Source organism: Chinchilla lanigera, unplaced genomic scaffold (genome assembly GCF_000276665.1).
Source record: "Chinchilla lanigera isolate Chin_1 unplaced genomic scaffold, ChiLan1.0 scaffold00120, whole genome shotgun sequence".
Classification (NCBI taxonomy): Eukaryota; Metazoa; Chordata; class Mammalia; order Rodentia; family Chinchillidae; genus Chinchilla; species Chinchilla lanigera.
This window is the reverse complement of record NW_004955521.1, coordinates 4,350,520-4,417,094: the sequence shown is the minus strand read 5'-3', so window position 1 is coordinate 4,417,094 and position 66,575 is coordinate 4,350,520. Positions and strand designations below refer to the sequence as shown.

General features: G+C 42.5%; 1 protein-coding gene across 1 annotated transcript; it reads left to right on the top strand.

Annotated features, from left to right (window-relative positions):
• Nucleotides 1-20,989: 20,989 nt before the first annotated feature.
• Nucleotides 20,990-52,020, top strand: Aldh7a1 (aldehyde dehydrogenase 7 family, member A1). The gene is made up of 18 exons (XM_005409326.2): nt 20,990-21,229; nt 22,357-22,410; nt 22,981-23,046; nt 28,596-28,676; nt 29,264-29,387; nt 32,770-32,902; nt 33,665-33,709; nt 37,236-37,313; nt 38,913-39,010; nt 41,239-41,280; nt 43,292-43,386; nt 44,038-44,122; nt 45,003-45,109; nt 47,149-47,265; nt 48,276-48,373; nt 48,528-48,601; nt 51,252-51,327; nt 51,747-52,020. Exons 1-18 carry the CDS (start codon nt 21,038-21,040, stop codon nt 51,799-51,801), a joined length of 1,620 nt encoding a protein of 539 aa, XP_005409383.1. The 5' UTR covers nt 20,990-21,037; the 3' UTR covers nt 51,802-52,020.
• The last annotated feature ends 14,555 nt before the right edge of the window (nt 52,021-66,575 follow it).

Sequence of the window (66,575 nt, the reverse complement as noted above, 5' to 3'; positions counted from 1 at the left end):
AAAAAAAAAAAAAAAGTCCCTAGAAAAGACAGAGTCTTGGGATAACCCACTCGGGGGGGCCCCCCGTCTGTCCCTCTCTTGAACAGAAGCTTTCTTTCCCTCAAATATATTCTGCTCTTACCCTCTGTCGTTCCTAAAATTCATTCTTTGATTTTAGAGAACATGAACTCGTCCCAGATATCATTCAGGTTGGGAGTTTTTATTTTCCTGTATCCAGAGCACACTGTTGAAATAAATTGAACATGCAAGCTTAAATATTGCATGGTTTCTCTTAATTACAAGTAAAGAGCAAAATAAAAAATAAGAGGTAGGGAGATCTTTCTCAAATGAGAAGGGATTCAAGAGATGGAGAAGGGAGGGAGGAGAGAAAAGGGATTAAAACAGAAAACTGTTAAGTCTCTGGGTTCCCAGGTCTTGGAAGGCTAAGGCAGGAGGGTTCCCATGAGTTTGAGGCCAGCTTGGACTACAGTGTGAGGCCTTGTCTCAAAAAATTTTTTTAAAAAAGGTTATATACCTGTACCAACTCCACACAAGGAATGTAAACATTGTGTTCTGCAAATGTGTACTAACAAAAATTTAAAACAAGAACAAAACAGTAGCAAAAAAACTACTGTCAAGAAAGGATAGGCAACTTTCCAAGAGAGGAATCACGAAGTCAGGATGAGAGGTTGGGGTTTTACAAGGGTTTGGAGACATGGGGAGAGGCTGGGCAGCCATTCTAGGTATCTCAGGCATTTGTTTTCCTGGGTAGCCTGGTTCTTGCTGATCTTTTAGCAATGCCTGGATTGCATCTAAAAGTTGTACATTAAAGTTACAGATTCGGGCTGTTGAGAAGGCTGTTTACTCTGGTCTCACTGAAGTTTTACGTAAGAATGTCTATACACATTAACTCTGAGAAAGTGTGAGTCAGGGCTCCTTGGGAGGAATGAACATGTGTTATAGCTATTTATTTTGAGATGTTTGTAGGCCTTACAAGAGGATATGGTTGGGGGCCGCTTAAAAGCAAAGAGGACACAATTATGTTTTCTTTTACTTTCTAATCATTATAGATAAAACTTACACAAACTTGATTTCAAATGTTAGCTGGAAAGAATGTGACATCCAAATGTGCTGATAAGATCTAGGACCCATAAAAAATTCAGACTATGAGTGAAGGATTAGGAAAACCTCAAGATCTCAAAACAAACTAAAGGGTGACATACACCTAAGGAGTATTTAGGGGACTATTCCTCTCGAAGGTAGGTCAACACAGCCCATATTATTTGTACAAAGACAGTGAGCTTGGAGAAAGGAAAGGATATTCCTGGAAAGATCCAGTTAATCATATAAATGTAACTCAAGGCCTCTTTGGTGCTAGCCCACCTGCATGCTTGAAGATGTATTCTTTCTCTCTGAAAAACTACCATTTTTCAGTCAGTTCTACTTATACTCTACACAACAACCTGTGTGACTTATCTGAAATCTTTCCTCAAAGACAAAGAATCAAGTGTGTAGGGAGTTCCTTATGGTGTTAAGACCTGGCCTGGCTTTCTGGTAACACATAACTGCCCAGGGCATGCTGGGCAAGGTTGTGTCAGAAGAGAAATTTTGTCAGCATTTTGTCTCCACAGGGATGTACGTCAGCTCTTTCTGGGTTCAATCCCAATAAATAAATAAGTAATTTTAGAATTAGTATTTTTATTTAGAAAAACCTAGTAGAGCTATACTTGGGAGTTTATTGTATCCACAGATCAATTTGGAGAGAACTGCTATTTAGCAATTTTGGGTCTCTATGTACATGGTATATCTCTCCATTTATTTAGATTTTATTTCATTTCTTGCAGCGGTGTTTTTTTTTTTTAATTTTATTTTTTTTTGGTTTTTCTCCGGTACTGGGAACCGAACTCACGACATTGCGCTTGCCAGGCAGGTGCTTTGCTGCTGAGCTAAATCCCCAGCCCTGCAGCAGTGTTTTAAATTTTTCTTTTTTTTTGTACTGGGAACTGAACTCAGTACCTTGTGTTTGCCAGGCAGGCGCTTGTGCTGCTGAGCTACATCCCCAGCCCTTATAGTTTTAATATAGTTAGATGTTTTTTGTTCCAGTTATTCCTAAGTATTTTTTTAAATCAAAAGGAAAAAGGAAAAAAAAAAACTTTGAAGTATAATTTACAAGCTTCATCTGTCCAGTTCACTGAGTTTTAAATGTAAATGAAAAAAGCATGTAACTACCACTGCAATTATAATAAAGAATAATTTCAAGCCAAGCACAGTGGTCTGCTCCTGTAATCCTAGCAGCTCAGGAGGCTGTGTCAGGAGGATCTCAAATTCAGGGACAGCCTAAAACCCTGTTTCAAAACAAACAAGTAAAAAAGACTCAGTGAGAACACCTTGGGTTCAATTCCCGGTACCATGGGGGGGGGGACCCCACAATAACCACAACAGAAAACACTTCTTTTACACTAAATAGTTCTCTGCTGTCCCTTGGTAATCAATCATCTCGTCTAATCCCTTGGTTCTTGGGCACCATAGTTTTGCCATTTCTTGTATATCATATACATGAAATTATTCCATATGTAATCTTCTGTACATGGCTTTTTTTACTTAGCATAGTATTTTTAATGTTTATATATAACTTTATGAAAAATGTCAGGACTTTTCTAAATGCTGGTACCATTTTGTATTTAATCAGTAATAAATGAGAGTGTAGCTGATTCAGCACTTGGTTTTGTCATTCTTTTTAATTATAGTCATTTGTATAAGAGTTCTCCAGAGAGAAAGCACTGATAGGATATATTTTGAGAGAGAGATTTATTATATAGAGAGGCTTATCATAGATGCCAGGAGATAGGGGAATTTAGGGAGATAGGGCACAGCTCCTGAATAGTTAACTTAAACTATAAGTTGGGGCTTAAGTGAATTAGCATACCAAAATGGACTATTAGTGCCTAATGAAATACAAGAGATAGAAAATAGGTCCTTAACCTAAGTGAAGAGACTTTGGAGGAAGTAAGATACAAATAAAACAGTTTGCACTCTAGACAACAAAGACCTACCTACAACCAGGAGCATCTGTGCTTTCTGTCACATACACCAGTCCCAAAAACTATATAAAAACCCCTGAGTGTAAACTTCCACTGTGTCTACCTTGTGGACTATCCCTGTGCAATCAGTGGAGAGCTATTCTTTTATTTTTTTTAATAAACATGCATTTTGCCATTCCCTACTGCTTGCCATCTGGTGTTTTTGTAGGCTAAAATCTTTGTTGCCCCAAAACAAGGACCTAAGAGCTAGATCTTAGTTGCAGCATGAGACTTGTATTGGGTAGTACTGAAAATTTCTACAATCTGCCATTTGCAAGCTTGAGATGGAATAGATTCAGGGACATAGTTCCAATTTGAATCTGAAGACCTGAGAACCAAGAGGACCTATGGTATAAGTTCTGATCCAAGTTTGCTATGCTTTGTATGTGGTCTGAGAATGTCCTTCAAAGTGTCAGTGTGTGGGAAGCTAGGTCTTCAATGTGCTGGCCTAGAGAGGCAGTGAACGCTTTAAGAGGTGGAGCCTAGTAATAGTAAGCATTACTTATAGCATAGCAGAAAATGCCTACCCTCAGCCAGTATACTTTAGTTTCTGATAGTTACTGTTGCCCAGGTAACCTCCAGTTTACTTCAGTCCCTGTTACAGTTCCTGTTACTTCTGTTTCCCAGAAACAGCTAGTTGCTATGATGCATGGCTGGTCATTGTGATGCACATTGTAAGACCCAATCCTCAAATGAGAAGCCAGCCTGCCTCTGTATTTCTGCTTCGCAACCGCATGAAAACCTCTCTCTGAGCCTTTGGTGCTTGAGTTCTTTGGGAATGATCCTACTCAAGACCACTGGTGTAAATAAAGCTGATTCTTGCCTCCAAACCTTGGTGTCACTTGGTTCTTGGTCATGGCTTTGCTGTTACAATACATGTGTCTTAGTTACTTTTCTCATTGCTGAGACAAAATACCCAACACCCACAAGTTAATGGAGGAAAAGTTTATTTAGCTCAGAGTTTGTAGAGGTTTTAGTCCATAATCAGCTGGTCCCAAGTGAAGTGGCACATGGCAGACAGGCATCACAGAGGAGAAACTGTTCATGGTGGGCAGAGGTAGCAAAGCAAGCAAGGAACCTCAGCAGCTTTTTTCTGCCCCTTTTGTATTCTATCTCAACTATCTGGATTAGGGTGGTGCCTCCCTTTAATCCTAGCATTGCACCATAAATTATTCATACACTTTAGATTAAGCCATCTCTAAGAAAACCCCACCTATGATTGCATGGAGCTTTGGGGGAACACAAGCCATAACAATATGTATTCTAGAAACGTACCCTTTATCATATATTATTATTGTATGACATGTACTACTTTTTCATTGTGGGTGTCTTAGTTACACTTTTTGTTGCTGAGACAAAATACCCAACACCCAAAATTAAAGGAGGAAAGGTTACTTGGTTCACAGTTTGTAGAGGTTTCAGTACAAAGGTGGCTAGTTCCAAGGCAGGGTGGCATGGCAGAGAAGCATCACAGAGGAGAAACAATTCTTGGCTGCCAGAAGACAACAAAGCAATGAAGTAGCAAGCAGCAAGTGACAAGGGAACCAAAAATGATGAGCAGCAGCTGTCTTTCTGTCCCTTATATTAATCCAGGCTACACGTTCTTAAGGTGGGTAGCATTCACACCCAGGGTGTGCTATCCCATTATTCATGCCCAGAATAATACAAATCCAATCAATGGACTGATTTAGTAATCACACACCCTTAATCCCAACATCACACACAAAATCCAGCCACCTCTGAAAAGTCCCACCTATGACTGCTTGAGGCTTTGGGGGGACATCCAGATACAAGCCATAACAACAGGTGTTATAGTTTGTGTCTGGATGTCCCTGCAAAGCCTCATGCAGTCATGGGGTGGGCTTCTAGAGTTTTTGATTGATCCATGGTCCAATGCTGGGATTATGGGTGTGAGTGCTATACTTGCCCTGCTGCGGGTAGTTTGCAGACAATGTAAGGGAGTGAAAGAGTCTGCTGTGTGCCACTCCTCCCATTTTGCTCTTATTGCTTTTGCTATCTTCCCTCTGCCTTGGAGCCAGCTGAGTATGGACTGAAACCTCCACAAACTATAAGCTAAATAAACCTTTCCTTCCTTAATTCTGAGCATCAGGTATTTTGTCTCAGCAATGACAGAAAAGTAACTGAGACAATAGGTTATCTTTTTATATTCTTAATAGTATCATTTGAGAAGTAAAAGGTTTTATTTAATGTTAATAAAGTCCAATTTATCAACATTTTCCTTTGTGATCCATGATTTTGTGTCCTAAGAATACTTTGAGTAACTCAATGGTTCTCAGCTAGGGGCTATTTTCTCTTCATGATAGGATGTTAGCAATATCTGGAGAACTTTTTTTTCCCTTTGTGCAGTACTTGGGTTTTAACCCAGGACATTTTCACTGAGCTACATCCCCAGCCCTTTTTATTTTTTATGTTGATTCAGGAGCTCCCTACGTTGCCCAGGGTGGGCTTGAACTTGTGATTCTCCTGCCTCACATCTCAGAGTACTGGCATTACAACTGTGAACCACCAATTAGAGATCTTTTAGTTATAGTAACTTGCTAATTTCTAGGGAGTATAGAACAGGTAGGCAACCAAACATCCTGTAATGCATAAAAGAATCTCTCATAGCAAAGTTGTTTTCTGTGTGCCTTTTTCTATAAATTTCACAGTTTTAGATCCTGCCTTTAGATTGCTCTGTGGTCTCTTAAATTAATTGTTGTATACAGTACAAAGAGGAGTTTTCTGTTGCTTTTTTTTTTAATACTGAGGATTGAACCTGGAGCCTTTGCAGTGAGCTACATCCTGGGTCCATGCATGTGGTTGTGTATATGTGTCTGAAACTGAACTATACCCCCAGTTCCTTTTTTATTCCTTTGAGACAGAGTCTTGCTAAATTGCCCAGGCTGGGCTGTATCTTGTGATCTTCCTGCCTCTGTCTCACAGAATTCTAGGGTTACAGGTGGATACTACTAAACCTGGCCCCAGCTCTCTTTAGTTTTTTGAGATAGGGTCTCTAAATTGCTGGGCAGAGCACACACCTGTCACTCTCCTCCTTTAGCCTCCTCAGTAGCTGAGATTACAGGTGTGCCCTAGCACTGGCAAGATCATTCTCCTCTTCATCTTCCTTTTTCTCTTGTATGTGTACATTCAATTCATATATCACAATTTGTTGAAAAGACTACTCTTTTCTCACTGAATTTCCTTGACACCTTCATTGAAAATTAACCATATATACAAGAACCAATTTTTGTTCTCTATTCTGTTCTACTGATCATTTTTCTTGTGTGTGTGTGTGTGTGTGTGTGTGTATGTGCACATGTATGCACATGCAGGTGTGTGCATGTGCACACTGGGGATGGAACCCAGGACCTCATGCACCCTCAGCACACACTTTACCATAAAGCTACACCTCCAACCCCTGTTCCAGCGATCTTTTTGACTGTCTTTATACCAGCGTGACTTTTTTTGGTTACTATACCTTTATAATAATTGCAAACTTATTACCAGAATCTTGGGCCAGAGGGAAGCCTGCCTTCTGGGAATTCCAAAAGATCAAGTTTGGCCACTTGCACCAAAAATGTAACAAAATGAATTGTGGAAGTTAGGAAAGGAATTTATTCGGGGATACTGATAAAAGCTTAAAGTTTAAGTAGGGAAGGAGCAGAATGGGGGTGGGGCTGAGAGGCAAGAAAAATGCATAGTTAATCAGTTCTGGCCAAACTGTGGTCTAGCTGATCATTATCTCAGGACTGTCAGTGGAGAACCTTGTTGGCAAAGATAAGAGAATTGCTGCTGCCTGGTCGGGGTGAGGGGGTGTTTACTGATCAGACCTATTGTTCATGGAATTCAAGCTGACTGTAGGAGAGGATGACTCAGAGAAAAGGAATCAGAAAGGCAAGATAAAGTTAGGTCTTTCAGGCTTGGAGCAATGACTGGAGACTTCTAGGTGGCATTCTAACAATCTGGAGTGGACATTATAAAAGCTGGCTTGTTCATTATGATGAATCTACATGTATTGAAAATACCTTAGTTAATTTTATCTTGGTGCCTTCTGACTTGGAGGAGGGCTACAAGCTTCAGAGGAACACTTCTTAAATGATTAATATGTCCACATACAGAGGTGAGCAAGAATCACTGGCTGAAGCAGACGGATCATAGGCAATCATGATTAACAAAAATCATATTGTAAATGGAGAAAAAAGATGAAAAGACAGTACTCCCCAATCTTACAATCCTATCAATCTCAGATCTTGGTGGGACCTCCACATGTGAAACAGTGAACCCTGTACAAGTTGTGTAAATCTGGGATCACTGTTTCCTGAAGTCAAAGAATGAAATCTCAGACAAAAGGAGGAAGTTAGAAGAGTGTTTATTGGAAATAACAAAAAAAGCCATTGCAGTACATTGAGCTCCATAGAGACAGCTCTGGGCCAAATGAGAGCCAGATGGAAACTGGGCAGCTCTTTGCCTCACTGAATAAAAACAAGTAAACATGAGCAAAAGACATTCTATGAAACAGAGATGAAATATCATCACATGCATTCTGTGTGCACACTTGCCAGGAAGAGCACAGGAAGAAACACTCAGATGTTTCCGTCAATTTCTCAGAGCTTTCCTAAGAAGTGTTGAGAGAATTGGAAGACCAGGTCTGCTAAAACGGGGAAATTTGAAGAGATGGCCAAGGCAGACAAGGCCTGTTACAAAGAGAAATGAAAATCTGTGACCCTCCTAAGGAGGAAACAAAAAAGAAGTTCAAGGATCCCAATGCACTCAAGGCCTCTTTCAGCCTCCTTTTTTGTTTTGAGAGCAGCCTAGTCTATCCATTGGTGACACAGCAAAGAACTGGGGAGACATGGAATAATACTGCTGCAGAAAGTGGGAGAGATGTGGAATGGTGCTGCTGCAGAGGACCAGCAACCCACAAAAGGAATGATGTAGGAGACAGGGCATGGCAAAGGTGGCTGGGGAAATGAGTGGGACCTGCAAAGATCCCAGGACAGCATCAAATAATTCTCAGTGCTCTGTGTGTGTAACCTCTTGCAGGCTCCCATGAGATGTGGATGACATAAAAGAGATAAGACCTCATGGGAGAGCCTGCTCGTGTGACTTTCACAATAGTGCACCTTGCATTTCCCAGATGTAGTGTGCACTTCTTCTTGTTTGTTTGTTTTTTGCCTTTAATTTCTTTTTCTCCTGTTCTGCAAGCTGTTCTGCAGAGCTGGTTTCTTCCATACCCATTCATGCTTCACTTTTCAAATAAACTTTTGGCACTGTTTTTGGGTTGTCTTGTCATATTCTTTGTTTGAGCCATAAGGACCTGGAATACTTTTAATTGGCAACCCATTTCTAAAGAAACTACCTGATAACATTTTGGCGACCCAGCCAGGAGACAACATTTTGGCATGGCCCACGAAAATAACACTTTGGCATAGCTATTCACAAAAAATTTTGCTAAATTAGCCTGGTCTCGAATGAATACAAAAACACTTTACATTAAAATCTTAACTAAAGTAACAGAGAGTATATAAATACAGCATCATACCAGTTCTTAGTACTTTTTCCATCAAATGCAAGAGATGTTTTTCCCATATGATTTCACTTTTTTTTTTTTTTTTTTTTGGTTTTTCTCCGGTACCAGGAACCGAACTCACGACTGTGCGCTTGCCAGGCAGGCGCTTTGCCGCTGAGCTAAATCCCCAGCCCCCTTCACTTTTGTTAAGTAGAGTCATCAAGGGACTTGATACCAGCTAAGCCATTGAGAAGCTTAGACTGAATACAAGTTGGGCCAGCAGGGTTCCAAGCAGATGGTTAAAGAACTTTGCTTGGGAAATTTCTGCCATTACCTCATGGGAGTTTGGACTAGAAAGGCTGCAGATGGCCCAGCCTCCTTGTCTCTAAGGAGTTACAGTCCTCCCTTGCTATGTCATGGTTCACTTATTGCAGCTTCACTGCATCATGGTTTTTTTTTAAAAAAAATCTAATTCTGTACTGAGGAGTTTTTGCTATATTGTGGGATTTTGTGGTATATAAGTATTTATATAATATTTATGATTTATTTACTTTTTCCTAAAAATTTAAAACAATATAAAAATATTAAAAAATGTTAATTCAAACATATTAAAAGAATATTAAATTGAGATAAAATACTGTACAGTATGTATTTCATCAGCAGATGGATACTGTACTGTACACAATGGAAATGCAGTACTCCACTACTGCCGGCCAGAGCCTGGCAGAGCCATCTGGCCGTGTGAGCAGACTCACACCAGGTGCAGGTGCTGCTTATAGGCAAGGAGGGCATGTGGCACTGCCCCTGGCCCCATCCATGCTAGGAGCCAGCCTGGGCAGGCTGAGCTGGGTGCTGGGCTGGGCTTGACTTGGCTGTGGCTGGGTCCCCACTGGGTCCTGTGCCCCTGCTCCCTGGCCCGGCCGCTCCCACCCTCCATTCCCCACCTGCCCTATCCTCCCCTTCTGCCTTTGAAGCTGAGATGCTGATTCACTTGGACTTCCCCAGGTGCTGCCCCATCTGGAAGCCAAGGCTTTGGGAAGAAGGGTCTCCCCAGGAAGGTGTGCAGGGCTTATAGGAGTGTGGGCAGGGTTTATAAAGCCTTAAAATATATATATAAATAATAAAATAAAACACTGCTACTTTGCAGATTTTCACCTATTGCAGGGGTCTCTGGAACATAACTCCCGTGATAGGTGAGGGATCACGTAATGGGTCCCAATATGGTGACAAAGGTTTTCTTCTGTAGTAAATGATGCCAGCACCACTCTAAGGTTTGCATAGAGATGTCTATCCAGGTTTTATAACATCTCACAGGAGCACTTTGTGGACTTAGGTCTCCTCTTTATGGATGCAGTGCCACCTTAAGGAGCGCAGCCCTAGCGGTCCTCAGACAAGCAAATGAGAAATCTGTTGGATATCATCACCACACACATTTCACCAACTTTGCCACTAGGCCATACGTTGATGAATGGGACAGGCTTAATCCTGACAATTTAAAACAAGAACAGCTTATCTACTATTGTAATATGGTTCAATACATAATGAAGGTAGTAAAAGCTGGGTACAGAATGATACTTTAAACTATGAAAGTATTGTCTAGTTACAGCATTTCTGCTTGGAACATAAAAGATGGAGTAAAATGCCTTATATTCACACTTATACAACTCTTCATCAAAAGACATGCTCAAGAGGGGCTGGGGATTTAGCTCAGCGGCAAAGCACCTGCCTGGCAAGTGCAAGGTCGTGAGTTCGGTTCCCGGTACAGGAGAAAAACCAAAAAAAAAAAAAAAAAAAAAGAAATGCTCAAGAACTATGGTTCTTAGTGTGGGCCCTGAGGAAGACAAAGATATCCTGGATGCCCTTGTTTTAAGAACCCCATTTGGCTCTCAGGGAAATCTTGGTCTTGCTGATCTATTTAGGGAGGAAAACTACACTAGGAGGTCTCCTCACTTCCCCCTTATAATCCTCAGGCCAATAAATGAGGTCAGTCCCCTCTAAATAACCCAGAGATCCCATTAGAGCCCAGTGCCCCAGAGGAACCCAAAATTCCTAAGCTCCCTTGGCAGCCTCCGCAGGCAGCCATGAGTCCCACTGGGTACTCACAGACAGCTCTATGCCCCACACATCAAACCCAAAGTGGTGCTTCTTACTACTCTGATTCACAACTTGTCCTGCCCCTCAGAGAAGTCCCAGGGGTGGAAGAAAATACTGCAGTGCAGGTTTTCTTTTCAGTTGCATATGTCCAATTGTGCAAAGAATGATTAGGTCAACTATCAGAAGGCTCTAGTAAGTTTACAGATGGGTTCCAAACTTTGACATTTGCTTTTGACATATCAAAGCAAGATGTCCAATACATAGAGGCCACTTGCTATACTTCAGATGAAAAGCAGAGAATTTTACAAGAAGCTAGAAACTACACAGGTGAATAATATGTTTTAAAAGGTGAAGGAAAGCACCCTGGAACAGCTATTCTCCCTTCAACAAAGCCAAAGTGGGACTATAATACCCAGGATGGATTAGAGATGATGTCTAGTATGCTAGCTGATATTATCTGGGGATGAAAAGGTGCATTAAAAAGTCTGTTAATTATGATAAAGTGAGTGGGGTCTTACAGGGAACAGAGAAAAATCAAGGTTTGTTTCATAATGGATTAGCAGAAGCTTTCCACAGGTATACTAATATAGATCCACCTTCAAGAGAGGAAGAGATACTATGGGACAGAATTTCATCTGTGAGTCAGCCCCAGATATCCAGTGTAAGGTACAAAAACTTCAGATGGGGCCACAGACACATGGGCCAGTTGCGGCAGATGGCAAAAATTGAGAACCAGAGAAGAGACAAAAGAAAAAGGCTAAGATTACATCTGTTTCAAATGGTAATGCTTTAAACCCACCCAGGTCATCTAAGGTAAAACCCAGGGACAACCAAAGAAAGGGTTCCTATTTCAAGTGCAAAGGAACTGGGTAAAAGGTTGCTCCCAGTCTCCCTCTGAGCCCTGTTGTGTGAGGCAGCTAATGCGCCTGACTCATGGCACTGGAGGTTTGATTATCTCCACTCTCAGAGAAGGGCCAGGCCAGCCAGATCACTCATTATCTGCTCTGATGATGGAAGAGGTCCAGGGGAACCTGCAATGCTCCTGTCCACATATATCACCATCTTCTCTGAGGAACCCTGGGTAATCTTGGATGTCATCAGGGAACCAGTGCAACTGTTTATAGAGACAGGGGCTGCTCATGTTTGATATCACTCTCTGGAAAACTAAATCTATAGCCCTGGTTGGAGATGAAGGGACCCCTAATTTGGAGATTCTTTACTCCTCCTCTGACATGTCACTTTGAAGGTCAAATGTTTTTTTTTTTTTATTTTAAAGAATAAACGAAGGATAACATAAAAATAGGGGGGACTTAGCAAATTACAGACAAAATCGTAGGAAATTATCAATGGTTATCGTTTTACATATTATTATCTACAAAATAGTTTCTCAGGAAAACAAATAGACAAATAATAGTGCGTTAGAGACAAAAGAGGTAGGAGATTATCAAGAGTTGTTGTGCTATACTTTGGTATCTTCAAAGTGGCTTCTAAAGAAAATAAATAGAGCTATACATGAGTGACCTATTGAAAAATCATTAACTATTCTCAATGGTTGTTATAGGAAATACATAATAATAAACATACATTATGAAATAGGATAGGAACATTACAAACAACACAGTTACGGATAGATTAGTAGGAAAATGTCAATGGCTGCTGTAATACGTGGTGGTATCTTCAAAGTGGTTTCTCAGGAAGACAGAGATATGCAAGAAGGATCTAATAAGTAGTTACAGCCTAAGGGTTGTCAAAAATAGCATATTACCTCCTCACCAGTGACTCCTTTCACTGAGGTATGATGGCTGGAAGGAAGGCCAGGATTGAAAAGAAGGACCGAGAGACTTGCACCTGTAACTAGCAACAGGCTGTTTTCTTGTTCCTCCATAGTCATGATTACCCAGGACTCCTTGATGGAGATGACGGTCTGGCCAGAGGGAGAAGGCAGACCATGCCCCAAGCCCTCTCATTCCTGTTGGACTAACTGGTAGCATGGGTCTGAGCTCTGGGGCCTCCACCTCAGAGGGCAGACCGATCTCCAGTGGTCTCCTTTGCATCCAGGGCATGGCCCATGGGGCCTCTTAGGGCAGTTCCTCTTGAGGTAGCCTGGCTTTTAACAGTGGTAGCAGATGAATGCAGTTGTCGAGTTCTTCTTGGAGCCCCGGGAATCAGACCTGGGATCTGTTTCTCTTAGTGGTGCAGCAAAAGCAGCTGCTTTTTCTCGGTCTCTTTGTTTTCTCTCCTTGGCCTCCTCCTCATCATGGCTATAGAATACTGAGGAGGCAATTCTTACTAACATCTCAAGTGAGCTATCTGGGGTGAAAGCCATTCTTTGTAACTTTTCTCTCCAGGTTCCCATTGCTTTGGGACCCCACAACCAGTTAGTGTCCTCTCCCCAACTGTCAGCACAGGCAGCAGGAATCCTGCTGCAGACTTCTCCAGAGCTTCACCACAGCCTGTACTGTCAGGGGAAGAATGGCTTCCAATGAGTCTCTGCAGGTATTGTGCAAGGTCCTCCTGGTTTACACCTTCTGAGCGGCTCTCATGACCCCAGTCCACAGGACCTCTGACTCCACGGGCTTAGTCTGCATTCTCATGTTCTCTGAGTCCTTGTTCAGCAGCTGCTCCTCCGCTGGCTCTGGACCTTTCTGGTTCCCAATGGCAGGAGCAAGAGTGGCCCGTTGTATGGCATATATTCCCAGGGGTTGTTCAAAGTTTCAATGATTCACACACATCCGTGGGTGGGCAACTGCAGTCGGTGAATGGTAGTCCAGTTGTGTCACTGTTTCTCTGTGTCATGATAGATCCCAATTGAGCGGCGGCGGCTGGCCTATGGGCCGGCGCTCAATAGCGCTCGCCGCCACATGGCTCCCCATGTGCTTGGGGCCCACCCTCAGCTCCCTGTGTGCCGGAAGCCCTCCTTCCGGGAAACCCTGAGGCTGGGAGTGAGTCGCCGGTCTGAAGACCAGCGCTCCCCGCCCGAGGCTCCCCGAGCACTTGGGGCCCACCCTCCGGGAGCCAGCAGGCAGGAAGCTAGCCAGCCAGAAGGCTGGCGCTCCCCACCCGCAGCTCCCTGTCGAAGGTTAAATGTTTTACCATGAGTTTCTAACTGTCTGACAGTGTCCTATTCCCTTGCTAGGGAAAGCTTTATTAACAAAACTGGGGACAATTTTCAAATTCCATTTAAGGCCAAAACAGATTTTACTTGCTGGGACTATACCAGGTCTCTCTGACCAAATTAGCCAATATGTAAATCCTGTTGCATGGTATAAGGGAATAGCTGGTATGGCAAATCCAGCTAGTCCAAGAATAATAAGACTAAATAGCCCCAGCCAATTTCCTAATTGAAAACAGTATCCAATCAAGGAAGAGGTACAAAAAGGCCTCAAGCTTCTCGTAGACAAATTTCTGAAACACAGCCTTTTGAAACTTTCTCAGTTCCCTTGTAATACTCCCATCCTCCCTCTAATAAGCCCTCAGGAGAATATCGGCTGGTACCAGACCTCCACCTCATTAAGGAGGCTGTCATTCCAATCTGTCCTCTGGTGGTAGATCCATATACAATTCTCTCCCAAATTGCAGGTAATGTCAATTGGTTCTCAGTTTTAGATTTAAAAGATGGATTCCTCTCCATTTGCTCTCATCCTCACTCTCAGCTTCTGTTGCCTTTGAATGGGAAAATCAAGACAAAAACAGCAATATACTTGGATAGTTTACTCACAGGGGTTTAGAGATAATCCTCACCCTTTTGCTTGGGCACTAGAAAAAGACTTGAGGAACCTAAAGCTAGAACAAAGAACCATCCTACAATATATAAATGATATTCTAGTTTGCAGCCCAACTCAAGAACTATTTAATCATAACACTGTAGAAACTCTTAACTTTCTAGCTAAGAAGGGATATAAAGTCTCCAAAGAAAAGGCTCAGAGATTCCTCCAAAAAATTCAGTATCTGCAATATATTCTTACACCTGGGAAACTACCACTGTCTAGGGACTGGATCCTGGCTATCTGTGATTTTGGGCTTCCTGCCACCAACCAGTAGCTTTGTTCCTTCCTGGGAACGGCAGGCTTTTGGAGAGCCTGGCTTTTGTAGAAATGGCAAAGCCTTTTTATGAGGCAGTAAAAGACCCTAGGTCTGTGCCCCTAAAATGGACAAAAGTGACTGAAAATGCCTTTAGAAAAAGAAAGCATACCCTTACTCAGCATCCAGTACTGGGAATACCTGATTTTAAAACAAACCCTTCTTTATGTATCAGAAAAGGGAGGAAGTGCTTTGGGGAGGGTATTTTCTGAAAGCCTAGGACAAGAACCTCACCCAGTGGCATACTTTTCAAAGTAATTAGATGGGGTGGCTGCTAGATGACCACCCTGCTTGAGAGTAATAGCAGCTACAGCTATACTAACAGAAGAAGCTACAAAGTTAACTTTGGAACAGAGAGTAAAGGTTCTGACTCCCCATCTGGTCAGAGCTATTCTGGACACAGAGGTTACTTGTGGTTAACAGGAGAACAGCTTATGAAGTATCAGGTTATGCTCTTAGACACCCCTGAGGTTATTATAAAAATCTGCACTATTACCCCTGCTTCTTTGATGGCTACACACTCAAAGGTTAGCCACTCTTGTGAAAAAGTTATCTGCCAGACCTATGCAAGCAGGCAGGACATCAGGGACCTGCCCCTCCAAGATCCTCAGGAAGTATAGTTCACTAATGGAAGTAGCTTTGCCCAGGAACATCAAAAGGCAGGTTATGCAGCTGTGAGATTACAACAGGTCACTGAAGCTCAACCTCTTCCCCCAGGAATGTCTGCTCAAAAGGCACAGCAGATAGCTTTTACTGGGGCATTGATATTAGGAGAAGACAGAAGGTTAAGCATCTATACAGATTCCAGATATAGTTTTCTGGTGCTACAGAAACAGCAATCTGAAAAGAAAGAGGCTTACTGACAAATAAATAATCATCTATAAAACACAGACAGGAAATTCTACAACTCCTAGATGTAGTCCATCTTCCTAGACAGGTCATAGCCATACACTGTAAAGCACACCAGAGAGACATGTCACAAGTCTCCTTGGGAAATCAAAAGGCTGATAAGGAGGCAAAAAGGGCAGTCCTACAACCCCGTAAGACTCTAGTCTTATTCCCAGTTTCTGAGGAATCATTAAAACCAGTCTATCCTGCCCTCTCACCCCTGCCATGAGCATGAATGGACCTTAGGGCAAGGAGGAATAAAGGGACTCTGGCGGTTTAGGAAACAAACAGGTCCTTCCCCAAGGGATACAATGGAAGGCTATACAAACACTTCACTTGGGAAGAGATGGTACACTGGAAATGATTACTTGGATATTCACAGAATTAGGACTCGGGACAATCACCCAATAGTTGGTAAAGCTTGCCCACTTTGTGCTGACCATCTGGGCAAGCCCAAACCACCCCTTTTATTAGAACCTGTGCAGAGGAGAGAGACAAACTCTGGAGAGGACTGGCAATTAGACTTTACCCATATGTCACCATGTAGAGGGTTTAAACAAGTGTTGGACCTAATTGATACCTTCACAGGCTGGATTGAACACTTTCTTACACAGTAAGAAAAGGCTACTTAAGTAGTCAAGGTGCTTCTTAAAGGAATTATACCCAGATTTGGAATACCCAATCTCAGGGTGACAACGGACCTTCTTTTTACCTCCCAAATAACTCAGGGAATGGCAAAGGTTTTAGGAATAAAGTTTTACCTTCATTCCACTTGGTTGCCTTAGTCTTCTAAAAATGTAGAGAGAGCTAGACTCTAAAATGAACTCTGGCAAAACCCCATATGTGGAACTTCTCCTAGGCTCCCACAGGAAGTGGATGGCATAAAAGAGGTGATATGCCATGGGGAGCCTGCTCTTGCAACTTCCCATGCTACATTTCCCAGAACATTTCCTTTATCTTTGCTTTTATGTTTTTTTTCCTCTTGTTCTGCCTAAATTTGCTCTGCTGGACTGGTTTCTTCCTTAACTTTTTTTTTTTTTTTTTGGTACCAGGAATCAAACTCAGGACCTTGTGCTTGCCAGGCAGGTGCTTATGCCACTGAGCTATATCCCCAGCCCTCCCTTAACTTTTCAAGTAAACTTTAGCGACTGTTTTTGGCTTGTCTCATCCATTTCTTTGTTGGAGGCAAGAAGGACCTGGATTGCATTGGATTGGTGAGCCATTTCTAAAAGAACCAGCCGGTAACAGGAAGGTTGCTGACCTAAAGGAAAAATACAAAAAAGACATCACTGCCTGCTGAGCTAAAGGAAAACCCGATACAGCAAAAAGGGAATTGTTAAGGCTGAAAAATGCAAGAAAAACAAGGAACAGGAGGAAGATGAGGAAAACGAAAGAGACAAGGAGGAGGAAGATGAGAAGATGAAGATGAAGATGAGGATGAGTAAGCTGGCTCTGGTGCACTTGTTTTATCCCTGCTGTACACGAGTCACTGCTTTTAAAGAAAAGAACTGGAATGTAAGGCTGTGTAATACTTGTTTTAAAGCTGTAGGGTGTCTTCTCATCTTCTTTGTTTTGTCAACACACTACAAAATGCATTTTTAGAGAGCTCTGGCCTGGTGGTATTTTCAGTAGCCACCAACCTTGCCCAGTATGGTATAAGGGTTGTAAATTGGCATGGAAATTTAAAGCAGGTTCTTTAATTTGGTGCACAGCACACATTCATTATGTACAGGACAGTAGTTTTTAATCTTCAGTTTTTGCTGATGCAGTTTATATGAAATAATTGCTCTGTTACCTGAATACCACTCTAATTGCAAAAAAGTTGCAGTTCTTTTGTTGATATTCTGAAAGCTTCTAAGTAAATACAATTTATTATTTAAATAAAAGAATGCAGTAATTGGAGGATGCAAATATCTAGTATGCTCATAAGATAATTTTCCCTGTAGCCAGATGTGGTAGTACACAGCTACAATCCCAACACCCTCAGAGGTTGACACAGAAGGATCACAAATTCAAGTCTAGCCTGGACAATTTAGTAACTTAGCAGGGCCTCATCTCAAAATAAAAAATGAAAAAGGGTTGGGGATGTATTCAGTGTGAAGGCCCTGGCTTCAACCTCAAGCACAAATAAGAAAATCATATAAAATGATAACCCAGCATTCTAGTTTTAGCATCAAGTTTTTTGAGAACTTGACTAATAGCAGTTGAGCTTTGAGACTGAAATGGTATCCTGGGTGTGGAGATTTTACCAATTTATTGCTGCCTTGGGGTAAGCAGACCTATTCAAGTCACATCCCTGCATGAATCTCTCTTAGCCAAGTATTTTTGAAAAATAAGGATAGCTGATGTTCACTGAGGGTCTCTAAGCAGAAGTCATTTGACCCTATGCTTACTCACTACCCAACTGTAGTAGTGTAGTTCAGTTATTATGTGTAGGCAGTGAGAGGATACTAATGGTAGGGTCAGATAAAAGAGCAAATTTAAGCAGCTAGTTAATCAAGCAGCTAAACCAAGCTTAGACATGCAATAGTAAACACACAACAAAAGATAAAAGGTTAAGATAAGAATAGAGAGAAAAGGACCTTTCCTCCCAGAAGAGAAACTTATTAGACAGAGTATGCTAAGTTAACAACTCCTTTGTAACCTCTGGACCTGGACTTCAACCTGACTCAAGAAAACATTAGAAATACAAGATAACTATTTTCTTTTTAAACTTTTGAACTCATTTTCATTGAAAGGCGCCCCCTTGCTCTGCCTGTCTGTTTAAGGCCAGACAAAAAGTCACTTCTTTCCCCTCTTGGTGGGTATTCATCAAGAGCTTTTTTCTTGTCATTAACACTCTCCTGAATTCCTCTTCCTATCCCCAAATTTATTCTTCAACTCTGGGAGACAAAGAACTCGAGTTTATACAAATTAACTGTTTTGCTGTGACATCTGTGATAAGTCATTAGCAAAGCCAAATTGGCTATTTGCAAACTCTCCCATTTTAAACACAGAACTGTTTTAAACTGTACTGAGTTCAGGACTTTCCAGTTTCTAAAGTTCTTTCCTATATGATTTATTTAATTTCATCTCTTCCTGCTCTGCCCATCAAAATTCCTTATTTGTGGGGCTGGGGAAGTGGTGGTGTAGCTCAGTATGGAGAATGCCTAGGTGCAAGCACCAAAGAGGGGAAAACTTCAGTTCTGATTTTTCCTGAGCTCAGATTGGGCAGAACCAAGTGAATTTTGGAAAACAGACGTGGAGGAGAGACGTAGCTCCTGTTTGCAAAGTGAATGGTTACTGGAGCCTGTCTTCCCAGAACTGGTCTAGCAAGAGGTCCTCTCTCTGACTTAGCAAAGCTAAGGAAGCTAACCTTCCTTCAGAGTTTTATATATTGCTCCTAAACTTTAAGTGCAATTGTAAATGACTTTTCATTCTGTTGAATCAAATGGAGGCGAGGAGAGGAATACATATACAAAGAATCTTTTTCTTTTTGTGTTACTTGGGATTGAACTCAGAGGCAATTTACTACTATACATCCATCCCTTTATAATTTTGAGACAAGGTTGTCTAGGTGACCTTGAATTTATAATCCTCCTGCTTCAGCTTCCTCAGTGGCTGGGATTACAGACATGTACCACTGCAGATGGCCAAAGAATCTTGTTGAGTAATAGAAAGCAATCAGAAATGAGGTTAAGTGTCTGAGAATTAAAATGAGGAAAATTAGCATGGTGGTGTGCATGCCTGTACTCCTAGCACTCTGGGAGGCTGAGCAGGACTGCAAGTTCAAGCTGAGCTTGGGCCTCTTAGCAACTTAGTGAAACCCTGTCTCGATACAAAAACATTTTAAAAAGGACCTAGGGGTGTAATTCGGTGACAAGGCCCTGGGATCAATTTCCCAAACCAGAAGAAAAAATAATAATTAGGAAAATTAACACCTTAGTCCAAGAGTAGATGGATAATAGCTGGGTGTCGATGCTAGACAAGGTACCCATGTTTATTACTTTGTAGATATGTTCACAGTTTTGTTCGTTCCTTCATCTGTGAGCCTGGTGTGATGCTGGGAATGGCGGGGCCCTGCACAGATGAATCAGGGATGGTCCTGACCCTTATCAGGGGAAAATACAACATTTAAAAATGGGAGCATCTTTCACTGCAGTTCTGCAGGCGCTTGATGCATATCAAGTGTTTGTTGAAATCCCATGCTATAAGGTAGGCCAGATAAAGTTCAAAGCTGAAAGCAAGATGGGAGGGACGGTCGAACAAGTGAAGAGCACATCAAGGGCAAAGATAGTGGGAAGAAAGCACAGGCTTTGTATAGAAACAAAGTGACTTTGGCCACAGGGTGGAAAAACACAGGGCAAGTAGTGAAAGATATTTTGAAAAAGTAGGTTGGATCCAGGTGCAGTGGCTCATACCAGTAACATCAGCTAGTCTGGAGGCTGACATTCCAGGAGGGATGCCAAGTTTGAGGCCACTTGGCAGTTTGGCCAGACCCTATCCCATAACAAAAACGAAAAAGGGTTGGGGACGTGGTTCAGTGGTGGAGCGCTTACCCCGCATGCAGAAGGCCCTGGGTTCAGTGCTTGACACAGAAAAAAGGAGTAGTTGGGAATCAGAGGCCCTTGGGAATCACAGAGGCACCTATTAATGTCTTTAAGAGTGCAGGTGTACTTTTAACTCACATCCAAATAATGCTGAGGGAGATGTTAGCATTTCCCTTACATAGAGTAGGCCAAGACGTTGTGGGGTGAGATGGGCTAGGCCAGGGTGTGGTTTGGGGTCGAGTGGAAAAGTTATTGCAGAAGGTAGACGATGGAGGAACTTGATCAAAACTACCTTTGTTCTTCAGAAGTCAAAATATACCCAGGCAGGATATTTAGAAGGATATGCAATAATTTAATATTTTTCATTTATTCAGAAACTGAATTTGTAATTTATCAAAAGCAGTGAAGACAAATGATCCTTCCTCTTTCTCCCACCAAAAATGCTTTCCTTGGTTAACCCGGGGACCAGTGGTGTTACCATAGCTTGAGACGGACATGCAGATTTCCAGACCTCAGATTCAGGGTGCGCGCTGAACACTATGCAGGTGACTGAGTGTTAGTTTGAGAAGTTCTGCTGGGACCTACTGACCTGCAGGGCCAGCACTTCGTTAAAAAGAACCGCTAGGGTGTCTCACCAGAGGGCAGCAATCCTCTCGCTTCCTTCCTGCGCCACCCAGAGTTCTGCCCAAGACCAGCTGCGGTCCGGACTCGGTCGGCGGACCCGGGCGGAGGGCGTGACAAGGGCGGGGCTCGGCCTGTCCAATGGGCTCTCCCGGGCAGGGGGCGGGACTCTCCCGCGCAGAGGGGGCGGGGCTCTCCTATTTTTGCCACAGCTGCTGCAGCCGCGGCCGCTCCTCCCACCCCGGGCAGGGCTCGTCATGTGGCGCGTGGCGCGCGTGCTGTGTGTGCACGCTGCAAACCTCAGCAAGTTCTCGGGACCTTGCAACAGGCCTGCCGCCTTCATGTCCACTCTACTGATCAATAAGCCTCAGTACGCCTGGCTGAAGGAGCTGGGGCTCCGCGAGGAGAACGAGGGCGTGTACAATGGAAGCTGGGGCGGTCGGGGAGAGGTACGCGTGCGCCCGGGAAGTCGCGGCGGCTGGGGTGTGTGAGTCCTGGAGACCCAGAGTGCCGCGCTGCCCTGAGCGCCTCCCGGCTATCGCTGTAGGCGATTGCGCGGGATGGAAGGGTTAAAGTTTTCTCGTGTCGTGAACAACAGCCGTAAAACCTTTCAGGTTAGGCCCTTGTGTGCTAAGAAGAATCGGTTTCATAGTGGAGCTTATTTAACACCTTATGGCACAGTCTCCTTTGGGATCCGTAGTCCCGCATTTCGCCGCGCAATTTGTCTTAATCAGACTGTAGTTTTTAAAGTGTGCCTTGCCCCGCAGGTAACGTTCTACAGGGTAATTTATGTTGCACCCTTTTCTGAAACCCTTTGGAATTTGGAAGTTTGTGCTTGCTAAAATTTTGTGAACTTCCTGAGATTTCTGTGTAGCCCAGAGCTAAACATCGTGCCTGGCATCAAGTTACTGTTTAATAATTTTTATAGAATGCAATGGAAAGCTAAGGTTATTATCGCCCATATTTTTACAGAGACTGGCATGCAGAAGGAAGCTTTTATAGGAAAATGTTATGTAATATTGAATGAAGTGAGGCGTATTATACGCTTAACTGCATTGCTCGAGGGAACATCTGGTTATCTGTGGCTGTAGGAGATGCAAGTGATTTTAATTGTTCCCGGGTCTCCTGTGTAATTGATAGTTTCATCTTGTTTTTCTTGGGGCATCTGTTCAAGAGATTCTTCCACAAAATATGGTCCCCTGAAGGCCTTTTAGCTGCACTTGGGCTTTGTCTTTCCTGCTGAACCTGAGATCGCTCCAGCTCGCGTGGGCGCAGGCCTTTCCCGTACTTGTTTAGACTTGGCTGCTTCATCTTCTGACCAGAGGGTGGGCGCAATAAGGGAATGGAGTAAGGAATGCTCCTATAACGGTCTGTTCACGGAGAAAGCTGGATTAGTTGGTACATTACGGCCTTTGTGTACATATCTTATGTTAAGATGGCAAGTATCTAACAGAAAGATGGTTTCTACTATTTAGGAGAGAATTGAAAACTGAATTTTCTTCTACCTATTTACCTATTCTCTTAATTTGAAAGGGATTACAACTGCTGTAAATAATGGTCATCTTTTTGTTTTAAGGTTATTACCACCTATTGCCCTGTTAACAACGAGCCAATTGCAAGAGTCAGACAGGTAAGTTTTTAAAATTCAAACTGCCTTCAGGGAGTTTGCAACCTGTCTTTAGAGATGGAAGCCTAGGAGGCAGGCCAAGAGCTGTACCAAAGTACACATGCAGAGAATAATGTGTCTCCTTTTCCCTTGACATTTAGACCTGCCTAGGAAAGACTGACCACACTCTGGGTGGGGGTGGTGTGCCCTAAAAAGGTGAACCATGGAGAGGACTGGGAGGGGGTCTACTGAAGGCAGTATTTCTGAATCACTTGAGGTTTTGTTAGTTAAATTTTGGATTCCTCAAGTCTGGGTTGGAGCCTGAGCATCTGTTAGTAGTATGCAGCAAGATCAGGTGTTCCCAGGCCAGGCGAACAGAACTTGCTTTGGAAGAACAAGGTGTAAAGCACAGCTGGACCCCGTCCTGTCTGACAGGGTTGTAGCCAGTGTTTAGAAGACTGTGGACATCACTCTCAAGTATAAATCTTAGGGACACCCAGAGGTTTTTTCTAGTTCTCCAAAAGATGTCAGTGGGCTCTTGAAGGTCATCACTTACCTTTCCTGCTGTTTCCCTGCTCCTCGTGCATGGTTTAGGCCAGCGTGGCAGACTATGAAGAAACTGTCAAGAAAGCAAGAGAAGCTTGGAAAGTTTGGGCAGATGTAAGTACGGCTTTTGTGGCTTGAGGCACAGAAGTCACGTATTGTGATTGTGATGAGATAAATAAAACATCTGATAAGCAGGCCAGTGTCTCTTGCAGAAATATTAGCTCCTAGATCCCTAGGAAAATGTCTTTTCTATCACTGGCACTTAGTCAATGAATACTTTCAAACAGATGAGAACTCTGTACTGGCGTAGTATAGACTAAAGCTCTGAGTATTCCTCGCTGGAGTTAGAAGTGAGCAAGTAGGGGAAGATAGGGACTGTGTTGAGACACCTGCTCTCCCCTCCTTCTTCTGTCACACCAGGAGACAGCGCCTCTGCATAGATCACGGTAACCTGCCAGCCCCGAGAGCAGCCATCTGCAGCATCTCTTTCCCAGGCCGCGGGCAGGGTCGGCTTCTTTGGTCGGAGTTTCCTCTAGAGGCTAAAAGAGCACAGCGAGAATCGTGACTGGTGCTGGGCTGGGCTGCACTGACTTGTCCCTGGGTAGGGGCTGCTTCCTGTGTGAGGGAAAGTCAAGGAGAGCAGGGATAGCCTGGATTTTCAGTGCCCGCTGTCTTCTACCCTCAGAGTGCTGTGTCATAGGAAGGGGAGGCCAGTCCATCTCCCTGTTGCTCATGAGGGGGAAGGGAATTAACCATTTAAAGTGCTCACAGGAGAGCCCAGCACCTGACAGGCCTCAGTGCACTTTTAACCCGTATGCTTCTGGGTCTGGACTGCCTACCCCGTGTTTTCTCTGAGTCAGCGTTTGCAGGGGGTTGGGGTTGGGGGTGGGCAGAATGGGGTCAGGCTTTCCCCGAGTTGGAGGTAGGGTTGTTAGCCAAAATCATCATTGTGCAAAGCACAGAGGATATCTTTCCTTTACTTTAATTCTGGATATAAGTTAGGCTTAGGGTTCCATTATATGAAAAAAAAAATCTTGACCGGAAAAATACAAGTTAACAGTGTGCTAAGTAAAGTTTACTCCACCTGGATAAGGAACAGTGTCCCAAACAGTATCATTTATGTTTCAAAGTTACTTTTATTTCCAATCATAAAAGTTATACATATTTTTTGTTAAAAAAATGTAAAATAATCTCAACCTTTTTGAAACAAAGTGACTATTATAGTTACATTTTGGTACATGTTTTTCCAGTCTCTTGTGTGTTTTCTCTGTCATTATGATTCATACAAACATATGTACAGGTGCGGAAAATTTTGTGACTTGTGATTACATCATACAGCAACTATAAGGTTACTATAAGGTTTTAAAATTATTGATGGATTTTCTATACATTTAATTTTAAAGTCCTTCTTTTTCAGCATTGGGGATTGAATCCAGAAGTACTTTGTCACTGAGCTGTATCCCCAACGCTTTGTATGTTTTATTTTGAGACAGGGTCTCCTTAAGTGACACAGGATGGTCTTGAGCTTGTGACACCCCTGCCTCAGCCTCCCAGGTAGCTGGTATTACAGTTGTGTGCCGCTATGCCTGGCTAATTACTACTTTACTTTTTAGAACAGTTTTGTCTTTGTACAGCAGTTTTATGTTCACAGAAAAATGAATTAGTAAGTACAGAGTTCCCATTGCCTCTCTTTCCATTTCCGCCATTGTTAGCATTTTGCATTAGTGTGGCCCCTTTGTTACAATCTGTGGGCCAGTACTGCTACATTATTAAGAAAAGTGTAATTTACACTAGGGTTCACTTTTTGAATATTTTATTTTGAATGGTATTGCAACTTCCCATGTCTTGTGACCAGAAATATTTATTGTATGTGTGTATTTACCTAGAGTCAATATAAACATGTTTGAAATAAGTTTGCTTGAACTAAGCTTCTTGTTTTTTCTGAGCTAGCCTTGAAACTGCCTTGCCTTGCCCTGGGGGATGGTCCCTGACAGGATTATCTTGGATGTTGCTTGGCTTTCCTTGCCGCTCTTCTGCGTGCAGGGTCTCTCTCTTCTGCATCTACTATCCCTCCTCCTGCTGACTGTGCTTTTAGGCCTTAAAGAGCATACAGTGCCAAAGCGGGGACAGCTTGCTTTCCTGGGTGACAGAAGTAGGGTCGGTTGGGAATCCTGCTCGTTAAAATTTAGTTCAACGTTTAGGGTAGAAACTGGTTTTTTCTAATAGGACCTCTGGGGCACTGGCTATTAGGATGGTGACTTAGAGAGGGGGCCACTCCCTTGAATGAGAACAGAACAGAGCTGCTGTCCTGCTGGTCTATAAGCTTTCCCAAGCCCATCTTCCCTGCTGGGGCCACTGCCTTCCCTGGCCCTTATCTTCCCGCTGGCCTCCTGTGTGAGGACAAAGCACTGTTTCATTAGTTCGTTTGAGTTAAGCCTGGAATTTTTCAAAGGGAACATTTTTTTCTTTGAGGGAAATACAAACAGTGTAAATATATGAAAAGGTAGTTTATAAAAGTGATTTCTTGTGAGGTGTGGTGCCTCGTTCCTGTAATCCCAGCACAGAGGAGGCTGAGGCGGGAGAGTCGTGAGCTTGAGGTCAGCCTGGGCTATAGACCCTGTCTCAGAAAAACAAGAAAACAAGAAAAAAAGAGATTTCTGCTGGATATGGTGGTGCATGCCTGTAATGCTAGCTTCTGGGGAGGCTGAGGAAGGAAGATTGCAAGTTTGAAGCCAGCATGGATAATTTACTGATACTCTGCTTTAAAATAAAAGAGCCGCTCTCCCTGGGTTCAATCCCGAGTAGCCACCCTCTCCACCAAGTCATTTCTTCTCTTAACCAAAGCCCACCATGGAGAACCTGGTTGGGAAAACAGACTTGCTGCTTTCCCAGGAGCCAGTCCCAGCCCTGCACGCTGCTTATTCCTGTAACCGATTGTTCCTCTTCATCTCTGATGAGGAACAGCTGGAGGCTCTTCCTTCCCTCAAGGACGAGAACTGTTACTGACCATCTCTCCCAACTACAAAAAGAAATGTCGGATAATTAGTAGCATCCCCCCCCCCCCCGTGGGGATCTTGCTGTTGCTCAGACTGGCCTTAAACTCATGCGCTCAAATGATCCTCCTGCCTCAGTTTCCCAGTGTCTGAGATAATAGTTGTGCTTCATCACTCCAGTTTTCCAAAAGTCTTGGCTAAAACTTCCTTCAGTGCATTTAGTTCCCATCACATGACTGTCTTAGATGCTCTTCTAAGTGTGGCTTCATAGGTGAAATGTGCATGATGAGAAGCTCTCATTGCCCACCTGGAGGAACGGGCCCGGGCTTGTTGATGTCGGTGCTTCTGGGACAGTCAAGCTCACCCTGGAAACATGGCTGCCTTCCTTGTTTCCTGTTTCTCCTATAATTCCTCCCCAGCCCTAGTCCTGACTTTCTGAACTTTCGCTACCGTTACCTGAGAGGCTGAAGGAAATAAAGATGCCAGATTGGATTGTTTGGGGTGGTGCCTGGTTATAGAGGTTCCCTGGGGGGTGATTCTCTCTCCAACTGTCGTCAAAGTTGAGAGTCAGCAGTCAGTTACCAATGACCAAGTTTTGGACACTTTTGATGATATCTCTGTCTTAGTCTGTTTTTGTTGGTACATGTGAATATCATGGATTGAGAAATTCACAGAAAAATTTTTTCTTTTGTTCTTTCCTTATTTTTTTACTGGACAGGGTGTTGTACATAGTCCAGGCTGGCCTTGCACTCATTATGTAGCCCATGTTGGCTTTGAGTTTGTGATGCTACTGGCTCAGCCTCCCAAGTGCTGGGATTACAGGCATGCATCACCAGTTTAGCTTTTTTTTTTTTGAGACAGGGTCTCACTATGCAATGTAGGCTGGTCTTGAATTCACAGCAATCCTCCTGTCTCCGCCTCCCAAGTGCTGGGATTATATGTGTATGCACCATGCCTGGCTGAAGTTAACCAATTTGACTAAGCTTTATAAAATATGCTAGCTAAATTCAATTGAAACAGTATAAAACGCAAGACCTGTATTGGGAAATCTATAGGATCTGCACTAATTCATTTGATATTATAAGTTTTTGTTTCCTTTTTTCAGAAGAGTACATGCATCCTAAAAATGGCAAATTTTACAGATGTATAAACTGCAGAATGCAAGTGTTTTAGTTTCTCTCCTAGAAATGATCACCGTTGGCAGCTTGGTGTGTAGTCCTTTACATTGAAGCAAGGGTTTACTTACCATATACATTGGTCTGTGCTTTCCTATTCTCCTTCAATGCTCTTCCTTGCTTATTTTAGAGAGTTGTCCATTTTATGGCTGTTCCGTATCTCATCCCTCTGGGTTCTGGTTTCTCTCTGCTATGGGTTCTGGTTTCTCTCTGCTATGAGAAACAGCACACAGTGAATATTGTACTTTTTCACACTTCGATATGAGCTTAGTTTCCAGAAGTGTAACTACTTAGTCAAAGGGTAGAAGTATTTTCAATGTTAACAGATTGCTGAGCTGTGCTTCAAAGCATCTATGCTAAGACAGGGATGCATTGTGAAGGAAGATAGAGAAGAAAAAAAAATCCTACAGTCACGTTCCGTGGGGCAGAGCTTCAGGGTGCCGTGTTGAGAGGGGAGGGGAGTGATTGGGTCTTGCCTGGGGGAGGTTCCCCTTAGCTACCTTCAGAAGGAGGGGAGCTAGAGGAAGAACTAGAGGAGAGAGAAGAGAGTGATGGTCACATTTGGGAGAAGTGCATCTCCAATTGTGAGTCAGATTTCAAAATCTAATCCTGCCCAGTCCATACGCTCTATTTCCCAGGACCAAGGGACTTCTGCCCAGGTGGTCTTCATCTAGCTGTTGTGCTTCTAACTTTTCAAGCCAGAGACCTGAGAGTCTTCCTTCGCTTTTTCATCTCTCCTGTTTCTTGCGTCTGTTTCATTAGCATGTCCCGTCAATGCCATTTCCAAAATGCATCCACACCTGCGTTTGTCTCCTCTGTTACCGCTGCAGTGTTAAGATGAAGTCGCTGTACTCTTGCCCAGGCTACTGTGCTGTGTTCTTAACTGACCCATCTCCCTGCTTCTGCTCTTTCGCTTCCATTTGTTCTCTACCCAGCAGCAAGAGGGGCTGGAAGACAGAAGCAAATCATCTTATTCTACACCATCACAACTGTTAGGATTTGACATCACACTCACCGTCAGACTCAGACCCCTTGAGTGCCACTGACTGTAGATGTAGTGGCCTCCACCCAGCCCCTTTTGTTTGCTTTGATACTCTTCTGTGTTTTTTCTCTTCCTGGGGAAGAGTAGTTCAGATTCCAGCTTTCCTGTCACCTGAGACATATTTCCTGCCAAACTGTCAGGTAAAGTGGCTTGTCCGTTTACCACCACCCCCGCCCTTCTGTGCTTCAGGACCATTTTGCTCTCCTTTGTCTTTGTAGCCCTTGTGGCAGTTTGTAATCATTTGTCAGATTTTCCACAGTCCAGCTCCCTGTAGATGTTGGCTGAATATCTTCTAATTTGAGCCTAGTATTCAGCCAGACTTAAGCCTGGATGTGATCAAGAGAGTCTGCTTTGATGTGATTGTACTTTGCTCCTCCGCAGTGCATCTCTAACACTGCTATAAATGTGGCTTTACACGTGGAATCACACATGAACGTTTCCTTCTTCTCTTAGATTCCTGCTCCAAAGCGAGGAGAAATAGTAAGACAGATTGGTGATGCCTTGCGGGAGAAGATCCAAGTACTGGGAAGCTTGGTAAAATATTTTTGTAGTATATTCATAATTCACTGGGTGGAGAATAAGACTCATGAATTTCTATGTGATTTTGATTTTAAAATCAATTTTATTTTAAAAATCCTGTCTTTAGAGGAAAGATGAATAAAATGGACAGGAAAAAGGGATGAATATTCTTCTGTTTTGTTGGTGGTACTGGGGCTTGAGCTCAGGGAGTGCTGAGTTATATTTCCACCCCCTTTTATTTTCTTTTTTGTGGTACTGGGGATCGAACTCATGACCTTGCGCTTGCCAGGCAGGCACTTATGCCACTGAGCTATATCCCCAGTCCCCAAGCCCCTTTTATTTTGAGACTGGGTCTTGTTAGGCTTGAATTTGCCATTCTTCTGTCTCAGCCTCCTGAGTAGCTGGGATTGTAGGCATTCACTGTCATGCCCAGCAATTCTCTGGTTTAAAAGTTTTTCAGAAAAACAAGAACAGACTTTCCTTAGTTTATTACCTTCAGAAAACAGACACAAAATAATGTATTTACTTTTGCCTTCTCAATTTAATGTTTAAAATATGAACTCTGTTGAGAAACTTCTGTTTTTTTTTTTTTTACATTTTAGGTGTCTTTGGAGATGGGGAAAATCTTAGTGGAAAGCGTGGGGGAAATTCAGGAGTACGTGGATATTTGTGATTATGCAGTTGGTTTATCGCGGATGATTGGGGGACCTGTCCTGCCCTCTGAAAGTAAGCCATGGAGTCAGTGAAGCTGAGTTTTGTACTCTGATAAAGAGGGGTCCATAATCTACTTGGGCTGTGAACTGTTTGCAAAAGAGAATTGTAAGTAGGTTGTAAGTATGTGAAAATGTCTTCAATCTTTCTGAGAAGTGCAGATTAAGATAGGTGAAAACATTAGATCAAGAACTTTTTCCCCCTGTGCTAGGATTACAGATATGCACCATCACCCCTGGCTTAGTGGAGAACCTCTTTTGTGTTATTTGTTTTAAACATAAGACCCAGTGTTGGAAGTCCATGACTGAGATACTCTTCTAACCCATCTAGAAAATGATTTAGAAATACAACCAGAACGCTTAAATTTAAAGCCATTTTCATGAATCTTAAGTAAATCTAAAATGTAGCCAAGAATGGTGGCCCACACCTGTAATCCCAGCACTCAGGAGGCTGAGGCAGGAGGATCCCTGCAAGTTTGAGGTCAGCCTGGACTACACAATGAGTTCAATGCCTGCCTAAATTACATACTGAGACCTTGTCTCAAAAACAAAACAAAACGAAACAAATCTTAAACATTAGTTACTTAGGTGCCAAATGATAAGGAAAACATTCAGCTAATTTTGGTAGATGATTAGTACATATTAAAAACAATGTTTATGAAGATTTCTTTGTCTAACCCCGTACTCTCATGGGAGAGTAGTATTTATTGACTTTTAAATTTTATTCTTTGAAGACACGGCATATGCATAGCAAAAACATATGCATAGACAGGACTAAAAGGTAAAGAGTGAAAACTTTCCTTCTACCCCTTCGCTATTCCATAGTACCTAATAGAATTGTGAATATTTCCCATTTCATATGTCTTTTTAGAACTTTTATTCACATATAGGTGAGTATGTGTCTTTTTTTTTAAAACCCAACATGTTCTATACTTTTTTCCTACTTAATATACCTCTGAAATTGTTTCACATTAGTACAGTAAGGGGCATCCTTCATTATTTTATTTTATTTTATTTTTTCTGCTGGGGCTGGGACCCAGGACCTCATGAATGCTAGGCAAGTGTTCTACCACAGAGCTACACCCATAGTCCTTCATGCTTTAAAAATGGCTATTTTGTTATAAAGAATTACAGTCTAGCTCTCAAATGGCAGATATTTAGGGCAGTTTTCACTTTTTCTATTACACACTGCACCGCCAGGACTGACCTTGTCCTCCACGGCTGTTTTGGATGAGGATAAGGACTTCTGCGGCACCAATGGAGCATCTCTGTAGTGGGGTTACTGGGGTTTTTGCTGTTATCTATTTTCTGTATTTTCTAAAATTTCCATGATGAGAAGTACATTACATTTATAATCAGGAGAAGAAATTTCTCAAAACAAGTCATCTTCCTCTTGCGATCTTGAGCAGTACTTGGGATTGAACCCAGGGCCTCACACATACGAGGCCAGTGCTGCACCACTGAGCTATGTCCTCAACCCCTTTTATTTTATTTTACTTTATGTTCTCTGTTTGAGATGGTCTTGCTCAGTGCCCAGGCTGGTCTTGAATTTGTGATCCTCCTACCTCAGCCTCCATGGGTGTGGGATGACAGGTGTGGGTGAGATGCCTGGCTAGAAGCCTCTTTACATGTACTGTTAATGTCCTTAATTAGATATAGCAGAGTCATTGCCACTATCCAAGATTAATTTTATGTCACTGAACACTTTCAAGAATGTTTTCCAGTTTAAAAATGTCAGTAAACAGCCAATTTGGGGAAGTATACGTGTGCAAGCAAGTAACTTGATTTATATCACCAATCACAGTGTTTTTCAATTACTTACATATTTTTTAGAAAAGCTTATTGATCTATATGGAGGCTGGGGTAACTGACTTTATTAACTTAGCAAATGTGTATGAAAATGTCTGCCCATGCCAGGAGGTTTAATAGGTGACACTTGGTCAATGAGGTATCATCCCCTGCCTCAGGATTTGCAAGCTTTTAAGTTGCTCATGTTTTAGAGCGGGAGGTAGTTGTAATAACGCATGGCAGGTGCTCTGATTGGGTGGGGCTAGGATGGTGAGCGACCCCTGTGCTCGCCTGTGTGCGCCCTCAGGAAAGGCCCCAGAGGGGACAAGAGGTGGATGTAGGCTGGAGCTGGGGGTTGCTTCACACAGCGAAGAAACCTGTGTAAAAGTTTAAAGTGGGAGAGCGACCAGTTTGGGAAGCACATTGCTGTGGCACCACTGGAGGGTCCCGTGCAGGGGGAGGCAGAGAGGGACCCTCAGGACGGGGCTTCTGGTCGTGAGGAGCTTCACTTTGTGCTGAGCACTGGCGGACACAGAGAGCTGGGAATGAGGGAAGTGACCTCAGTAGGGTGGAAAGGGTGGGCAGGAGAGGAGGCGGCTGCAAGGGGTAAAGAGGGGCTGGGGGCCTGGACAATCAGGGGCCTGGGATGAACTGCAGCTGGGGGTGCCCAGGCCCAGCCAGCAGTGTGAGCGTGGCTGGAGAGGTTGGTGGCTGGGAGTGCTGCCTTTTCCACTTGTCTGTGGCTTTAACCAGGGTGCGTGAACCCTCATATTCCTTGTTCTCATTTTTCATCGCTCCAGCTGCCTTTGATTAAAATTACCCCTTGTGGGATTATGGTTGACTTTAAAGTTTGTATTTAAAATACAAACATTGCTATTTTTATTGTTGTTACTTGAGACAGGGTCTCATTATGTAGTCCAGGCATGCCTTGAACTTACCATGTAGCCCACACTGGCCTCGAACTTGCAGTCCTGCTTCTGCCTCCCAGGTGCTGGGATTACAGACATGTGCCACCACACCTGACTCTATATTTTTCATTTTCTTATAGTGAATGTGAAGTTTTGCAATTCATTCAGTCCACATGAGCGTAGAAATGAGCCACTTGAACTTAGAGAGGTGGCCCAGGGCTTTGTGAGGCAATAAAGAAGGTAGACCTGAGAATTATAAGTCCTGCATTCAGACCTAAGAATTATAAACTCTGCATTCTGGGCATGTTCTGCCTTCTGTTATCACATCCCTCAGGGAATCTTTTACCGCCTCTCTGAAGTTTCCTTGTGTCCCAGATGGGTCTGATACTGTCCTGGTCTGCACAGCCCCTGTGAGGGTCAGAAGCATCATGACTATCATGACTTATGACATCCTGTAGTATGAAACACTTCTGTTTTACATTAAGTGCTCATCTCCCACACCTATGTAAAGTGATCTGCAGCAAAACATCTAGAATCCCCACTGGTCTGGTGTATGTGCTTTTCCTCAAAATTGAAAAATTGCAGACTTTGTGGAAGCCTGAGATGGGAAACCTATGTTTTCTAACATTTAAATTCATTTGGTAAGTTTGTGTGCATTAAATTAACATGCTTGAGCATGTCCCCTGTCCTCCTTGGCTCCAGGGCCTGGTCATGTGCTCATTGAGCAGTGGAATCCCGTAGGCCTGGTTGGAATCATCACGGCTTTCAATTTCCCCGCGGCGGTGTATGGCTGGAACAACGCCATCGCACTGATCTCTGGGAACGTCTGCCTGTGGTAAGATCTGCTCGCTTTCCTATCCAGAAGTAGGGAGCCATTTTCATGTACTCCTAAAATATTTTAAATACATTGAAATGTTTCCTATACTTGCTCTTTGAGTTAGCAAATTAAGTAACATGTGCTAGTGGTAAAGTACTGATTTTAAATATTCACATATTTCACTGTTGCTGAATTGACTTTTTTTTTAATACAGTAGCATCCCCCTTTTTCTCCCAGCTCTATTTCCATTCCTGGTTGCTATATTATTCAGTTTTGATGCTAACTTCCTTAGGCTTGGGGCTCAATCCTCTGTGAGACTGTCCCCCCACGCTGGATGTAATGATCTTAAATGTCATCCTCAGTTGAATGGACACAGAGTTTATCTATAAACAAACATAGCTGAAGGATCAATGATGGCACCGTGTTGCCGTGGAACCTACTTCCCAGCACTCTAATCCAAGTGGCTGCTTGTACAGTCCATAGAGACCTGCTTCATTCAGGTGCTGTAACTGGCAAAGGTCACTGTAACAGTCCTAGGGTCAGTGCAGCAGTCAGTTCACCATCACTTGGTGCATTTTTCTGTTCATGAAAGTCTGTTATGTCCCAGGGACACCTCCTGGAGGGTGGATTTCTATGTATTACTAGACTGATTTTGTTGTGTAATTGGACAGAGCTCTTTATCAAAACGACTTTTGCTTCTGCTTAGTAATAAAAGGTGTTTATGGTTTTCCTCATTAAATTTCTCTTTTAAAAATCTTTTTCTTTTTTTAACCATTTAAGGAAAGGAGCCCCAACAACTTCCCTCATTAGTGTAGCTGTCACAAAGTAAGTATGTGTGGCTTTCTTTCTCCGGGGTATGGCGTAGTCTTGAAAGAATGATTGATGGGCCCTGTGTTTTGTCTGATGGGAAAGTGTCATATTTATTTAAGCATGGAATTTGGGTCACCTCATTCCCTCTTGGTTGTTATAACACTGTTATATCATGTTGCAGTTTACACAGCTCTTTCGGAGCCTTATCATTTATCTCCCTGGAAATATGCCAGGTATTGACATAAGTGGTGAACTCTCCTAGACATTTTTTATCACTTGGAAAGTAAAAATATTTCTAGTGGAGAATAAATATCCTGGCAGTTTTTGAGTTTTATTTGATGACTATTAAACAAACTTAGATTTTGAGAATAGATTTCTACCCAGCTTGCTTATCTATTTATTACTTTTGCTTGTTAGACTGTTAACGAAACAAACATGGTTGAAGGTATAGCTCAGTGGTGTAGCTACTTAACCTTGTATGTGCGAGGGCCTGGGTTTGGTGTTCAGTGCCACACACACACAAAAAAGAGACCCAGAAAGAACTGATTATTATGTTAATTCGCTGATGTGTCTAACACTGCTGAAAAGGTATTGCATTTTTTGGTCAAAAACTTACTAGTATTTTATTCACATTTGAGAAGTTGACAGCTCTGATAAGGATAAAAATCAGTGTTAGAAATTTGTCAATCTGGAGTTTAGAGAGTGCATAGATTGAGTGCCTTCCCTTGTTGGGCCATGATGCACCCTTGACATTCCAGTGGATGCATGCTCAGCTGTCTCTGATTCAAGAATTGGTGGTGGGGAGCTTGTTGTAGAGTCTTTATGCAAGAGGTCCTCTCCCCACAGGGGTTGAACTCAGGGTCTTTGCACTGACATATATTCTCACCTTTTTAAAATTTGTATTTTGAGGCAGAATCTTGGTCTATTGCCCATGCTGGGCTTGAGCTTGTGATCCTCTTGCCTCAGCTTCCCCAGAAGCTGAGAGTATGCCACTGTGCTTGGCAGAGGGTTCTTAATTTTAGTTTATTGTTTAGGAATCCTGTAGTGACTTAGGACTTGAAAAGTGGGATGTAGAGAGAAGGCATTATGTGTTATTATTTAATTTAAAGGAAGTAGATAGTGGTTTTTTTTCCCCTGAGTTAATTTATTATTTTATTTTATTTTTAAAATTTATTTATTTTATTTTTAAATTTTTTTTATTTTAAAAATAAAAGGAGGAAAACATTAACAGACAGACAACCTTTTACAAAATAGCAAAAGAACAGTACAGACAATACAGTTACAAACAAAGTGGTAGGAAATTAACAATGCTTGTTGTATTACATATTGATATCTTCACAGTGGTTTCTCATGAAAACAGATAGAGACATGCAATAAAGTAAATAGTGTTGATGAAACATCTTGTAAAGCAAGATTTGGCAAATTAGATAGAACACGTAAACATGATGAGATTCCTCAGACATTAAAAGAAAAACTTTAAAAACCACAGGACATCTAATGTAGACACAGTGAACTGACCTGCCAATTGTTACTAAGCAGCTGTTAATTCTGATATTAGCTTTGCTTTGTCCTCCCCCCGCAGTAGTTTTGAAGAGTTTGAAATGTTCACATGGGAGTTTAATATATTCTGGTTAATATTTTAAAGAGAATTAGCAATATTTGCTTTTTGTAATCAAAGACAGTAAGTACAGTGATGCCAGATTTTGCTGGGATTAGCCGAGGGTGGCGTTGCCTGCTGGCTGGCTTCTCAAATTTACCTGAAAGCTCTTACTCATAAGGTGACTATGGGCCCTGTATGGTGGTGCTGTCCACTCAGAAGGTTATAGGACAGGAACATTGTTTGCCAGGAGGATTCAGTGTCTGCACAGTAGTCCTGCAGGTTGGAGAGATCTGCTCCATATTGTACAGGTGTTGGGTTACCTTGGCTTAAAAGCCAAATGCCCCACAGGAGCCAAAAATCTCTTGTATAAATTCTAGAAGCATAGTTTTCAGGTGCTACAAAGGACATGTAGTTAATAAATGTCACTGCCCTCTGGAAGGCCAAAGAGCACGAGGGTCCCATTTATAGTGTAATTCACAGATCATTAACCCTGGTCCAGAGGCAATGGATCAGTCAGGCCATTTCTGCCAAAAGCCATGTTGTCTGAGGAACATTGTTAACACCCTCACACTTCATGGGTCGCCTGGAGAATAGAGTTAGAGTCTGACTCAAGGTTAGATTCTCATGCATTTGGGGAAAGAGTTTTGTTAACCTTTACCCTTCAGCACAGCAAACCGGATCCTTGCCTTTAGAGGAAGTGCGATCTGTATGTGCAGACAGGGTGCACCCGAGTCCCTGGAAAGCACTGTACGCTGGGGACTGCTCTTGGGTGTGACACCCACTCGGTGTGATGCTTGGTTGGATCCCGGACTGGAGGGAAAAACTATAGGCGTAAAGCATATTTTTGGAAGACAGTTGGGGAACTTAGTTAGGTGTGAGGATGGTATTTTTTTCTGATTTGGGACTTTTTGAAAGTTAAACAAGTTGGACAATAACCTCACGTTGGAGTGATTGATGAAAAAGGGCCTTTGCTCTGTTGGTCCTTTTAGAAACTAAAAATGGAAGGAAGAATCCACTTTGGAAAAACCAGAATCATTTGAGCCATTTTTTTCCCAATTCAGTTAAGTAATGTTTAACTGTAGTTTTATTTTAGCTATCATGTTTTAAGTTGGTAGAGAATAATTTTTGCTTGTTTATAAGGTTTTAGTCTTGAGGCTACCGATATTTCCTGACTAAAAAAGTTAACATGGTTTCATGTGAAGCCAGCAGACAGTAGTTTTGTGTCATCTCAGGGTACCACAGAGCAGACCCTGCCCTCTCTGTTCCTCTGTGGCCTGTAGGTTTGGGACCTCTCCCCTCCCAGTTTCGTTCTTACCACTTCTCTGAGTTCTGTTTTGCATTGTGTTCAAATGTCTTGATTGCTAATGGGTCTGTCTATAAATTTATTTATCTTTTTTTTTTTTTCTGGTATTGGGAATCAAACTCCGGACCTTGCGCTTGCCAGGCAGGCGCTGTGCTGCTGAGCTAAATCCCCAGCCCCCATATTCATCTTTTTAGATCTCTTTGTATTTCCTAATTATCAATTTAATAGACTTGTGGTGGGGGACAAAAATAAAAAGACCCTATGAACCCAGGGTCTTTCCCAAGCTAAGCACGTGCTTTACTACTGAGCACCATCCCCAGCCCCCAGTCTGCCATCTTGAGCCAGATATCTTCCTAGTTTGGCAGAAAATATTGAATGATGTTTTGAACTACTTGAGCAGTGCTTTCTGTCTTCTATTTATGTCCTATGTTTTTTTTTTTCTTCTTAAGATTCAGAAAAAAATCTGTTTCCTATAAGCATTTGAAAACTTTATCCTAATATGTGAGGAGAAATCCAGTTCTGAATGTCTGAAGGGTGGGGGAGGAAGTTGAGAAAAGATTTCGGTTGTTGGAATTTATTCCTCATTTAAAAAAATCTTAAACTAAATTACTGTCTAATAATTGCCTGTTCCTTTCTAGAATAGTCGCCCAGGTTCTAGAGGACAACAAGCTGCCTGGGGCAATTTGTTCTCTGATGTGTGGTGGAGCAGATATCGGGTAGGTAAAAGATGGAGGGCATCTTTTTTTCCGCTGAAGGGCTCCAGGTGGATCAGCAGAAATCATCTTTATTAGAATAAGAGAACTTAGTACGGCTAAGGAGATGAGAACGTTCTTTTGGAATCATTATTGCAGACTTCATTGGTCTCTTTATTAGTGTATAGCCTCCGTTGCAGGATGAGTGATTTTTTTGTTTGTTGTTTGTTTTTGCAGTTTTAGGGATTAGACCCAGGGCCTCGCACATGCTAGGCAAGCAGTCCACCACAGAGTTACATCCTCAGCCCCAGTTTAATAGTTTTATAATATTCACTGTTATGCAGCCATCACTCCTGTCTTTTCTCCAGACCACTTCAATCACTGCAGAAGGAAACCCCATAGCTACCAGCAGTCACTTTATTCTCCTCCCTCTCCATCCCCTGACTGCTGTTAATACTTTCTGTCTCTATAGAAATGCCTATTTGGATAGCTCATATATGTGGAACCATGTAATACAAGGCTTTGCATCTGGATTCTTTTCCATAGCACAGTGTCATAACCTCTTTAAACTGTACCTGGCCATAAGTGCTCTGAACTATGGTGAAAGCTGAGATTGTTTTTACCAGCTTAGACTTTCAGCGAGGTTTCCTCAGAGTCAGTCTTATAACGGGTCCTGGCATAGCTGTAGTGTTAGTCTTTTTCCAACACTGTTACCATTCTGCTGTCCTTAGTGGGCAATCTCAAAAAGGGACAGTGAGTTACTCTTTGTTAACATAGATGACAATGTATTAGAGAACTCAAAGCCCAGATATGTAGTATGTGGTGAAGTGTTAGCTAAATGTCACTTAAAACCTGAATACTGTATCCTCCCCCTTGTGCTGTGGGCGTGCAGTCCTTCATGTTGCTGGCTTGGAAAAGCTCAGTAATATAAACAGGCATGCATTAAGCATGGCCGCCTTGAGCGTCAGTACTCACATTTGCAGGGTGAACCCGAGGAGACTTACTTGGGCAGTGTAAGTGGCTTGTCCGGTCCTGCCCTGCTCAGCTCACACTGAACCCTCTGAAGCACTGAACTATGACCAAAGAAGTTCAAATCAGTAGTGCCGATCTGTATTCCTTAGGAGCAGCTGGTCATCCTAGCACATCCTTCTTAAATCAGCTTCCTTGAAGAGTACTTGAGGCTATTTCCCTACAGCTGTCCTAGGTTTGTAATTCTTAAAGGGAATATATGTAAAGATTATGGGCCTGGAAAACAGCTGGAATGCTCATCAAGGAAACACTGGGATCGTACATCCAGTTACACTCGCAGTGTAGGAGAGACTTCTCTTTAGCTGGCTGCTTCCTGTACGTGATTTCTGTGTACAGATCACTCCAAGTGGGTTGGCCCATTTAGCCATACACCTTTACCATACACCTTTACTTGTGACCACTGCATTTCATTTTCATGAAGCACTTCCTTACTTGCCTGCGATGGACTTGCACATAGTCTAGACTTGCACGAAGTCTAGGCAAAAGAGGCCCTGGACCTCTTCTGGGGCCTGCCTCATTGCCTTCTTGCTGGTACCCTGGGTGCCGCCATCGCTGGGTTGCTCTGCCTGGGTGACCGTGTCTCTTCCCCTGCAGCACAGCCATGGCCAAAGACGAGCGGGTGAACCTGCTGTCCTTCACGGGGAGCACGCAGGTGGGAAAACAGGTGGCCCTGATGGTGCAGGAGCGGTTCGGTAAGTGGTGGCTTCCAAGGAGTTTGCTGCCTCAGAGGTAGGGAGGTAACTGCATCATTGGGCTTTGTTCTTCTTGACCCTTTCCACGGAGACATCGGTCCTGTGTGTTCCGTGTCCAAGTAAAAGAGAAGGGCACAGTGCTTAGGAGGCATTTATGAGGGGAGTTCCAAATTTAGGTTGGGAAAAAGAAAATTTTTCTGGGAGAAAACAATAGAATCAAAAGAATAGTATTTTCCTAGCTGGGCATGGTGATGCGTGGCTCTAATTCCCGCACTTGGGAGGCTGAGACAAGAGAATGGCTGTGAGTTCAAGGCCAGCCTGAATTACATAGCAAGACCCTTCTCACAAATAAATTTAAAACATGTTTGAAAAAGTATTTTTCACATTCTTCAAGACCTATTTGTCATGTTAAAGAAAAGTCACAATTTAAGGCCAGTGAGTACAGTGCTTAGAATGTGGAATGCTCGTCTAAAGCCAGCTCTCTCATGTACATGTATATGACTGAAAGGGGTTGAAGGGATTGTGTGATCACAGTTTCATGGTCTGCTTCATGACTGATTTTTTTCTTTTTGTGGTACAAGGATTGAACCCAGGGCCTTCACACTGAACAACATCTCCAACCCTTTTGTTACGTTTTTGGTTTGGAGACAAGGTCTCACTAAGTCATTCAGTTGCCCATGCTGTGCTTGAACTTGCTGTTTTCCTGCCTCAGCTGCCTAGGGCACTGGGATCACAGGTGTGTGCCTCGAGGACCAGGTGCAGTTGCAGTTTTGGTAGCGGTTGCACTGAGCTGGTGGACTCCTCGGGAAGAACTGGTGTCTTAACAGTACTAAATAGTCTAAAAACGTTAAGACAAGGTGGGCCGGGTCAGGCGATGGTTTCTTAGGTATGATGCCTACAGCATGGGCAGCAACAACAGAAAGGTAGATTAGTTAGACTTAAACTGAAATCATTAAACTAAAATCTTTTGTGCTGTAAAGGATACTAGGAAAAAAGTGAAAAGAACAGCCCAGAGAATGGCAAAAAAATTTGCAAATCATCTGTCTGATAAGGAACGTGGGTCTGGAGTATAGGCAGAACTCAAAACTGAACAGTATAAAAGGCAGATGATGTAACTTTAGAATGGGGAATGGATTTGGATGGACCTTTCAGGTGTGCAGTAATGAACACACGAAAAGATGCTGTACATCCTTGGTGTCACTGCTCCTATGAGCAGATTTCATCTTTTGGGCTTTTTTGGTGCTGGGCATTGAACCCAGACCTGATCTGCAACCTCAGCTTTGAACTTTTTCATCTTGCAAAACTGAAACTCAATTCCCATTCAGTGCTAATTCCTTCCTGCTCCCTGGCAGCAGCGGTTCTGCTTGATCTGATTTTGACTGCTTTGGATGTTACATACAAGTGGAATCTTACAATAATTTGTCTTTTTGTGGTTGGTTTGTTGTACTTTGCGTAATGTCATCAAGGTTCACCCATGTTGTTTGTAGCATGTGATAGAATTTCCTTCTTTGCTAAAGCTGCATAACAATGTGTAACAATATTGTGTTTTCCTTATCCATACAAAGGTTGATGGAAACATGGGATGCTTCTATCTTTTGACTTTTATAAGTAAAACTAAGAACATTGCGTACAGATAGCTGTTCCAGTCTCTGCTTTCTCTACTTATGCTAATATACCTTAATATGGAATTTCTAGTCATATGGTCATACTCTGTCTAATTTTGGGGAGATTGCCATACTGTTTTCCACAGTGGTGGCCTGTTTTATAGTTTTTTTCCTTTGAAACTAATTTAAAACTTAAAAGTTACAATACTAACAAGGGATTCTTTATACTCCTTAACCAGATTCACCAGCTGCTTAAATTTTGCTCTATTTCCTTTATTATTTTCTCTCTGTCTAGCAACATATATGCACACGTGTGTGGCTGCATGCACACATCTACAGGGTGTACACTTACTGTTGCACTGTGGAGTAAGTTGAGGATGTTGTCCTTTCTCCAGTAAGTATTTAAGTACTATGTTCTTGTACTTCCTAAGAACATAGATGCTTTCTCATAGAACCATGGTACAGTTGTCAAAATTAGGAAATTTGATATTGATACAAGGCATGCTACTTTATAAGCCAAGAAATAAATTAAAAAATAATTGGGATAAGCTATTATTTGAGGTTCTGTAGCAATGTACAACAAGTACAGAAATAGAAATTGATTTGTGTTTGTGTTTTCTTAAGGGAAATGTTTGCTGGAACTTGGAGGAAACAATGCCATTATTGGTAAGGCTCACCCCTTTTAGTTGTTTTGTTTTCTGTTCAGAATATCTTTATAACCATCTTAAACATAGACATTGTTTAGGATCTCATGCTTTATATGTTATGTGTGCCTGGGACCTAATTCCCATGTTTAGGAATTTTACGTGGCAGACAGGATACAAGTTTGGATTAAAGGTGGAGAAAACTAAGAAGGAAAAGTATCCATGTTTGGAAAATGTTACCTGGGGCCTAGATCCTGTGTATGAGACTTCCATTGTTGGGAGTGTAGCATTAGCTCTTTGTGTTTTTCCATCTCTTGTGCTCTGAGAACTCTCTAGAATGATGAAGTAACTCCTAATGTGACTTGCCCATTCCTTTAGATTTCAGAAACAGTAATTGATCTTTAGTGGAATATTGGGAGCTCCTATGTCAAGAAGGAGAGCTTCCCTAAGGTGTTTTTTATTACTCATTTATAGGCTTGATTTCTTATATATATATTTTTCCCAATTGTCTGAATTTGGCATAAAAGGGAATAGTCTATGAGCTTTAACTTTTGGGTAATGTAATGGAAATCAATAGGTTAAGATTTAATAGAAGCACAAAACATTTACTAATTTCTACATTGCTGTGAAGTTTAAATGCCTAAATATGTGTAGCAGACATTAGAGATTTAAAAAATGCATAGTGAAGGGTTTGCTCAGGTGAACTTGAGACTTCATTGGAAGACTGAGTTAGTCCACTGTGAGCCGTGGGCACCCGCCAGGTAATAATGCCTTCAGCTGCTCATGCCTGTTATTTCACTTCATCTCCACAACAGCTCGTGGAACGGACCCTGTTAGGGTCATCTGAAGCTTACACTCTGAGGTTTAAAAGGATGGCACTGAGATAGCAGGCTGGTGGGTGACAGCAGCTGATAACCGTGTCCTGGCCACCCAGTTTGAGGCCCGCAGTGCTTTCACTGCCTCTTCACTCCCATGCGAAAGCTCCCCAGATGTTGGTACCCCCCTGTAGGAAGAAAGTGAGGCTTCAGAAGTTGAGATAACACAACTAAAATGTGGTGGGGATGCAAAAGAACTCTTGTCTCTTTGCACAAAGCACTTTCTCAGCTGTCAGGTTCCCTCGAGGACACCGCCACACGACAGGCAGCTGGAGAAGGAGCAGAGGCTGTAAGGAATTACAGATAACATAGACGTGAGGGTTTACCTTGCAGAGATTTTGTAAGTTAATTTTTTTCTTGAGGGCAAAAGAGGCAGAGGAGCAGGTACAAGCTGAGAAGGGTTTTGAGTGACTGCACCAGTGCCCGGAGGATGGAGGCAGCTTGTGAGCGCCCAGACTTTCCCGTGAAGTGGAGGGTGAGTTCATGTGGAGCAGCCGCAGAGGGCAGAGGTGTATTGTTGGGGGTGGTAATGCATGCCTGTAATCCTAGCACAAGGGAGGCTGAGGCGGGAGGATCACTGACGGCTCAAGGCCAGCCTACACTGCATGGCCAGACCCTGTCTCCAAACATTGAAAAAAAAAGGAGTTTCAAAGATTAGAAAAAAAACATATTAATTTTTGCTTAGCAGTTGCCAAATGCTCAGAGGTCACCAAAGAGTGTAGATTTTTGGGCGTCAACAATCCGAGGGCTGCACTGTCCTCTTTTACTGTCTGTGGGCCAAGAGAGGAGGCATGGGCCCCAGATGGTCACTGAGACCAGGTAGTGCTGGCAGAAGGGGTGAGGGCTGAGAAGACAGCCCACCAGAGGGGTACTAAGCAGACCCCCGTGTGTCGGAACCAGGAGAGAAGAAAGACAAGAAGTCAGTGTGAGAGCCTCAGCCCGCTTGTGCGTTTGGGTGACAGTCAGAGCGCGTCGCTCTGTTCTTGTGTAACGTGGGCTGGACGGAGTAGCGTGCCTCTCCGAGGTGAACACGGAGCGCTTCCTCTCTGATGGGTTGGGCCTTCTCGTGCTTTTAAAGGCACCATTTCATAACAGTTAGCGAATACTGCGCCTGCCTGCTTCACCAAACTGATGGGCTCACATTTGTCTCTGCCTAAGCTTTTGAGGATGCAGACCTCAACTTAGTCGTTCCATCAGCACTCTTTGCCGCCGTGGGGACCGCTGGCCAGAGGTGCACCACCGCGAGGCGACTGGTAAGTGTGTCTGCATAAGCCCTGGAGATTGTCCCAGGTTTGAGATATGACTTGCTTTTTTCTTTTCTTCCCAGGTAGTGGGGATTGAATCCGGGGCCTCTGCACTGAGCTACATCCCTCGTGCCCCTCCCCTCTTTTACATTTTTAATGGGGTCTCATCAAGTTGTGCAGGCTGAACTTGCGCTTGTGTTCTTCCTGCCTCAGCCTCCCAGAGTGCTGGGCTTCTAGTCACGTGGCATCACCCCTGGCTAGCCTGTATTTTAGTGAGGTCTCCTACAAAGATGGTATAGAAGTACTGCTGGAAAAATACACCTCCTAGACATGGTGGGCAACGCTGGGCCCCTGTGGCTGTGTTGTCCGCACGGCGAATGCATCAGCCAGGGACTCTGCCTTTCTCCCACTCTCCGCTAGCAGTGGGCTCGCTGACACTGAGGATTTTAACATCTACCCGGAGGAAATGATTACCTTCATGTCATTAATATTAAATCAAAATTGTATAATTAAAGTCACGCTTTTATTTGCTTTGTTCTCAGAGATTTCAGTATTTTGAAAACTATTAAGAACTATTAGCACTATTAAGAAAATGATTTATTCCTTAAAAAGTGATGCATTTGTCCTGCCGTCCCCATGAGTGTTTCTTCTTTCTCTTAGTTTTTACATGAAAGCATCCATGATGAAGTTGTAAGCAGACTTAAAAAGGCCTACTCACAGATCCGCGTTGGGGACCCGCTGGAGCGTGAGTATCTGGCTGTTTTCAAGGGTACTCCCTTTTGACAGTGGGTGTAAAGTGTCTCTGACCTTCTGTGTTTGGGAGTCTTCTGTTGCCATGAGGATAGCCGGTGAATGGTGCAGAGGCCTGAGAGTCTGCAAAGCAGGCTATGAGGCATTTGGGGTGACACGGTTGTTTTTAGGGTTGGGGCCTGGTGTGTGCGTTGGTGAGATTGCCCTCATCCAGGCCACTCCGCCCCCTCTCAGGAAGGCCCCGTGTCCCTCACTGACTTTCCCACCTCCACGGCTGCCTTTGACTGGACCCAGAGTGACTTTTTAAAAACTGTGTCAGAGGATGAACTCTTTTACTAATACCTCCATGACTTCTCATTGTGCTGAGACGAAAGCCCAGATTCTTTTGCTTCCCGCTTCTGACGGCTTCCCAGTCTTCATGCTTTGATGTCTGCCTCCCTCCCTGCCTGGCTCTGCCCAGATCTGTGTGCCTGGCTCCCTGCTTCCTGTGCTCTGCCCTGTGGGCTTCTCTCGGTGCTAACAGTCCTCCCGCTCTTTCCTGCTGTTCTCTCTGCTGGAATTGCCCTGCACCCAGCACCTTCCACGGCTGGCTCTGCTTACATGCCCTCATCACAGGGCAGCCCAAGTCTTTCTTCTTCCTCTGTTTCCTCAGCCTCCAGCGGCCACACAGGGCAGTGCCGGTGTGTCCCCCTGAATTGCACAGCAGCTGGAAACTGGTGTTCTTGGACAGTGGTCTCACTGTATGAATAGACTGATCCTCTAGGTTTAATGCAGCGGCTGTGGGAAGGACTGGCAGACAGTTCACTCAGAAAGCTGGTGTACTGCTAGCGTGGTGCTGCTCGGGGCACAATGAAGAGTTTCCTTTCTGTCTCCAGCTAATGTGCTGTATGGGCCGCTGCACAGCAAACAGTCAGTGAGCAAGTTTCTCGGAGCAGTGGAAGAAGCAAAGAAAGCGGGCGGCACTGTGGCCTCTGGGGGCAAGGTAAGGCACAGTTGCTTCTTCCCTTCCCTTCCCTTAAGCCCTGGCAGGGCTCTGAGCAAGTTGGTGAGGCGTCCCCGTTCCATATCCTCCTTCTCCCAGTTTCTTATACAAGGGTTTTCCCTGGAAAGTTTCTGGGCGAATACACAAGAATCTTAGAGGCCTGTGAGCTTTTGAGTTGGGTCCCTAGAGCCTTGTAATGGAAGAGAGACCTTGTCGTAGCACAGTAGAAAACTTTGTGTTCAGAGCTGTTGGTTCCTATATTTATTGTTTACTTTAGACAGTTAAGGTAGGAAATCACAAAAAATATGTACCACAAACATTTTATTTTAAGTTAACACATAGAACTGCTGGGGGTCGAACTCGAGGAATGGTGAATGATACCTCCACCCACCCCCACCCCTCCACTTTTATCTTTTAAATTTTGAGGCAGGCTCTTGCTAAGTTTCTCAGGCTGGCCTCGAACTTGGCATTGTTCTGTCTCAGTCTCCCAAACACCTGAGATTACAGGAGTGTGCCACTGTGCCTGGCTGGGGATTTGTTTGATACACAGGCAAGGTGTTTTCTTCATGGAGTGTAAGAATTTGTTGTCTATGAAAACTGTACCTATAATGTATAAAATACATAATTTTGTTTCACTTAATTTGAATTTCATGGTGACTTGAGTTTTGTAAAACAGCAGATTTTCTCTCTAATCTTAACCATTGACACATCCACTTCTAATTGTCAGGGTTGTGTACATTTTTTTTTTGTGGTAGTACTAGGGATTGAACCCAGGGCCTTTGACCTGAACTATATCCCTAGTCCTTTTTTCTTTCTTTCTTCTTTTTTTTTTTTTCCCCCTTTTTTCATTTTTTATTTTGAGGCAAGATCTTGCTAAATTGCTAAGTTGCCCGAGCAGGACCAGAGCTTGTGATCCTTCTACCTTAGTCTCCCAGAGTGCTGGGATTATAGGAGTGCATCACTATGCTTGGATTTTTTTCCCTTTCTGATATTGCTGTTTCTTTGATTCATTTGATCCGTTTTTAGAGAAATAGCTTCATTATTTGTGTACTATTTAAGTTCCAGAATGCAGTGTGGCATTACAGTAACAAATACAGCTGCCATCCACTCAATTGAGGGCAAATACAATTGACTCTTGATAAATATACAGCCCAGAGGAGGAGCACAATTTCAGAGGCTCATTGGAGAGTGGATGGACCGTGGAGCGGCTGGCTGTGGGCATCGGCGTATCTCGTAGGAGGAAAGGGAGAAAAGATGTGAAGAGGAGCTGAGCTGGGAACTTGGCTGTGTGGTGATCAGTTATGGGAGTGTCTGTAGTGTATTATCGTAGAGTTTTGGTTTTGTACGATGTGCGTTAGTCTGCTGTGGTTGCTGTAACAAAATACCATAGCTCAGGCAGCATAAACAGCAGCAGTGTATTTTCTCCCGGTTCTGGAGGCTCGAATTCCAAGGTCAAGGCGCTGGCAGGGCTGGCTTCTGGTCACTGACTGGCCAAGTCCTTTCTTGTATCCTTGTGTGGCCTTCCCGAGATGGGGAGGATACTGTAGTGTCTCTTCCTCTTATAAGGAGCTGGTCCTGTCAGCTTGGGCCCCACCATGGTGAGCTCATCCGGGACTTTAATTGCCTCCCTAAAGTCGGGTTCCAAGAGCACGCACGCCTAGTACCAAGGCCTCTGCGCGGGCGTCGGTGGCAGGGCACAGTTCAGTCTACAACACAGCGAGCAGCAATTACTTATTTCAAAATTAATTTCAAAATAACCACTTGTAGCAGTGTCTTGTCTGTGACATAGCTGGCTCGTGACACATGGCGTGTCTCTCTTCATACTTCCCTCCTTTCAACATTTTTTTCTGATCAACTTAGAATGAGCGGGAGGAAGAGACCATTTTCATTCAAGATGGGCTATTGTTTTGGAGAAATGATTTATAAATGCTGTTTATTTATTTTTTTCTCGTTAAGTGTAGGCAGAGATCGTGTCCTCTGACCCCAAGTGCTAGAAAACAAAGTACTTTCGTTCCTCTTATTTCATCTCCCCACCTAAGGTTATGGATCGCCCTGGAAATTATGTAGAACCCACAATTGTGACAGGCCTTGCCCATGACGCACCCATTGTGCACACAGAGACCTTTGCTCCAATTCTCTACGTTATTAAATTCAAGGTACAAATGAATTCTGTTTCTCCAGTCTAATATTGAAATAAATGCTAAGACTAGGAAAACATGAAGATCTGTTAAATTTCGATTGATTCTCCTTGAGGGAGGGTTTAGAAAGTCATTTTGAATAGTAGAAATTGGGAGGCTCGGGTAAAATATGAGATGAGCACTTCAAAACTATAGAGTGTGCCAAGCTCGTTGCCAGGGAGACCGAGATAGGGAGACTGTTAAGGTTTACGAGTGTGCGGTCGTCACCTCCTGTGTGCTGTCACTCTGGGCTGTGTGACCCATCGCACTGGCTTCTCCTGACACTTGGACTGGATGCTTCCATAGCCCAAGTTCTGCGTATGTGTAAGACACGTGAGAAGCCCTATAAGTGCCTATGGACACATAGTTGTAAATGACCTGTGGGCCAAATTGTGAAGGTTTTAACAGGTATAGACAGCTCCCTGAATATACTGTTATTAGCAGTTGAAGGACAGCAGTAATTGCACTTTGTTGCAGTTATGTGATTGCACTTATGTTGTGCTTTAAATTGTCTATCATTGTTTCATATATAGCGCTAGAGAGTATAATTCATGTTCTATAACATGTGTGTTTGACTGTGGCATTTTGAGCAAGCTATTTAGCTTCTCTGGGCTTTAGTTAGCAAATCTGTAAATTGGTGATTGTATAAAATTCATGCCATAGTGTAGGGATTAAATAAGTGCATATTCATTGCATAGTTCAGCATGTTGTACACGTTAAAGACTCAACAAATATTAGCTATTATATTTACTAGTTTAAATGGAAGAATGTACAGATCTTTTTCTTGAATTAAAACAGAGGAAGCTGTTTCCAAAGTTTTATTTAGCAAAAAAGATCTAAATTATAAAAGAAACGTAGAACTGGTGAAATGTTGCCTCTTGCTTTTCATTCGTTCACTAAAATTGTGTATCTCATAAAATGAGTTTAACATCAGTGCACTTTAGCTTGAGCGCTCTAACATCTAACAGCTTCCAACGTGTGCCCTTTAGGATGAAGAGGAGGCCTTTGCCTGGAATAATGAGGTGAAACAGGGACTTTCAAGTAGCATCTTTACCAAGGATCTGGGCAGAATCTTCCGCTGGCTTGGGTATAGCTTTGTTGATTTTAAACATCTGTATAAGTGTGATGAATGAACTTGAAAAAAAGTGAATTCTTTTTTTCTTCATAGAGAGTCTGAATATTTGAGTTTTTGTTTTAAATTTCCTGTCTGTTACTCACCATGCCTCTGCTTTTACACCTAGACCTAAAGGATCAGACTGTGGTGTTGTAAACGTCAACATTCCAACCAACGGGGCTGAGATTGGAGGAGCGTTTGGTACGTAGGGAATCATCTGTCCTCGTGTTGGGAGGGAAAGGCAGAGCAGTAAAGCTGTTCGGGGAGTGAGATGAACACGCGGAGCTGGGGCTGAGATTCTGCATTAATCTCACGGGATCTAACAAGCTACAGGAGCTTACATTCCAACTCAAGTTGTTGCCCGGAGGCCTGCATTTTCTGCTCAGTACAGCAGCAGGTTAGACGGGGACCCTTAACCGAGATATGTTAACTCCTGGAATGTGGCATCTGTCTTCTAGGCTGAAGATCTAAAACCCAGAAATGATTTAGAACTCCTGCTTTGAGGTTGGAAAACCTCTTATAAAATTTTTGCTGTTTATTTACAAAGTGGGTGTAATAAACTTAAATATATTGTCTTTCACTAGATGAAACACTAAGTCATTTCTCTTTGCTGGGCCCTGCTTTTCTTTAATAAGCCATGAACTATTAATGCTTAAGCTTAGTAAAGGGTTTGTTTTGTTTTAAAAAAACTCATCCCAACAATCTAACATTCAGTTACTTAATAAAAAAAATCTAAAGTGTAGTAAGAAGAGATTATCTTTTCTTATTTTTAATATAAAGGCAAAGCAAACATTTTTTTGTTTTGGGTTTTTACAGTACTGGGGATTGAATCCAGGGCCTTTAAACTGAGCTACATCCCTAGCCCTTTTTTTATTTTATATTTTGAAACAGGGACTCACCAAGTTACCCATGCTGGGCTCACAACGGCATTCTTTTTGTCTGTTTCCCAGAATGATGGGATTATAGGTCTGTACCACCATGGCCAGCAACAAACACGCAATAACACCTGTAAGAATTTATATAATTAGTGGTGTTCTTTTATGTTTTTAGACCAAACGCTGCAATTCTGGTTCACTGTGAGGTTTTGACAAAGGCTCTGATTTCTAGTCAGGGCCCCACCCCTGCCTCCTCTGTAAGGCTGTCTGGATTCATATGAGTCCATCTGTCCCTTCTGTGGGTCTCAACTCCAGTTCTAGGCTGTGCCTTACACTGTCTGATGGACTGTTCTTCCTTTAAGCTTTCACACTTAGTTTTTAGGATTTTGAGAAAGTCTTGTAATTACTCTTCTTTCTTTCCCAGCAACTACTGTTATTTTATTTTATTATTTTTTTTATTTTAAAGAGAAAAAAAACAATAATGAAATAACAACAGCAAAGACAAAAACCAACACAAAACAATAAAAATGATACAGAACAAAACAAGGTGATAGGAAATTAACAGTGGTTGCTGGGCCAGGGACATAGCTCAGCGGCACAGCACCTATCTGGCAACAGTGGTTGTTGTATTACATACTGTTATCTTCAAGGAAGTTGCTCAGATTACCAGATATAAGAGTGCAAGATTGATCAAACCATTAAAGAGAATAAAAAATAATAAAAAAACATTAGAAACAATACAGAGCTTCATTAAACAAGATGGTAGGAATTCAATAATGGTTGTTATATTGCACATTGTTGTCTTCAAATTAGTTGTTCAGACTACCAGATATAAGTGTACAAAATTGGAAAAAAAAATTTAAGCATTAACTGTTTTTTTCAATAAACTAATAGATATCAGCAGTACAATTACCCAAGCTATCCTTGTATATACATATATATATTTTTTCCTCTTCCTTCTTTCTTTTCTCCTTTCCCTCATCCCAGTTGTTCCTTCCCTTTGAGCAATTTCTTTCCCTTTCACAGTATCTTTCAGGTTCTTTTTTTTTTATTTTTTAATTTTTTTGTGGTATTGGGAATCAAACTCATGACCTTGCACTTACCAGGCAGGCCCTGTGCCACTGAGCTAAATCCCCAGCCCTCTTTCAGGTTCTTACACTAGGGAGCTAATATGATGTTTATACATGTGGGTCTGATTTATTTCACTTATGAGTATGGTCTCTAGTTGCATCCATTTACTTATAAAAGCCTCAAGTTCATCTTTTTTATAGCTGAGTAATACTCCATTGCATAAAAATGCCACATCGTTTTTACCCATTCCTCTGTTGATGGGCCTTTGGGTTGTTTCCAAGATTTAGCTGTGGCAAATTGTGCTGCTGTAAACTTGGGTGCACATATATCCCTAGCGGCTTTCAGAGATTTCCTTAAAATTTTCTTGTGTTGAGTTTTCTACCTTTTGCTGTTATTAAAAACAACCCTAAGACTTACTTACTTCTTGTATTTTGATGACATGCTTTCAAATAGTATCCTTTTATTGTTTAAGGGATCCTCATCTTCTTGAAACCTTTTTAAGATACCAAAATAAGTCTTAAAATTTTTCAGTAGGGAATATGTGTGTACAGTAGAAAGAACAGATAAGCATAAACAAAAAATAAGATTGTCTTCCAACTGTCTAGATATTCCTATTCAATACCTTAATTTATATATATATATCCCCTATATGTATTTATTTATTTAATGGTTTCTTCTGTTTCCTGATATATTTCTATTTCTTCTTTATTTTTTATTTTTTACTTTTTCTGTTTGTTTATGGTTTTGGTTTTTTATTTGTTCGTACAGGAAATACACTGAGCTAAATATAAAGTAACTGTTTGCATAGTTCTGATTCCTTGTATCTTTATCCCAGTGATACCAAGTAAAAGCTTACAGAGAAAGAAACTGCTACAGAGCTGTGAGGTTATTTTGTGTTTCTGTAGGAGGAGAAAAGCACACTGGCGGTGGCAGGGAGTCTGGCAGTGACGCCTGGAAACAGTACATGAGAAGGTCCACATGGTGAGGAGAGGCCCTGGGAGATGGGTTTGGTCTTAGATCTGTTGGAAATGTGCTGTTGACCTCTTGTACCTTCTGCTTTGTCTTCGTGCAGTTTTGCTGGATTTCATTCTTTCTAACATTTGGTAGCTGTTCCCTCATTGAGAGAAATAAAATTGCAGTCCCCATTTTCTTGCATCCTGCTCCAAGAAAATTTGAGTAACATGTATGGATATGGATGTATGCCTCCCAAACTTGCATGGTTCTCTTTTTTCTTTTCTAGTATTGGATCCATACTGATACTGTTTTATGTCCTACATTGCTTTCTTCATTAACTTATAACTTGTTAATATAACCAGATGTATACATTTTAATGGTGTGAAAGTATTCTATTTTTTGTGTGTACCATCATTCATTTAATTTTGTTCATTTTTCCCTTCCAGTACCATCAACTACAGTAAGGACCTTCCCCTGGCCCAAGGAATCAAGTTCGAGTAAAGGTGTTTCACTTGGCCATTCCTTAATGTCTTATAGGCCTTTCTGCAGCTGCCCTGAAGACCAACAATATTAAGCTTTGCCTTGAATAAATGTATCATTTTGAATATGACAATGGCTAATCTATGACCCTCAAGCCCTGACTAAGTCAGTAGACTAATTTTTTTTTAAATAAAAATGTTCACAATCTTGCTACATTCAGTAAAAAATGAGTTCGATGGATTTTTGTTGCTAATTTTTTTTTTTGTTGTTGTTATTGTTGTTTAAAGTTGAAGCCACTTTAGAAAAAGTACATGCCATACTGGGAAGTTAGAGCAGAGTGGAGAGAAAACAGAAGTCTTCTCAGTAGATAAAAGAGTGTCTCCTAGGCAGGAAAGAATTCTATATTGTGTATTGATTCAAATTAGCTTCCCCTAGTGTGTAGTGGAAAAAGTGTAATTGAAAGAAAGATATGTCCCTTAGATGCCAGGGACCAATATTGGGATGGAATAGCTTGCTGTGTTTAAAATGACAAAGGGTGTTTACCACCAGTTATGTCTCTTGCTCATGATGGCTGTGTGAACATGGAAGAGATTTATAGAATAAACATAAATTTCACTCCTGGCCCAGAACCTGCCTCTTAACAGGACTTTGATGCTGAAGCTGTCTGCAAAATTCTACTGAAAGTGCCTGCAGCTGTCTCTTGCTGCCTGTAGGTGGTTTTCTTCAGCTCTCAGGTGTCTGCAGTTGCATGGGGAACTGTGCTCAGCCCATGCTCCTCTGCTCTGGCAGCGTGCTCACAGAGAACTTGGGAACAGTCCCTTGGTCTTTGCTGAGAGTCTGGCTCCCCGTTGGGAGGCTGCATGGCCACCTTGGACTGGTTCTGCTGGAGACCCCTGTCTTCTGGCACTCTGTGCTCCCCTTCTATGAGGCAGCTGCCACCTCCTCAACTCTTATCAGGTTGGACTGGACAGATGCCTTTGGAGAGGCCGTCAGGAAGTGTAGAGATTTGTAGAATTTGTGAAGAGTTTGGGGTGAAAACACAGAGAATAAGCAAATGAGAAAACAAACAACTGTAAGTGCAATAGGGAAGGGAAGGTGTTCACGATGTTGCGTGGCCGCTGTGAGTAGCATTTATCTAGGCACACTGTGGTCATTGATGAATAGGAGCCAAATATTGATGATGCACCTGTTGAAAGGGGGTTTGGAAGGAGAAATTGGTGATGAGGGGAGGTAAAAATAGTTCTTCATTTTCCATAATAAAAAATGCCTAAAATTAATAAAGCAAGCAGTAGCAACATAGGCTTACTAAAATAGGACTATAGGCCATAGAATTATTTGATTCTTTAATCAAGAAAATGAGTAACTTTGATAAAAATTAAGCACAAAGGAGAACAACAACTGTGTTCAAGTCAGCAGATAAAGTGGCTGCATTCAAAGCCAAATGGGAATCCTGGGGGTGATGAAGCCATAAGTGGGCTTGCAGATAGCATTAATTTTAAGATGTATTTTCAAAACTCAATACTTGTATACCGTTAAATATTCAAGTGGGCCTAGAAAGCTTATTAAAAAGAACATCACCCATTTTCCCTCATGCTCTATCTTAGCACTTGTGCCCACTCATCTGAGCAAACTTTTTTCCATTCTTTTTTATCGCCATATTACTTTTTAAATTTTATGTGTTAATGCACAAAAGAAAAAGTTGTACATGTTAGTGCAGCACCATGTGATTCTTTCTCACACTACACATTTGTCTCAGTTTTGGTAAGCCCACACGCTAACTATAGCCAAAATAAGTAAAAAACAGTCACTGAAAACTTCACAAATGGAAAAAGACCTGATGATGACACAGCAGAAGACTCTAAGACTACCAACAAAAAGAAAACCTCATTTAAAGAAAGCACCAAGAGCCCTACTTAAATTACAGATTCACTGCTCTGTGAGAATGTGGGTACAAAGCATATACATCTTCTCTTCTACACAGAAGTGAGATGGCTTTCTAAAGGTAGCTCACTGGTCCTAGTTATTTTTTAAGTTATGAGAGCCACACTGGAGCTTTTAGAAAAACAGTCACCACTGGCAGCACATTTCAGTAGTACAGATGGGTCCTAAAGCTTGCCTGCTTGTATGACATGTATAACCTGTTCTGTGGACTCAATCTGTTCCTTCAGGCAAGAATGACAGCTGTGTTCAAGTCAGTGGATAAAGTGACTGCATTCAAAGCCAAATTGAGAACTACAGGAGTGATGAATGAACACTGGGATTTTTGATAGGTTTCAAGCATTAGCGAAATTTTGAGAAAGACTGAGCTAAGGACTTTTTTCTCTTAGCTGGTGTATGATCACCTATCTCAGCTTGCTTGCTTGCTTGCTTGCTTTATTTATTTATTTATTTATGGTCTTTTTGAGACAGAGTCTCACTATGCAGTTCAGGCTGGTCTTGAGCTCACTTTGTAGCCCAGGCTGGTCTTGAACTTGCAACGATCCTCCTGCCTTAGCCTCCTGAGTGCTCCTATCTCAGCTTTTAAAAGAGTTTGAGTGGTACTTCTCAACCATAAGAGGCCCATGAGTTGAGAAGGAATGGATTAAAAACCCAGTGACTGTCCTTGTTAGAAAAAGATTAATGGCATGAAACTACAAATGATGGCCTTACAGGTGTGTTTGAGACAACTTCAAACCTCCCTATGTTTTGGGTTAAAGTCAAGGTAGAATATCCTGAGATTTGCCTTAGGCACTGAAAAGTCTTCTTCAATTTCCAACATCCTATCTTTGTGAAGCAGGGTTTTCTGCAGTGACAGTAACAAAAACCAGATTATGGAGCAGACTGGGCATACCCCACACACTTTGGTTGTCACTGCCTCCCATCACCCCCAGATAGAACTGTGTAGTTGCAGGGAAACAAGCTCAGGGCTCCCCCTGGGTGCATTATTATGAATTGCATAATTATTTCATTATACATTATGTAATAATATAAATAAAGTGCATAATAATGCAATGCTCTTGAATTACCCTGAAGCTGCACTCTCTCCCTTCCCAGACTGTGATAAAATGATCTCACATGAAACCAGTCCACGGTGCCAGAAAAGTTGGAGATCACTATTCTGAAGCACATGTGCTAAACTTTGGCTCCTCTATGCTGCCCACCTACAATAAAGCCTCTTCTCCTGGATCTCATGTTTTCCTATTTCTTTATACTCTTCTTTTGCTGGAGCACATCCTGCAGAAATTTCCTAGCAGTGATTATTTTTGGGGTACAGCAATTTGAAAAAAATCTCTTCTACCTAAAGGAAAGATTGTCCCCACATTGAATGCAGGTAGGATTCTGAATTTAAAATTTGAGATAGTTTTGTTTTTCTATTGGATAGGCTCATAAATATTTTGTAGTATTGATATGTTAGTCTTTAATCCATTTATAATTTGAATATATGTTATGATTTGTCCAAATTGATTTCCCCTTTAAATATTCAAGTAATCCACCCGAGGCCAGTTTGACAAATTGAGTTTTTCCTCTATGAGGCTTCTTATGTATTCATTACATACCAGTATATTTTCAGGCTGTGTTCTGATTCAGTAATTGGTGTGTGAGTTTACACATGTACTGGATACATTAAATTACTGTGGCCTTTAAAATTTTTTTATTAAATTTGTTTTAGAGTCCTATAACCATTATCTATGTGACCTTCAGAAAGTGATCTAACCTTTTATTTCCTATTTTTAAAAGCCCAGATCCTTGTTCATGCTACGCTGCAGTGCTGAGCTAAATCTCCAGCCCTTTTAGTATTTTTATTTTGAGACAAGGTCTTGCTAGGTTGTCAGCCTGGCCTCAAATTTTGCCTTAGTCTACAAGTAGCTGGCATTACAGGCATATGCCACCATGCCTGCCTTTGGACTTGCCTATGGACCATACTGGTTTGGCTTCTTTTTGGAAGATAAAGAATCCAGTTCTGTCTTCAGCACATACGGAATGTTTCGGAAAGCATATTAGCCAAACTCAGTTTGTTCCTTCAAAATTTTTTCTGCTACATTGTGTTCTTTGGGGCTGACCTCTAAGGACTGTTTCATTTAGGCTTTGTTTGTTCCCGAGCACTGGGGATTATCCCGGGCCTTGTGTATGGCAGGCAAACGCTCTGCCACTGAGCTGCACCCCAGCCTCGTTCTTCTGGCTTTTGACTGTATTAGCAAATCAGTGGTAGTAAATCAGAACAGAAGAGGATCCGGTTGTTCATTTCCCCATTTCCTTCCGGCCGGCCCTTGGTAACTATTACAATGGTTTTATTCCGTTTCTATGACCACGTCCTGCCGGGTAGCCCCTCTGCTGTGGATCCTGCCAACACCATTCCCCGCACGCTGCTCTCTGTAGCTTGAAACGGCATTCTGATGATGCTTCAGGGGTTTGTCTCCTTACCTGTGGGGCCAGGTAGCAGTATACTTTTCTTACTCCTGCTAGAATGAGTGAATTTCAAGTGTGTTTAGGCTTTTCGTTTCTCTACTCAGACTTTCTGGGAAGGAGCAAACAATAACATGGATCATTTCTGAGGGAAGTTACCCGGCCCCTGGCCCGGGGGAGCTGAGTGTCTGGATTAAGGCTGAAATCAAGGGCAGATAATTCCTCCCAGGGAAACTGCAGTGTGTCATCACAGGTGAGAAGCCTGGGTGCTGCTCAGCTTAGACAACACACGTCCACTAACCAGGAATGGGGAAGCCTGTCCCGCGCAAGTGTGGGGATCAGAGAGGAGAAGTATAAAAGTACGTTGTGCCTGGTGCACCATGCCTGGTGCAAAGCAGTAACTGACTGATGTCTCTCGTCAGGGTTTTTTCCACATCAATTTTTGCAGTTATAAATATTTTAGTCATCTTCATAAAAATTTAGAAACATTTTTCAGGTTATAGCTTATATTCACTCTTTAAAAGTCCAAGAATGTGGTAAGTATTTTTATTTGTTTAGAGATTTAGGGTCCCATGCAAAATTTTGTAGCTTGTTTCAGGCATATTCTTCTTTTTCTTTTTTTTTCTCTTGTCTTTTTGAGACAGGGTCTCCCTATGCAGTTCAGGCTGGCCTTGAGCTCACTTTGTAGCCTAGGCTGGCCTTGAACTGATAACAATCCTCCTGCCTTAGCCTCCAGAGTGCTGAGATTATAGACACGAGCCACTGTGGCCAGCTTTCAGGCACAGTCTCAAATTTTAAATCTACTCCTGTATGTTTTGAGTTCAGTTACTGTAAATGGGATTCCTCTCGCTTTATGCATACATTCTTGCAGAGCCTTTTTTTTCCCAAGCAAGATTACATTTGAAAATAGAAACATGGATCCAACAACTTCTCACCACTTGCTAGTTCTTGTTGCAAGTCCTTACAAACTCCAGTTCCAGGGTTTTAGAAATCCGACAGATTTGGCTATCCTCAAATAGCCTTTATGGTGTTAACCTATAGGTGTCACTGTTGGTCAGAGAAAACACCTCTGTTGGGCGGGAAGCGAACTGAGCTGACTCTGGTATCCAGGTCACCACGCAAGTGTTGCAGTCGCAGACAGGTTGAGCTCAGCGCCACACTTGTGAGTGTGTGTGGTGCTGGGAGGGAACCTCTGGCTTCGCTCATGGAAGGCAAGCACTTCTCCAACGAGCTATGTGCCCAGCCCTCAAATGCTGCTTTCTTTTCCAGCACTGTTGGTAACTGGCTGTGCTACCTGTCTTCCGTTCTATTCGTGCATTGCCTGAGCTTCTGTTGGTTATTCTCCCAGGGCAAGCCATAAGCCCTAAAATGTCAAAGATAAAAAAGTTGCCTATAACTGCAGGTTTGTTTTTAAAACTTAATAAATGTAGTTCAAGTCTTTTATTTTCCTTCCACACCCTCTTTCCACAGTAAGTGCGTGCGAGGTTGTTCCATTGTGAGTAACTCTGTCAGACATTCTGTTGGTGTTATTCACATTTATCTGACCCTATGTTCTGGGTACTTTCTGAAGCACTTAGCAGATACAGACCCAGGTAATTTTCCTAACAACCCTGGGATGCAGATGCTGTACTGAGCGTCTTGTAACTGAAGAGGAAATTGAGGTACTGAGAAATTACACTGCTTTCCCCTTACATAGCGAAGTGATGGGTGAGATTTGAATTCAAGTGGCCTGACCCGGTCCTCATGAATGTGAACAGTTTTCCAGAGGCTGCGGAGCTCTTGCAGGTTCTCCTTTCCTGGCTCTCTTCCTTCATAATTCATCCCTTTTTCTTTTGCAGTATTTTTAATTTCATTTTGACACCATAAACTTAGAGAAAAGTTGCAAGTAAAATACACAGGACTTTCCCCCCTAAACTATTTGAGGCTATTGTCAATAGGATGCCCCCTCCCTCCCAAATACTTTAGCGTGTATTTCCCATGAATGATGATGTTTTCCTGTGTAACTATGATCCACCATCAGAATCAGGCAACAGCGCATCTTCTCAGCTATCCAGTGTGTGCCAGACTGAACTGTGCAGAAAGGTTAGAGAAAGAAAGGATGATCTGAACCGGACACAGTGGCACACCCCAGCCACCCCAGCACTCTGGGAGGCTGAGGCAGAAAGATTGCAAGTTTGAGCCCAACCTGGGCAACTTAGTGATTTAGCAAGAACTTGTTTCAAAATAAAAAGTGAGAAAGAGCTGGTGATGTGACTCATTTGGGCTGGTTAAAAAAAAAAGGAATGTTCTTTCCCTAAATTTTTGTGTCAGAATGAAACTAGTGCTTGATTTTCTCCTTTCTTTCTGCCTATTTGCCTGAATACAAGGAGCACAATGCCTGAAGCTTTAGCTGGCAGAGTGGAATAGGTGGGGTGGGCCCAGGTCCCAGAGATGGGCCATCTGAGTTCTCGGTGTCTCTAAGGGGCTGAGTGATCTTCGAAAAATGATCTGAGTTCTCTGTCCAGCTTTCTCTACTGTGAAATAATGAACAGGAGCAGATATGAAGTCAACGACTGGTCCCCCGTGGGCCAAAATCAATGAAGTGCTTTGTTTGGGACTCAGTTTGCAAAAAAATTTCAAGTTTAAATTTCTTCAGGTGGAGGCTGTGTCCTGTAATCAGCCAAAGGAGGGCCACAGCTCAGACCGTCTTCCCCAGCTGCACTACTTCATCCGGGGTAAGTGACATCCAAGTCTCTTCTGGCTCAAGGATTCAATAGCTTTACCCTTAGGCACTCAGGAATTAGGCAAGACTCCAACCACCCCTGCTTGGCAAAGAACAGTATTCTTGCTTAGAAGAAAGGCACAGGTTAAACTTCTATTCAAAACTGTAGTATTATTTAGGACATATGTCGCTGCTGTAGCAGAGATCCGAAATAATATAAGGTAGAGATAGTTTCTCATTTCATGGGCGAGGTGTAAACAGTTCAGCAGAAGCCTTTGGCTTCCCCTGCATTGTTATTCTGTGCGGTCAGGGATTACTCACTGCCATGACCTGGTTTCAGCTGGCATTTGGGAGGGCGAAGCCCTTCCACCTCCATGCATGACAGGAAGTGGCACATGTTACCTCCACTCACCTCTTGCTGGCAGAACTTAGTCACACAGCATGAAAAGCCTAATGAGTGGCTGAGAAATGAGTATTTATTTCTGGAAGCCATGTAGTCAGTCAAGAATGCAGCTTTGTACTTAATCTGCTGGAAGATAACATAGGTGAAACTCTTGAAGACATGGTGTAGACAAGGATGATCTGAACAGAACCCCAATGGCACAGGAAATAGTACCGAGAATCAACAACAGGGATCATGTCACATTAAAAAGCTTCCACAGGCTGTATTGCTGTTGTCTGATGGTGTATTGAAATGGACAGTTAATGCTCACAATTTTTTTGTGTTCTGATTGACTTTGCATGCTTGTGTCTGGTGGTCTGAGTAACTGATTTGAAGGTAACAATATGCAATGGAATTACAATGGTGAACTCCTACCATCTTGTCTAGTGAAACTCTGTATTATCTCTAATGTTTTATTGAAGAATTATTTTCTTATTCTCTTTAATGGTTTGAGCAAATCCTTCATTCTTACATCTGATAATCTGAGCAATGTGGTTGAGGATAGCGATATGCAATGTAACGACCACTGTTGATTTGTATTATTTTGTCTTGAGACCCTGTATCACTTTGAATGTTCTTGCTTTGATTTGTTTATGTTTGTGATACTGGTATGCTGCTACTGTTTTATTCTTTTGTTTGTTTGTTTCTCATGTACTACTGTCTTTCAAATAAAAAAAAAAGCTTCTATGATGTGAAGAGACAACCTGAAGAACTGGAAAACATAGTGTCATCTATTCCTCAGACAGAGGACTAATACCTAGAATATATGAAAAACTTAAAAAAATTAGATCCTCCAAATAAAAGATCCAGTCAAAAAATGGGTAAATGAAATAAACAGATGTTTCTCAGAAGTACAAATGGCCAATAAATACATGAAAAAAAATGCCCAACATCTCTGGCCTTAGAGAAATGAACATTAAAACAATCTGAGATTCCATCTTACTCCAGAAAGAATGGCCATCATCAAGGAATCAAAGAATAACGAATGCTGGTGAGGCTGCAGGGGTGGGGGAGGGGAAGCCTTTCACATTGTTGGTGGGAAAGTAAGCTAGCACAACCACAATGCAAATCAGTATGGAGACTCCTCAGAAAAACTAAAACTAGGAATTCCATTTGACCCAGTTATTCCCTTTCTAGGTATCTTCCCGAAAGAGTTGAAGACATCATACTATAGTGATACGTGCATACCCATGTTTATAGCAGCACAATTCATAATAGCTAAATCTTTGAAGGAGCCTATATGTCCATCAGTAGAAGAATGGATAAAGAAAATGTGGTATTGTTTACCCAGCAGAGTACTACTCTGCCATAAAGAAGATAAACTTGAGTCCTTTGTAGGAAGATGAAAGCACCTTGACACCATAATGCTAAGTGAAATAAATCAGACATGTGAGCTTAAATATCATATGATATCTTTTATATGAGAAACCCACAGTATAACTAAAGAGCAAAACAAAAAGATATATGATAGCAAGTAGGGAGATGGATCTTTTTCAAAAGGGAAGGGGATCAAGAGATGGAGGGAGTGGGGAGGGAGGGGAGGAAAAGGGGAGGAAAAAGGAGTATAATGTGCTTGGGCTAGCTCCCCACAAGGAATGTAGTCATTATGCAAACATGTACTAATAAAAAACAAGAACTGAACGGAAAGAAAGAATTTGGTGTTCTACTAGGTTGAAAGAGGACAGAATGGATAGCAGGGAGAAAAAGCTAGCAGCCTCCACCATGGTATTTGTTTAAAACATTCTCTGCCCCCTGGCTGGACCATCCTCTGTAGGCCGATTATCTGCCAATCAAGAATGCATTTCCCAGCTCTCCATAATTTATCACTTAGTAAACATAGGAGTACTCCCCTCCTGAAAGAAGCCAGTGAGGGAAGCTTTCCACAGTTGGTTCGGAAAGAGTGGGAGGGGCGTGAGATGATTTTGGACATGCGGGACAGCTTGTAGGGCTGGAAGAGGCTGGAAACCCTTGGGCAGCCAGTGGGCAGAGTGGAAAGGATGGATACCCGGAAGAGGTGATGCGGATAAAAGCGAGGGTGGAATGCAGAAAAGCAGGCTAGTGACCTCAGATGAGCTTCCTTCTGCAGGGCGTCTGCTCATTTTCTGTTTCCCGGCTCGAGGGTTCTTAGTCTGCGGCACCAGTGTTGCCAAGAGACCTGGACTTGATTCACAGTGCTGGGCCATGTAACCCTGGCAGAGCCATATCTCTTCCAGGCCCAATACTCTCAACTGTAAAATGATAATAATCTGACCTACCATACTCGTCTTCCTAAAGCCAGCGAGCACAAGTGCAACACTGAGTGTGAAAACTTTCTGTATGAAGCGTAAGCAATGGGGAGACCGTGTCCCTGGAGGAAGTACTCAGAGCTCGCTGCCTTCTGTGTGGAGCTGGTCTTAGCCTGGACCATCCCTGGGGCATCCCTTTAATTAATTAAGACAGGCCCTGAATTCTGCCCTGAGGGGGTTTCCCCTGAGTCATTTCTTCAGCACGTGGTGTCTCGGGGGACATACCCTGGGTTAGGCCCCTATTTGGCAGATCCAAGAGGTGGCTGGGATCTGCAGGAGGGAGAAAGAAGACAGGCTGTGCTGGAGGCTATCCAGGTCACTGACACTGCCCTGGGGGCTCTAGAGCTGCCTCTGCCAATGGCAGAGCCTCTTTCAGGAAGTCCTAACCCAAGATTCTTGAGAGGGACCTTCAGGAGAAGAAAGACTTTGTCCTGCCACTCTCCTGGGATCTCTGGATGGAGCCCTATAAATTCGACTGACAATGGGCAGATTAACAAGAGTAAAGCACACAGTTTCATTAGTGTGAGTGTCACGGTGACGCGTGGGAGCACTCAGAGGTGAGTAACTCTGCGGCTGTGTTGGAATGTGGGCTCATGCAGTGTTGCATCTTAGCGAAGGAACCACAGAGTTTTACACAAGACAGGACAGGCAGGACCTCCAGCCTCCAGGGGAGCAGACTGGGACCTGAATGGTGGGGAAAGCTAGCCAGTCAAACGTGAGATACAGCTTCCTCGGGCACAGTCTCCTTTCCAGTAAGGGCCTCAAGCTGTCCACAGTGATTAACTTCTGTTTTTACTGGTAGGAAGGGGAGGAGAAAATTCGAGCAAATTTATGTCCTGATTAGAGACAGAGAGGACAGACAGGGAGGGCAGAGAGTTTTTGTTATATTTTTTCCTTCTCGATTGCTTTCAGCTCAAAATAATCCTCGTGCCAAAGTGGCGCACTCTACAGCCCATGAACCTGGGCTGGAACTGGCTTGATGTTGGGTTGTAGTGAACAATCTGATTTTTTTTCCTGCTGATTGAATCTGAACTTCTCTGCAAGGAACTCAGACTATTGGCTGAATATTCAGATTGTTTGTTGTTCCTTGTAAAAACCCCAGTGGCTGAGGAGATTGATGCTTGCTTCCATTTAGTGGGCCATTTGAACTTCCTACCCACAGGAGGATGCTGAGCTGTGAGCCGGGAAGCTGAGCTTTGCAGCACTCTGAGAAAAGCTCACACGGTCAGTGCCCTGTGCACTTTTGAGGGCCGGAGGTCATTTCTGAGATGGTCTCAGAGATGCTGTTGCTTTCATCTGATATTGCAGACTTGGAGAAGCAGATATTTATTTTGTATTACATCTCTCAGTGTGAACAACTTTAAACCGATAACAAAATGTCATGGTTCACTGAAGATTTTTCTTTCCTTTTTTTTTCTTCACTCAGATTTTATTGGTACATTCTAGATGTACATAATGGTCACATTCATCATTGAGAACTTGTACCTGTGTGGGATAGAACTTGATTCTTTTTTTCGCATTCCTCTCCCCTCCCTTCAACTCCTCCTCCCCTCCCCATTGACAAAAGCTTTGTTTCCACTTTTTCCTGCTTTTCTCATGTTTTTACTTTTCCCTTCTTTCCTTTTTCTGTCCCTGCTCCCTTATTCCCCTCCCCATTTGACCATTTTCTTCCTATTTCACAATACCTAATATACATTTTAGTCCTTATTCATTCTTCTGGTTTCTCACACCAGAGAAACTATGTGGTATTTATACATGTGTGTCTGATTCACTTCACTTAAGAGTATGTTCTCCAACTGGGATGAGGGAAAAGAGAAAAGAAAGAAGGGGAAATTATGTATGTCTGTATATACAGGATAGCTAACATGGATGTACTACTGACTTCTATTACTTTACTGAAATGAACAGTTAATGATTACTTATTTGATCAATCTTGCATGTTTCTATTTGTTTTCCTGAGAAACCACTTTGAAGATGTCAGTATGTAATAAACAACCATTGTTAATTTCCTACCACTTTGTCTGTAATTCAGTATTGCTTGTATTGTTCTTATGCTACTTTGTAAATGGATGTCTGTTAATATGTTTTCCTTCTTTTATTTTTAAAATAAATTTTAAAAAAAAGAGTATGTTCTCAAGGTGCATTCATTTACATAGGAATGTCTCAAGCTTATCCTTCTTTATGGCAGAGTAGTACTCCATTTTATAAAAAAATACATCTTTATCCATTCCTCAGTTGTCTGTTTTGTTTTTGAGACAGGGTCTCTCTCAGGCCGCAGACTCTCAATCCCCTGCCTTAGTCTCCTGAGTTTTGTTTTCTTCTTGAATGATCTGTTCCTACTTAAAAAGTGCTACATTATTATTGCAATTAAATTCAGCCTCCAGATGCCCAAAGCAGTGAGCAACTAGTTTTAATTTCTTGGAATGGAAAAGAACCTCTAAACAAAAAGTATCAAGAAGCATTCTACAACTCTGATCCACAGATGCCACAGCAATAATTCAATGAGTATGTGTTGGCTCTGCCAAGAATCAGACCAGGACAAGATCTATCGTTATCCCTGCCTTCTGTCGTCTGCCTGGGCTTCAGGTAAATCACAGATCATTCTAGTACTTCCTGTGAATGCAGGTAAACTTGGCGCCTCTTGGCTTCTTTTCTGTTTGTATATTTTGACCTCTCCAACATTGAACTGAACACCTTGCCTGCCTTCCTCCTTGAGGGATTTAATTTTATTCCTGTTCACGGAAAGTACAGAACTGTGCAGGCTGCAGCTGGATTCGGCATCCCAGGAGGGCACCGTGGCCACCCAGAACTTCTGACCATGTGGGAAGTGAGTCCTACCCTTGCATTTTACAACCTCTGAGCAACTCTGACAAATGGCTGCAGTTACCATAGCTGCTCAGTCTTGCATCTCATGAATAACCCAGGCAATATGCCACGGTCCTGTGCCCTAACAGGGTTTTTCTCTATAAAATGCTTCCTGTAAAGTCTGGGAAAGCATAATTGTTCCCTCAGCTGTTGCTTAAATAACTTGAAGGGCTTGGGTTTTCAGTAGCTTTCAGAAATAAAAGGTGCTTTTTAACTGGATAGGCTCACACCTGCTAGCAAAGTGCCCTTGCTAACCTTTGTTTACTGCATTAAGCAACCTTGTGCTGGCTGGATCCTGGCTTATAGCTCAATAATCACTAAGCAAATTCACTTCAGGGTTATTATTGCAGATACCAGGTCTGCTTTGGTTTTTATTATTTCTTTTCTTCTTGTGTATGTCACATAACAACAGCAAGGAAGGTTACAGTTGACAGATTTATGACCATCTACACCTGAAATTCAGATTAATTTCTCTGTCCCCTTTTTCTTCTGTGCTGGGGAACCCCAAGCCTTGTGCACTCTAAACTAGTGCTCTCCCACTGAGCTACCTCCCCAGGCCCTGTTTAACTTTTTTTGAGACAGGGTTTTGCCAGGTTCTGCAGGCTGGCCTTGAACTTGCGATTGTCCTGCCCCACCCTCCTGAGTAGCTGTGCTTGACATCTCTCTGCTTTTTCGCCTGATAGTTATAATACAATTGTATGTTTTTGTGATTTTACCCACCAAAGGAATGCTCCATAAGAGCAAGATCTGTTCTAGCTTGTTCAGATTTTCTCTCCTATATCTAGTGAGATGCCTGGCAAGTAGTGTGGACAGTAAGTGACCACCATGGGGGGAGTGCAGGTACACTCCTGGGCCTATTGCTCATTAAAGTATGGCACGTGTTCTTCCCTACCCCTCACTCTTCCAAACAATGTTAATGCCCTTGAACATCTGGTGTGTCACTAGAGGTAGGATGCCCCCACCATGGTGACTCCAATAATAAAGCAGATGAGAAAAGAATAAACTGCTGCAGGTCATCAGAGGAAGAGAGGACAAACAAACTCCTAGGCCCTTAATCTGTTACCCATTAAAAATCATGATGTATGTTTTCTCTTGATGCAGTCAGGGTTTCAAAAGTTGCTTTTGCTAAAAAACAAACAAGCAAAAACCAAATTAAAACAAAACCAGTGACTTTTTCACTTGAGCCTACAGATGCTCATGAGGTAACTGAAAACAGCACCAAGCTTGGCACCTCTGCCTCCATTTTGTATCTTTCTCCTTTATTATCTTAAAACATTTTCAGATCTCTGCCTAGAGGCAGATATTATGGTTTAGATCTAAAATGTCCTTCCAAGTGTTGTCTGTTCAAACCCAGGGTTCTCAAAGGGTGGCTGCATCATGTGTGCTGCAGTCGTCAGGGGGCTGATCCCCCGATGAGCTCAGGGCTGAATGCACTGCTGTAGGAGGTGCAGCCCAGGCAGAGCAGGTACCTCCCCAAGGGGAGCCTTGGGGCACAACCTTGTGATTGCAAAAACACGGGCATCTTTAAATTAAAAAAATTACAGTGAAGGACATAGTGCCATTAGACCCCTTAAATACTCCCTCTTGCTTTGAACATACTTTTCATGTCCTTCTTGCTGCTTTTTGAAGCAGTTCTGGAGGCCCTTTTTTCTGAGTGTCTTTTGTTGCTCTGTTGTGGCTGCCTTGACATCGTGAATCAATTCATTTGCCTTCATGCTCATCTTAGCTTTCGGGAAGAGCCAGAAGTTGCATGGTGCTATATCTGGTGAATAAGGTGGAGAACACACTGTAATGCTTTTACCAATTTACCTTTCCAATCAATGTCCTCAGCATTGGTACTTATACTATTGACCATGCTTTGTAAAGATAGGTCCTGACAGATTCACTGCTGATTTCTATAAGATATTTATAGAAGATCTAATACCATTACTCATCCAACTCTATAATGAAATTGAAAAGGAAGCAATATTCCCAGATTCACTCCTGGAAGCAAGCATTATCCAGAAACCAAAAGCAGAGAAGGATCCAACCAAAAAGATAACTACAGGCCGGATGTATCTAGGAATCTATCCATTTATTTTGGTTTTCCATCTTATTAGAATACAGGTTCTTGAAGTAG

What these genes read in the sequence shown, in the direction of transcription:
- Aldh7a1 (XM_005409326.2), top strand. Translation starts at nt 21,038, where the DNA reads ATGTGGCGCGTGGCGCGCGTGCTGTGTGTGCACGCTGCAAACCTCAGC. An exon ending in CTTGGAAAGTTTGGGCAGAT is followed by an intron (nt 23,047 to 28,595) that starts GTAAGTACGGCT and finishes TTCTTCTCTTAG; the next exon opens with ATTCCTGCTCCAAAGCGAGG. An exon ending in ACCTGTCCTGCCCTCTGAAA is followed by an intron (nt 29,388 to 32,769) that starts GTAAGCCATGGA and finishes CCTTGGCTCCAG; the next exon opens with GGCCTGGTCATGTGCTCATT.